The sequence below is a fragment of the Zea mays genome, chromosome 8, assembly GCF_902167145.1.
Source record: "Zea mays cultivar B73 chromosome 8, Zm-B73-REFERENCE-NAM-5.0, whole genome shotgun sequence".
Classification (NCBI taxonomy): Eukaryota; Viridiplantae; Streptophyta; class Magnoliopsida; order Poales; family Poaceae; genus Zea; species Zea mays.
Window position 1 is genome coordinate 157,784,954 of NC_050103.1, and position 71,923 is coordinate 157,856,876.

General features: G+C 48.3%; 2 protein-coding genes and 1 long non-coding RNA gene across 4 annotated transcripts; 1 reads left to right on the forward strand and 2 right to left on the reverse strand.

The window, feature by feature from the left end:
* Positions 1-16,906: 16,906 nt before the first annotated feature.
* LOC100276635 (uncharacterized) lies at positions 16,907-28,303 on the reverse strand. The gene is made up of 4 exons (NM_001350322.1): positions 28,143-28,303; positions 27,945-28,034; positions 26,993-27,344; positions 16,907-17,217 (listed from the first exon to the last, which is right to left on the reverse strand). Exons 1-3 carry the CDS (start codon positions 28,275-28,277, stop codon positions 27,012-27,014), a joined length of 558 nt encoding a protein of 185 aa, NP_001337251.1. The 5' UTR covers positions 28,278-28,303; the 3' UTR covers positions 16,907-17,217; positions 26,993-27,011.
* LOC109941450 (uncharacterized) lies at positions 25,337-26,531 on the forward strand. The gene is made up of 2 exons (XR_002264088.2): positions 25,337-26,001; positions 26,417-26,531. It is a non-coding gene; the product is annotated as an uncharacterized lncRNA (long non-coding RNA).
* Positions 28,304-29,039: 736 nt separating the features above from the next.
* LOC100384655 (uncharacterized) lies at positions 29,040-31,776 on the reverse strand. Of its 2 annotated transcripts, XM_020542275.3 has the most exons (4): positions 31,264-31,776; positions 31,060-31,165; positions 30,326-30,436; positions 29,040-29,647 (listed from the first exon to the last, which is right to left on the reverse strand). In XM_020542275.3, exons 1-3 carry the CDS (start codon positions 31,615-31,617, stop codon positions 30,411-30,413), a joined length of 486 nt encoding a protein of 161 aa, XP_020397864.1. In that variant the 5' UTR covers positions 31,618-31,776; the 3' UTR covers positions 29,040-29,647; positions 30,326-30,410. The 2 variants fall into 2 exon arrangements, with proteins under 2 accessions (XP_020397864.1, NP_001170611.1); NM_001177140.1 differs by lacking the exon at positions 30,326-30,436 and having other exon boundaries at positions 29,238-29,647; positions 31,264-31,731.
* Between the last annotated feature and the right edge of the window lie 40,147 nt (positions 31,777-71,923).

Sequence of the window (71,923 nt, forward strand, 5' to 3'; positions counted from 1 at the left end):
AAGACATTGTTTGTGAAGGAATGTGACAAAGTGTGTCACAAGTGTCACAAAAAGGGACATGTTAAGAAAAAATTGTCCCAAGTTCAAAAATGTATCCTCCACTTGTTTTGAGCATTGTTATGTTCTTTCTCATAATGCAAAAGGTGTTCATGCTAAATTTGTTGGTACTTCAATTGTTGGAAACAAAAAGAAAGCTATTTGGGTACCAAAGACCTTGGTCACTAACATCCAAGGACCCAAGCAAGTTTGGGTACCTAAAAGAGATTGATTTCCTTTTGTAGGTAAACTACAAGGTGGGAGGGAATCATTGGGTGTTGGATAGTGGATGTACTCAACACATGACCGGGGATATGAAGATGTTTACCCAAATGAGTGAGGAAGATTGCTCAAATTATGATGGTATCACATTTGGAGATAATCGTGAAGGAAAGGTTAAAGGTTTGGGTAAAATTGCTATCTCAAATGATCATTCTATATCAAATGTGCTATTGGTTGAGTCTTTGAATTTTAATTTACTTTCCGTAGCTCAATTATGTGATTTAGGATTTTGTTGCAATTTCACGGTTGAAGATGTTATTATCTCTAGTGTTGATGGTAGCAATCTTAAGTTTAAAGGTTTTAGACATGAAAATCTTTATCTTGTTGATTTCTCATCTAATGAGGCAAAGCTCACAACTTGCCTATTTTCAAAAGCTTCACTAGGATGGTTATGGCATAGAAGACTTGGTCATGTTGGGATGAAGCAACTCAATCGGTTAACCAAGCATGACTTAGTTCGAGGCTTAAAAGATGTGAAGTTTGAAAAGAACAAATTGTGTAGCTCTTGTCAAGCCGGTAAGCAAGTGGCAAATACTCATCCAAATAAAAGTCAAATGTCCACTCATCGACCTTTGGAATTACTTCACATGGATTTATTTGGGCCCACATCTTTTATAAGTATTGGTGGTAATTCTTATTGTCTTGTGATTGTGGATGACTATTCAAGATTTACTTGGGTTTATTTTCTACGAGACAAATCCAATGTGTTTGAAACATTCAAGTCATTTGCTATATTGGCTCAAAATCAATTTGATTTCGACATCAAAAAGGTTAGAAGTGATAATGGGTCGGAATTCAAAAATGCAAGAATTGATCAATATTGTGATGACAAGGGTATCAAACATGAATTCTCTTCCAAATATACCCCGGAACAAAACGGTATTGTTGAAAGAAAGAATAGAACTCTTATTGACATGGCTAGGTCTATGTTAGCGGAATATAGTATATCGGATTCTTATTGGGCCGAGGCAATAAATACCGCTTGTCATTCATCAAATAGACTATATTGTCACAAGCTCTTGAAGAAAACTCCATATGAATTGCTCATTGGTAGAAAGCCAAATATCTCATATTTTAGGGTATTCGGTTGCAAATGTTATATTTTGAGAAAGGGGAGCCGGCTTTCTAAATTTGAGAAGAAATGTGATGAGGGTTTTCTTCTTGGATATTCATCAAATAGTAAGGCTTATAGAGTCTTCAACAAAACTCATGGTATTATTGAGGAAGCATATGATGTTGAATTTGATGAAACAAATGGGTCTCAAGATGAGAGTGATAATCTCGATGATGTTGGGGGAACTCAATTGATAAATGCAATGAAAACAATGGCCATTGGTGAAATAAAACCAAAGGAAGATGATGATGAAAATAGTGTGGTTGTCATTCCTTCATCCTCAACTATAAATGAAGAAGATCACCAAAGCCAACAACTCAATGAAACCATGGATACTCATGATCAAGGTACTTCAAGACCTTCGGTTTCTCCTAATGCTTCAACAAGCAATTATCAAACGGTATCAAGAATTCATCATTCCATTGTGAAGGATCACCCGGTTGATCAAATTGTGGGTGATATTAGTAAGGGTGTTCAAACTCGCTCTCGCATAGCTTCGTTTTGTGAACATTTCTCTTTTGTATCTTGTATGGAACCTAACCGTGTAGATGAAGCTCTACTTGATGTTGATTGGGTGAATGCAATGCATGAAGAATTAAATAACTTCGCTCGAAATGAAGTTTGGGAGCTTGTTGAGAGACCAAAGAACCACAATGTTATTGGTACAAAATGGGTGTTTCGCAACAAGCACAATGAAGATGGTGTGGTAGTAAGAAACAAGGCAAGATTGGTTGCACAAGGATATACTCAAATTGAAGGATTGGATTTTGGGGAGACATTTGCTCCCGTAGCAAGATTAGAAGCAATCCGGATTCTACTTGCTTATGCTTGTGCACATAATATCAAGCTCTACCAAATGGATGTAAAGAGTGCCTTCCTAAATGGTAAGATTAGTGAACTAGTGTATGTTGAACAACCTCCCGGTTTTGAGGACCCCAAAAGACCTAACCATGTGTTCAAGCTTTCTAAAGCTCTCTATGGGCTTAAGCAAGCTCCACGCGCTTGGTATGAAAGGCTTAGGGATTTCTTGCTTTCCAAAGACTTCAAAATTGGGAAGGTTGACACTACTCTATTCACTAAAAGAGTTGGCAAAGACTTATTTGTTTGTCAAATCTACGTTGATGATATTATTTTTGGATCTACTAATGAATTATTTTGTGAGGAGTTCGGAAAAATGATGTCAAAAGAATTTGAAATGTCTATGATAGGAGAATTGAGCTTCTTTCTTGGCCTTCAAATCAAACAATTGAAAGATGGAATTTTTATAAGTCAATCAAAATATTTGAAGGACATGCTCAAGAAGTTTGGTTTAGAAAATGCTAAGCCTATCAAGACTCCAATGGCAACAAATGGTCATCTAGACTTAGATGAAGGAGGTACTATGGTTGATCAAAAACTTTATCGTTCAATAATTGGTAGTTTGCTTTATATTACCGCATCTAGGCCCGATGTTATGTTTAGTGTATGCATGTGTGCTCGATTTCAAGCTTCACCTAGAGAGATTCACTTGAAGGCCGCTAAAAGAATTCTAAGATATTTGAAGTATACTCCCAATATTGGTCTATGGTATCCCAAAGGTGCTCACTTTGAATTAATTGGATACTCGGATTCGGACTATGCGGGGTGCAAAGTTGATAGAAAAAGCACCTCCGGTTGTTGTCAATTTCTTGGTAGATCTCTTGTTTCATGGTCTTCAAAGAAACAAAATTCGGTTGCTCTATCTACCGCCGAGGCGGAATATATATCAGCCGGAAATTGTTGTGCTCAACTATTATGGATGAAACAAACCTTATTGGATTATGGAATTATTTTCAAGAATGTGCCTCTCATGTGTGATAATGAGAGTGCGGTAAAATTGGCTACCAATCCGGTCCAACACTCAAGAACTAAGCATATTGATATACGGCATCACTTCTTAAGGGATCATGTTGGCAAGGGAGATATCTCTATTTATTCCATTGGCACGGATGATCAATTAGCAGACATTTTTACAAAGCCTTTGGATGAAACAAGATTTTGTTCTCTAAGAAGTGAAATGAATGTGATCGATCTCTCAAATGTGGCTTGAAGTTGATCACACATGTGTCGTCTTGCATCTCGGGTCTAAATATGCTCTTTATGCTATTTATTTGGTATTATTGGTGCATTTTTCATTCCTAATTGCTCTAGATAGTTTAATTCAAAAATTTTGCACTACTCAATTACATAATATGTATATGCATGCATACCAACTCTTGGATTGGTCGAAATGTCCATATATAAGCACCAATTCAGATTCGAAATTCAAAATCAGCAAGTGGACAGCAATTGGAAAAATGAGTATCAGGCCGCGGACCGTCCGCCCATGGACCGCGGACCGTCCGCAGCATCAGGACCTGGACAGTCCGAGCAGCCTCGCAGACCGTCTGAAATCATCAGGGCGCGGACCGTCCGCCGCCCCAGCGCGGACCGTCCGCGACAGGGCAGTAAAATCGGGCAGTGGCCGCAGACTTAACATTTGTGCTCATTCGCTCTTTCACTCTTGCTCTCCACTCGCCCAATACTCTCCTGTGTCGAGTGTGCGCGGACGGTGAAGTAAAGTTGCGCGCGGACAGTCCGACAGCTTGTGGCAACATTCCATCAACATGTCTTCATCACGGTATCTTCAAATCTTGTGGATTTCATCAAATCTCTTCATTTTTGAGATTATTTGGGTTTCCTCTCTGATCTGAAATTGAGCAGTAGGTTTCAAAATCTGATTGGTGGGATTGTTAGTTCTCCTCAATGTGAATGCTATGCAAAATTTTGAACTTGTTTGGATGCGTATTCTCTGCAAAATCATCAAATTCAACATTTGTGGCGGCTAGGGTTCTTTGGAGTCGCCCCTGGTCGGTCGCGGACCGTCCGCCTGGTGGACGCGGACCGTCCGGGCCTCTGGCGCGGACAGTCCGGCCCCCTAGCGCGGACCGTCCGGACCCTGGCAGAGCATTACAGTTCCATTCCTTTTTATAGTGGTGATTGGTATCAATTATTTATCTATGGATGTCTGTCACATTGTTGCAGTGGTTTTGGTGGTCTCCGCAAGAAACTTGCAGGTCGCTTTAAATCCAAGCGCCCTCGTGGAAATGATGATGACTATACACCAACCACTGATTCAGAGGCCCAATCCTCAGCTGGGGGCACTGAATCCATGGATGCTGAAGATTTTCCTCATGTTCATCTCGATTATCCCATTGATACCCAAGGATGGACTTATCCAAAGCGGAGATTTTCTATGGCTGAGTACTGCTCTAGACGGACTGTGAACCAGTATACTCTGCCATCTGATACAAATATCCAGTTTTTCCACACTCAGCTGCAGTTTGATGTCTTTTGGGGCACCCTGGTGGATACCAATTTTCATAAGCATCAGGTGATTGATTGGTCCTTCTTGCTAAGTCAATCAGTCATGGAGGGTCTCATCCCTAAATTTGAAACATGTGGATTATATCAGTTTATGGGGCAACACACCGATTTCAATGAAATGGCAGTTAAGCAATTCCTGGCTACCTCGGAGATTGATATTGCAGAAGAATCTATCACCTGGATGACTGGCTTCAAGCGCTATTCTGCTTCTTTTGCTGACTTTGCCGCTGCCAACAGTCTGGACTATGGCACCATTTCTGCTGGGCTGGATCTTTATACTGAAGATAATTTTGAGGATTTTGTGCAGTTTTATGAGCCAGCCAGGCTCGGTATACCCAGGAGGTTTGGAGAGACAGCAGGACTCAGACATCATCCTGCTGTAATCAACAAGATTGCCAGAGTCACCATTCTTCCCAAGAGTGGTGATAAGAGTAAAATACGGGATAAGTTCTGGAACATCATCCAGCACATCATGAATGGTGAAGTCATGAATATTGTTCTTTTCATGATGAGACAGCTTAATGATTTGAAAATGGATAAGAATCAAAATTTGGCATATGCTCCTTACATTATGGCTCTCATCAAATCTAAGACAAGATTTGAGGGCCCATGCGAGATTGTTCACACCCCATTCAGGCCTTTTAAGAATGAGATAGGGTTTCTCACCAGGCCACTCACCCCCTTCCCAGATGATGAGGAAGACCCTGGCTATGAGGGTGGAGCAGCTCCTAATGTTGAGGGACAGCAGATGCCTCCTCCTCCACCTCCTCCTCAGCCTCAGCACTATTGGGAGCCTGCTCCAGGATACTTTGATCCTTATTTTCACAATATGCAGCAAGGGCTTGAGACTCATATTGATACTCGCTTTGAGGACCTGATGACACATGTGGATCACCGCCTCGATAACATGCAGTCTCGCTTTGACAGTAACTGGGATGCGCTCAACTCTGAATTTTCTGAGTTTCGTGATCAAATTCACACTAATGTCACTGATCCCATCATGTCCAGGCTGAATAATATGCAACAGAGTTTTCAAGATAACATGGGTGCTCTCTCCAGTCAATTTGACAATCTTTCTACAAATGACAACATGCATGATATAAGTCAGAGGCAGCAGCAGCTCCAGCAGGATTTTGGCCAGTTCTCCTCCCTGTTTGACACCTTCAGCACTCACTACTACAACATGCATCCTCCGCTGAGTGATCAGTGAGGCCTCTCCTTTGTGGCAATTGATGCCAAAGGGGGAGAGAAGTGATGAGAAGTTGTCTGGCGTCTCCTTCAGGGGGAGTTGGTGGTTGTATGTGGACATTAAGACCATGCATATGCATTTTACCTTTTTATGCCGCTTGCATTAGTTTATGTCTTACGCATTTGGAACTGGTTTGAACTGTTAACTCTATGTCGTATGTCTGTGGACTATTATCTGTAATATTCTGTGGGATGAACTATGTTTTAGTTCAAATTACTCAATGTGTGGTTAATCGAGGAGTGATTATAATTGCTGCGCTCACTCTACGAATCATCTCTTGTATGCCTCGATAACCATGATTGTAGGAAAGTCTCCATCAAACTCCAATATATTATGTGTGTTATATCTTCAGCTTCAAATAATCCTGCACACACTTAGGGGGAGCCTTTCTTACATACTGAGTTTTTATTGGGATTTATCTATCTCTCGGACAGAACTTCAAACCAAGATAAGTCCTATGAAACTCATCTCCAAGATCTATCTTATACCTTAGGTATGAGAGAGATTTGGAAAAACCTAACTTCTCTTTAATATACTATGTGTTGTTGTCATCAATTACCAAAAAGGGGGAGATTGTGAATCATCTAGGCCCCTTTGGTAATGTTTTGGTAATTAATGACAACTGTTTGTGGACTAACGATTCTTGGAGAAATAAGAATGCAGGGTTGGACCACATAGAACAGGAAATGTTGAAGAATCATACGCATTGGTTGTGGATCGGATGAAGGGAAAGGTATTATATAGGTTTCATTTTTGCCGGTCTTAAGGAGTTTAGAGAAGATACCTGACCGGATTAGTAGGCTAGATAGCCGTACTATTAAGAGGGGTCAATGACTTAGATCTGTGTAAAATTTAGTGCCTCATAGAGCATCAAGTAGTTGCATTTGCATGAGGACTAACAGCGCTTCACATTTCACGAGTCAAAAGTTCTTTCAAAAGCATGTTTGAAAAATTGCGAAGTCATGGACGCGCGGACTGTCCGGGCCTTAGGGGCGGACCGTCCAAGATCCACCAGAGGGGTCCGAAGTCTGACCATTTGTATTGACACTGTGTTCTATTGCACTGCGGACCGTCCGGGCCTTAGGGCCGGACCGTCCGCAGTCATGACCAGAGAAGGGTGACTTCGGGCCAGTCCCTGAATTATAGGCGGACGGTCCGCCTGTGAGGGGCGGACGGTCCGCAAGTGTCAAACTCGTTTTTGGACAGGGACTGTGTGTTTTTATAGACTTGTACTACGGACTGTCCAGGGGACCAGTCCGGACAGTACTGTCTCAGGTCTCGGACCGTCCGGGATTTATAGCCGGACGGTCCGCGTGTGTTAACTTCTTTTTATCCGAGGCTCAGGTGTTTGAATCTGCCAGGTCGCGGACGGTCCGGCCTTGAAGGGCGGACTGTCCGGACCCACCTTTTGAGTCAGCTCTGACATGTTTCAAACGATCATTATAGCCGTTATATGTACGGCGGACCGTCCGGCCCTAGGGCGCGGACGGTCCGCGTGTGCGCAGAACTGCCCCCTCTTACACATAACGGTTGGTTTTAGATGGGGGACTATAAATAGAAGGGTAGCTCGTGTGAGAGAGCTCTCTTGGCCATTCCTTGCACACATTGAGCTCATTTGTGATCCTCCAACTCACTCTCTCACACTCTTTGCTTGAGATTGCATTCTAGTGAGAGATTGAGGGTTCCTAGTGCATTTGCATCATTTGGTGATTCTTGAGGCACTAGGTGGTACACCGAGCAAGCGTTGTTGGCTTGTTACTCTTGGAGGTTGCCGCCTCCTAGACGGCTCGGGTGATTGTCTCCGTCGAGCTCTCCAAGAAGATTGTGGAGAAGCCGCGGTGTGGATTGTGAGGGGTTCGCGCCTACCTCGCCGGAGCGGCAAAGGTGACATTAGTGGAATCGAGGTATTGAGTGATTTCTTGTCCACTTGGCTCAAAGATCAAGTCGTGTCTTGATAGAGGAGCAAGTGAGAGCTTGAAGTCCACCTCAACGTGGATTAGGGGTGATCGGCAAATCACCGATACCACGGGATAAATTTCGGTGTCTATTCCTTCTAGCATTACTTATTGCCTTGCAATTGTTTAGTGATTTGCTTATTGTTCTTCAAGTATTCAACCTTCGTAGTTGTTTTTCATACATTGTTTACTTATTGACACTAGATAATTTATTCCTCTTGTTGTATTGATTAAATTTATTTAGTATTGTTGATTTTAGTCAAAACCGTCTATTCACCCCCCCTCTAGCCGGTGTCCTAGATCCTACAGAGAGCTGACCGACTCTTGGCGTGACATCATTTCCATAGTATACAATTTCCAGCTGACAGGGAGCATCACATTGCTGCTGGTGTACTCCCTCTTGATTTGGATGCTGCCATGGGAGCTTCTTGAACAGGTCACAACACCAAACTGCGGTAATTGTACCACTGATGGTGAAAGAAGGCCATAATACTTTCCACAAGTAGATGCAAAACAAGCTTGCAAATCCCCCATCAGCTATGTGGAATAATGCCCCTTGTTGCTGCGCCACTAGATACAACTCAATATATGCAGCACTGAACATTGCACAAAAGCTTTTTTCCGGTCCGCTAGCCAAAGTTGCAAATATTTCGTTCAAGTTGTGGTCGAAAAATAGGAATAATTGAACAACCATGTCAACCAGATTAGTACCACTTTTCTCCTTCATTATGCTAGCCAAGAACCCCACACGAAGAACAGATATTTCTGAAACCGAGTACATTTGTTGTGTGCAATGAAGGTGTTTGTTTTCTTCACGTTCAGATAATACTACAATAGAAAATATCACCAATTGGCATAGCATCTCAGAGAGGCCCTCATGGAAGGAGCAGGAAGTATAGCTTGGAACTATTAACCCATAGGAATGTTCGTCAGATGCAACAAGGCTCACATCATCGGTCTTCAGTTCTTGGGCAAGAGATAGTGTCCAAGACATGCCAGTTTCACTTGTGATCAATAAATGCAAGACGACATAGCACTGCTCAGAAATTGTACTAACCATGTCCAGAGTGTCATGGACTCCAATAGAGAAATATACAAACTCCATCAGCACCAGCAACTCAGAGCTAGTGTTATGGTACTGCCAAGGTGGCTTCCAGACAACATTTCTCTCAAGATGAAATATAGATAATGATGAATTTGCATCCGTCAGCACACATGCTACTCCACTGTGATAGCACTACAATAACAGAGGCATACTTGAAATAACTGTCACCACAGCCACAACAGCTGCATCTCCAACCAAATACATAGACACAAATGGTGGCCAGGGAATTGCCAATAGTATCTAGAGAACCGATGCTTTGCACCTACTAGGCATGCCATCGAACACTAGCTGAATACCCAATGGAGCTGGTGGAGGTGTGCTTGAAACAACCCTCACCACAACTGGTAGGGGCTTGATGAGTTTGGTGATGTCATGTAACATAGCCGCATAAAGTCTAGGCATCGCAACATCATTGTTGCTCTTGCAGTCATCGTTGACACTCTTAGGTGGGGAAGTCAGTGTAGCCAACGAGGTCGTTGGTGTAGCAGGAACAAGTGCGACATCAGCAACCACTGCTTGTGCACCACTTGCAGCAACCTTCACACACAACTTATCAGAGTTGATGTCATCAGATGCCGCCTTTACATGGTTGACGCTGGGGCCTTCAGCAAGGACCAGAGATGGCATGATGTTGGTGATGCCAGGAACATCATTTGTGGCCGACACTGTTGCATTAGCAAGGTTGGTGACAGGTACGTGCACCTTCACTATGGATGAATATGAGCTCACATGATCGTAGCAGCTCTTATCTATATTGGCATTGCTGTGATCTTGAGATGCACCCCACTGAATGTTTAGCTCACAGCAACCATCATAGATGTTTCGACCATGTAAGTCTCCAAAAGTTCCTGCTGCCTCATCTTTTGTTTCAAATACCACATGAGCCAACACATGGTCTGAGTCCCCAAACATGTGGACATGCTCAACCTTTCCATATGGAGCAAAAACTACACGGACCATGCTCTCAGTGATGGGGTAACGGACCTGGCGTATAGTGACTTCGAGGACGCGACTTGGTGACCTCCAGTCGCTCTTGGGCATTTCACCGAACAACTTGCGAGCACCGTTCTGCAGGTTGCGCCCCCTGCCCAAATCTGAGCTCAAACCTCCATAATCGCGAGCACCAATCTCCCAAGCCATCTCGAAGCCAACAAATGAGGGAAAATTTCCAGAGATTCGAAAGCCTCTGAGTACCAATTGTTAGCAACCTCCAATCACATGAACACAATAGCCACCACCAAAGCAAGGGTATAAATCTGATACATGCATACACTAGTACAGAGATGGAGTTTGGGAAGTAGCAAGCAGGGAAGGGAAGAAGATGAACTGGATCGAGAGGTGAAGCATCAGAAGCACATCTCAGCGGGATGAGGAGAGACGCCTAACCGCCATAGGAAGAAGTAGATGATAGAGTGGTGTATTCTCAATATTCGATGGTCCCTGGACCTTGCCTTGTTTCTGCTCTTTGTAGTGCTCATTTCAGTTAGTTGGACCCACGTGTACCATATAGGTCAGGTTCCTAACACACCAGCACTAATGGAGGAGCGCATGTCACAAAGGAATTCCTCAACGGACAGCTGCGGCCGCCGCGGACCACATGTCACCGTGGGCGGGTGTTCCTGCCGCGCCACTACTGGTAATATGCTTCCCTTGTTGTTTGCAGTTGACCACCCCCCTGTAGAACCATTTACGTGAGGATCGGAGGCATCGGGGCGCCGAGTCGCAATCTCCGGCGAGCACCGCCACCGTCACTGGCCCTCAGTTAGGGGAAACACATGGGAACTGTTCATCTCCAAAGAAAGGGCTGGGATTAGATCTTACAGGGTTAGTTGTCGGGCGTTGGTGTATGGATGAATGAACCAGATTAGGACTCGCATAGCTCTTCGCATTGTAGAATATGGGTCGTTGATCGGTTAACGGGTGGTGCGGATGAGGGCTAGCGATCCATTTCGTCTCATTAAATCCTCGCCATTGGATTTAGATCTGGAGGTCGGATTGAAATACCTATTTGATGTATAGGGGATCTAATCTGCCCCTTTGAATCTAGATCGTGCGGCCAGATTTGGCCTGCACCCCTTCGCGCACGTCAAGTTGCAAAAGAGACCCTAACAAATTGACAAATAAACCCGTCGTCCCGAGCAGTGTAAAGGTTAATACGATTAGGTCCTAAAAGTTGCACAGAGCACCCTAGAAGTCTTCAAAATATTGTTCGCAGTCCAGATTGATCAGGGATATTCAAAACAAATAAAGAAAATGAATATAGGTATAAAAATAAATCTACTAATTTTGTAAAATACATATCTTCTTTGTTTTAGCTCCGAATTAATTCATTCCAATTGTACTAAATTCATGTTAATATTGTTCATCATCTAGCAATCCTATGTTATCCTAAACCTATGGTTAAAATTAAGCACTTAATTTGTTCTATATCTAACACTTAATTCTTTAGAAAATCATAACTCCTTAACCGTAACTCCGATTTTAGTGGTTCTCGAACCTAGGATTTAGTTATGTTGTGTAGATCATGCAATATGTTCTTATGTTTGGTGTGATATTAATTTTGCCTATACCATGTTTGTATTGCTACAAGTAGCGGCGAGGTTACGAGTCACTTGAAGATCAAGTTGGTACTTAGGAATCTCAAGTCTAAGACAAGTTGTGCCCTTGATCACTTCTTTTTACATAATAATGTTCGTTGTTAATCACTGTGACATGCTCGGGTTAATTTGATGGGACCTAATAGGTTTCCCTATCATTGTTTATCCTCCACCTTGCAAACAAATGAACTATTGGGTAGATTTGCTATTGTTCTACCTGGTTTTGGGAAACTAATGTTTTATTATGATCATGTCCCAATTATGTTGTTGTTTAATTATTGTTCATGATAAGAACATATTGTTAATTGGAACATGGAGAACCACCCGAGAAAACAGTGCTACCACAAGGGTGGAATGGGACGCCCTTGGCTAAGTAATTAGGAAAAATGATTGAGATTACCTTACCCGGAAGGGGCAAGCGGGGAGGCATCGCTACTAGAGTATAGGGAGGTCCTTGGGTCGAACTGTCTGTAAAGCCTTTCGGACGAGGGATTCCTATGCTTCCTTCTTCCTGAATCCGTAGTGGGTTTTCTCGAACTAGTGGAACTTTGGAAAGGCCTCGTAGTGCTACCCTTCCTCGCTTCCTTGGTAGAGGTGTATGGGGTCCGTACAACCCTATGGAAAATGGGTAACACGACTTGTGGGTAAAGATGTGCAACCTCTGCAGGGTGTAAAACTGGTATATCAGTCGTGCTCACGGTCATGAGCGGCTCGGACACTCACATGATTAACTTATGGAATTAAACGCAATTTGTCATTTGCATTGCATTGTGGGTGTTGTTATTAATCTCGATCTCTTATGTAATTGGGTTCGTATCTACTTATACCTAGTAACTGCTAATAAAATTCTGACCAACTTTAAAAGCAATGCTCAGCTTTAACCATCATCTTTGGTAAGCCTTACTATTCACATGGGCTCCCACCTTTGGTGAGTTCATGCACATTATTCCCCACAACTTGTTGACCGATGAACGTATGTGAGCTCACCCTTGCTGTACTCACATTCCCCCCAGGTCAAGAACAGGTACCCCAGGATGAGGTGCATGATGGATGTTGTGATGAGTTCATGAGAGGTCTAGGCCGTCGTCTCCCAGACAACTTTGGGTTGTTGGATCGTTGTCTTCATATGATGTAATTATTTAATTATTTTGTACAGAACTCCTGTATATATTAATGTTGTGACATTCGTTTCTTGTACCATGAGTCATCATATGTGTGAGAGTTGATCCTAGCACACTTGGTGATTATTTCACGCCTGGGTTTTGGACCCCTGAAATCCGGGTGTGATAGAATAGTAAACATTGCAACTTAAGTAATCAATGTAAATAAAAAAGCTTAAAAGCGAAGGTAGAGAAAGCAAACTTCCATGGACGCGTCGGTATTTTTACCAAGGTATCTAAAACCACGCAAGGTTCCGACTAATTCTCGTTGGTGTCCCTATGCAAAGGGAAGCCCACGCGAGGGCCAAGTACCCGATCGAGTAACTCTGTAGAGAGTCGCAAGCCTTCTTCACGCGCAAGGGGTGCTCCACTTCCGGCCTCCTCTCGAACGCTCCCCGCCGTCTTCACTATCGAGTTTCCGGCCAAAATGCCGTGGGCCTCATCCCCTCTAGTACATGGTGGCATCCACACCACAAATACAGTTGGTGTGGTCTCGCAAGACTCTCACTCCACTCGGTACAATATTGCAATGGCTCATGCAAGAACCGAGGGTTTTGCGGGTTGTCTAGCCTCACTCACATAACTAGGAACAAACCTAGAGCAAGTGCAATAGCGGTCTAACTAACCTAAGCACTTTGCAAAGCACCTACGCTAATTATCGAGTGATTCTCTAAGCATTTGTGTGATATGGAGCAATGGAGATGTGTCTCAACACTATAACAATGTATCTTGAGCTCCCACTCCTTCAAATGACCGGCTATGGGGGTATATATAGTGTTCACCCCAAATAGAACCGTTGGAGAAAGCAGACTTTTCTGCGTTGCACCGGTCCGGTTCGGTGCCCTCTACGTCAGCTAACTGTTGGATATCTGGCTACTGCTCTGCATTGTCGCAGTGGTCTGGTACACCATCGGACCAGTCCGGAGACCACCACGTGAGTCGAACATTGGAAACTAGCTGTTGGACCTCGGCCCGGTGCACCACTGGATCGGTACGGATTGCCAGCTGGTCGAGAGCCGATTGCAGAGCTCTCTGCGTAACCGATCTGGTGTACCTGTCGATAACCCAATTCTTGTTTCTTCTATCTTCTTTACTTGGGCTCTTTTGGTCTTATGTCTTGGACTTGTCTGAGTATTTGTAAGCCTCCTATGAGTCTTTTAAGTCTTTTTTGAGGTGTTGCATCCTTAGAGCCTAAGTCCAATACACTTTGCATCATGTGAACTACAAAACATAAAAACTAGTAAATTCATTAGTTCACTGGTTATGTTGGTCATCAAACACCAAAATTACTTAGTCAAATGGACCGGGGTCCATTTTCCTTATAGTAGTAACAAAATATATCTCAAAAATCTTTCAATAACCAAAAAATATGTGGCATGTGATTTAACAACCTCTAATTATCATCATCATCGATAATATGCATGAGATCTATTCCTTTTAAAAGATACACGTATATATGGCAGTATGAAAACACATAAGATAACTTCTAAGTGCATCTAAATGGTCCAAACTTCTAGATTTACATCTAAATTACCCACATTATTTTCACTATTGTTTCTTCTTCTTTCTCTGTTTTTTGTAGTCACTAACTATTTTCTATTTCGCCATCTTTGATGTTTTACTCCATAAAAGGCTCGGCGATTTTTCTAGAGTTTTAGTAAAATAATTATAAATATCCGACCATAATTTTTATAGCAAATAATAGTCCTTATTTTTTTATATTTTAATAAATTACATATTTATCTTTATGACCGACACATAAAGTAACCATGAAAATATGTACTCTTGAAAGCTAAGCTTTTCTGCTCACACTTCGGTGTATCCTGGTCCATCATATCCTCTAGTTTGTCCTATACCCATTACAGTCAAGCCATGCTTTGAGTTTCACCGGATAAGACCATCTCCAATCATTTCCTCCACATTTTTCCTACTATCTATATTTTCTATTATATTTTACTATATCACTCCAAAAAATATTCTTCCACATACAGAATGTCTTCATACTGGTGTATCGCTTCACTCTATACCTCCCCTTCCCTAATCTTGTAGCAATTTAGCGTCACAACCACGATGCAGCGCCTGCCTCTACCCCCTCCCTGCAAGCCACAGCGCGCCAGATCAAGGGTGGTCTATGCCAGCCCCCTTGCATCAAATTCTGTGCACACCATTATTTATTAGTTGAGAATAGAGATGGCAGTTGGACCCGTGGATATGGAACCCACGGGTTTCGTACCCGATGGATATGGATACGAGTTGAAAAACTCACCGGTGGATCATGTCGGGTCGGGTACCCGAAATACGTCGGGTAGGGTTCAGGTAAAATATTTTACCCGTGGGTATCCGGTGGATATCCGAGATATTATTTCAATTCAACTGTTTATATGGGTCGTGTTCACTGAAAAATGAGGTTCATAAAGATCTGAAGTCCAAAAATTGTGGTCAATCAACAGCATCCTCTGCCCCCGCCCACCCTATCCCTAATTCTCAATGTACTTTCCCCTGACGTTGTCCTCGGCCGTTGCCCACATTGCTCAAGCCTCACGCACGTGCTCACCATGCTCCACTCTTCCTCGACGCGCTCTATTGGCCTCTCACCAGTCTCGTTGTAAGCTACAAGCCCCCTTTCTTCTTCAGTCCAAGCTTGATTTCATCATTATGTTATTTTGTACTCAATTTAAATCACTTGGATGCGAATAATTTTGAGTTGAGATGCGCCGATTAAATTTTATTTAGTTTACAATAGCATATCCATCGGGTACCTAGCGGGCGTGGGTATGTGTATAGATTCTCGCCCGATTGGTTTGGTGGGTGTGGATATTTATAGAAGGTTCGGATACAATATCGAGTCGGGTATTGCTATACCCGAATACAACCCGGCCCGCTGCCATCCCTAGTTGAGAAAAATGATATTAGATAATGAAAAGGTATGGAAAATAATATTTTATAGTTTAGTAGGGTATATGGGGAGAATTTATGGGTAACCGTTGCGGAAGGGATAAAAGTAGATGGTGGAATTTGTATGATATGATATAAAAGTGAGATATAGGGGGACGAAGTTTAGAGGGAACGGTTGCAGATAGCCTCAACCATTCACTCTATCCAGTCCCTCTATATACTATAATTCAGTTATTGACATTTTTTCACTAGTTTTTGAAGTTTAAAAAATCATAAACTATTTATACTACCATGTTATCATGGTTACGGTACTTAAAAAGTTAATATCATAAATAAATAGAGTAATTAAAATGTGAGGAAGATTAGAACTAAAATGTTATCATGGTTTTTGAAGTGTATTTTAGGGATTTAAAGAGAAATTAGTTCATATTACACTTCAATACACCTTATACCACCTCAATCCACTTCAATCCAATATTACCCAAACAAACCCTACGGGGGGATATGGACTGGTGGAGGTAGGGGATGGATCGTGATCCAAACGCTCATTCACAAAATGATAGAGACCTAAACAATTTGTAGTTTAAAAACAAATAGAAATAGAGTCTGATTCTAATCTGATCCAATCATTAAATCTTATAGCGTAAAAATTAGATCTCATTGTCACCCTTAGGTGGAGGGTGCCGTTGGATCCGTGATCACCCCAAAGTACATTCTAAATAGGGTGGGGGAGGTGTGGGGTGACCGGTTGGAGAAGGCCTAAATTAAATGACTTGAGTTTCTCCAACATGCTTCCATCATATCCACTGTGATATACGTGTTCCTCAAAATCTCTTGTGGACTAAATCGTTTTTATTATAACACCCAGATAATATTTTTATCCTTAAAATCTAGATTTTACGATTGATTCTGATTTTTATAATTATTAATCGCATATTTTCTCCAAAATATATTTTGAAAAAAAATTGTATATAAACTTTTAATAAAGTCACCTTTCTGAACTTATTAATCGCATAGATTCCTACCAAATGGAAACAATAACAAAGACCAAATGACAGGTAAGGTTTATCAAAAAAAATCCTGACGAGGAATGGCTACTGGCCCAGCTTTCATATGGTTCTCACTGCAGATTGTCGTTTTAATGCTTGCTTAAGGAATATGGTCACCTGTTAGCACTGAAGCAACAAATACAACCGCCCAAATTGAAAGGCCCGTTGTCTTCGCTTTGCATTAATACTAAGATATTATTGCAACATTTCTGACGCCTGCCACCATGATTTCAAGTTCTTCGAGCATTTGATTACGCAATATATTTCAGAGAATTTTTTGTTCCTCCCAATTGTAGAGTGAATAGTGTATACAACACGACTAAGCTCTACAGGACTACTTCCTTGAGTTCCTTCTGAAAAGAGGCTGCCTCCCAGCTTGTGCATTACGATCCTGCACATGCATAAATGTAACGATGTCAAATTAGAAGCCATAATCATGGCGTCGTGCATTAGTGATGTAGCTTTGCACCACTGGACCCAGTGATTTCTTGTGAGGAAAAAAATCCCGAAATAGAATACCCCCAAAGACACACGAGTATCTTGCTATCTCCCTATCAGAAATACAGGGGACAGAAAGTCAATCGCCATCAGGGAACTGCCTGAAGGCAACAAAAGCTACCAACATATCTGCCTTGTGCAGCCTGAGCTGTATCTGTATGAACTAGAAATTTGCCTTTCAGAGTTGGTTTGGAACAAAGGGGAGATAAACCTTTTTTCACGAAAGCACAGGAGAACTGTGCGATAATATATTAAAGAAGAGGTACATATACAAGAGCAAACTAGGAGCCCCTACGGCGGCCAATAACAGGCATACAGAAACCCATCCATAACTAAAAAAAACTAACAAGAACTGCCACAATACTAGCTAACTAGCAGGGAGGCCCGGAATGGGGGCGGTAAGCAAAGACAACTTCTTTGCACCAGCCATCTCCCAAAGGTCAACCTCCAACCCAACTCTTCTAATAGCATCAGAAATATTGGGGCTCTTGTTGTCAAAAACACAGCTATTGCGCTGCTTCCATAAGATCCAACTCCCAGGATGACTTGAGAATTGAAGCCATCCCTTGCTATTCCAGAGACCTTAGTACATAATATTCTCCATTCAAGGAAGGCACTATCCTCGGAGTGGGGAGCAAGAAGCGGAAGGTTCACTTGATGAAGTAGTTTGAACCAAAATTCTCGAGCAAAAACACACCCAATCAACATATGGTCCAAGGTTTCTTCATCCTGATCACATAATGGACATCTCTCCGGATGGTCCATGCCTCTTTTCTGTAGCCTATCTATTGTCCAAACCTTCCTATGTGCGACCAGCCACAAAAAACTTGGGTGCTGTTTGGTTCAGGAAATGTAACGTAAAGGGTAATGGTAATGGTTTACATTCGATTACTGGCGGTAACAAGTTTGAATAGTCCGGTATCAATTTTTAGTATGGTATCTGATTACAGTTGGACTAAAACAAACATGATTTAACGTTATCACTTACCCATTACGTTACAAATATGTGAACCAAACGGTACCTTGGTTTTTGGAGGAGCCCAAGTTTTCCATATTCTATGAAAAGGCTCAAACTCAGAAAATCCAATAAAGAAACCCCTATATGCTTCCTTTGAGAACTTTCAGTTTGCAGCTAGGCGAAAAAATGCTTGGCTTCAACTTGAGGTCTTTAGAACAATTGAGTCAATTAAATCCTACATGATGAGAAATTCATTGATAATTCCAACAGAAAGAGCTCCCTGAATGTCAGAAATCTAGCTCTGATTAGAGATAGCATCCACCACTGTTCTCTTGTTAACTCTTTTCTTAGGAATGATTCCAAATAATCGAGGGGCTAAGTCTACAATTATGTGACCCAATAGCCCACCTATCGGTCCACAAAAAAATTGTAGCCCCATTACCAAGCTCAGTTTGCATAGCCATTGAGAAGAAATCTTTCGCTTTTTTAGGGACTTGGATGGCAAGAGAGGCCCATGGGCAATTTGGCTCAGTTTTAGCCATCCATAGCCATCGCATTCTAAGCGACCAAGCAAGTTCTTTAATGCTGGAAATGCTAGACCACCCAACTCACGAGGCCTACAAACAGTTCCCCAAGCCACATGACAGTGGCCACCTTTTGCATCTCTTTGGCCTCTCCACAGAAAACCTCGACGAATTTTATCAATGGCTTTAATGGCCCAAGCTGGAAGATCGACAGTCATGGCTAAGTAGATGACCATCCCTGTGAGAACATGTTGGATGTGCACTTTTCGACCAGCTTTAGTCAATAACTCAGCCTTCCATCCAGAGAGTTGATTTGCAATCTTATCAATAATGGGTTGAACTTGGGTTTTTGAAAGCTTTTTGATGGCAAGTGGTAAGCCCATATAACGACAAGGGAATTCAGCTAACTCACAAGGCAGCATATTCTGCAGCACAACAAGGTCATGATCTCCACATCTAATAGGGTACACACTGCTTTTCTGGACATTCGTACGTAAACCTAAAGCATCTCAAAATAGCTGAAGAAGGGAGACAAAACCTCCCATAAGAACTAGTTTGGCAACCCCATTTTTATAAGGGATTTCTATTTTCCCAAAGGAAATTAGTTCATTTTCCCTTGGAAAATGAGAATCCCTTGAAAAAATGAAGTTGCCAAACTGGCCCTAAATAACTAAATATCTTATGCAAATAATATCCCTGGGATTGCTCACCCCGGGAAAATGCAGGGATCCCTAGAGGATTTTAGTTTCCAAACTAGTCTTCAAAGGATTTTTTTAGAGTTCTAGGGCTTTGCCCCAGTCTTAGTATTAAGCAAAGACACAAAAGGTCCAGATTACAGCATTCAGGTGGAATACACCTGTCCATAAAGTATCCTTTCACAGGACTTCTACAGAAAGTATGGATCTAAAACTAAAAGAACTTCGGTTAGGACATTCGGAACATGATGCTCTTTACTCTATTCCAAAGTTTGCACCAAGGGCAAGAGATTGTTTTGAATTTCAGAAACACACATGTTGCTTTGCCCAAAACATGTTGTGCCACAAACATATAAGAAAGGGAGTTAATCTCAATGGCCAAAAGGAGGCTTCTAAATTTAAGAACAAATAATTAACAATTGATAGTGCTTTTGAATATTCTAATCTTATTAATGATATGGAGTGGTTAAGAACAATCGGACACCTCCTACATGAAACAACTTTGGACAACTAAGTACTAAGGCCTCGTTTGGTTAGAGGGACTGTCAAGGGCGTTGAACTCTTGGCTGGCTGGACAGCGGCTATGGAGCTTGTAGCCGTCGGCCGTCATCTCCGGTGAGGTTATTCCCCTCTACCGTAGGCTTAGAGAGATAGAGAGAAATATGGCTAATAATCTGCTTCCCTTCATTGTCACGGTTACAAGAATATATAAGGAGATAGCCCAACTAACGGGAGTAACAAACTCCTGAAATTATGGAACTGATAAATCGAAAGGGAAACTAATAATATCTTTCCGCCTTATCCACTCGACCTGCTCAAGCCAGCCGTGCGCGTGTCGCCCCTGGCCGCGCGTTCCGCTGCTCGGCGAATGTCTCTGGCCCGGCGCCTCCTGGTATAGACTTGTCCCCACATGACATCTCCCCCTCCGTCGAGACCCAGCTCGTCCCCGAGCTGGAACGCTGGATGCTTGGCGCGGAATGTGTCAACGTCCTCCCAGGTGGCCGACGCAGCCGATTCACCTTTCCACTGGACCAACACTTGGCGCACACCACGTGCAAGACGATAGTGCACCGCCCGTTCCGGCTCCGGGACAATCGCGCCATGGTGAATCGTCGGCAGAGGTGGAGGTGTTGCCGGCGGTGTCCCATGGAACTTCTTGAGAAGGCTGACATGGAACACGTCATGCAGGCGGGCTCCGGCCGGCAAGTCGAGACGGACGACGACGTCGTGGGTCAACTCGGTGACGCGGTAGGGCCCGAAATAGCGGGGCTTTAGCTTGCCTGTTCAGGCCTGAGGAAGAGAGGAAGCTGCACACTGACGCAGGCGGAGGAGGACCCAGTCGCCCACTTGGTAGATCACCTGGCGATGTCCGGCGTCGTAGTGGCGCTTCTGAACCTGTTGTGCCTGCTCTAGCCGAGAGCGAATGTCAGCGAGGAACTCGTCGCACTCCGCTATGCTCCGGGCGACAGCAGCGACCCTCGTGTCGCCTGGCTCGTACGATCGGATTGACGGTGGATCGCGACCGTAGACGACACGGAACGGCGTGTCGTGCAGGGACGTCTGGTAGGCGGTATTGAAGACGAACTCCGCCCACAGAAGCCAACGTAGCCATTGTCGCGGCCTGTCACCTGTAAGGCAGCGGAGGTACATAATGATGACCCGGTTAGCCACCTCGGACTGTCCATCCGACTGAGGGTGGAATGCCGTAGTCATGTGGAGCTTGGTCCCCATCAGACGCATGAGCTCGCGCCAGAATGTTGACGTGAAGACCGGATCGCGATCCGACACCATCGACTGCGGAAGAGGTGCTGGCTCGGGATGGCGAGGATCGTCTAGATCGCGATACCAGGTTGTCAAGGGCGTTGAACCCTTGGCTGGCTGGACCGCGGCTACGGAGCTCGTAGCCGTCGGCCGTCTTCTCCGGTGAGGTTATTCCCCTCTACCGTAGGCTTAGAGAGATAGAGAGAGATATGGCTAATAATCTGCTTCCCTTCATTGTCACGGTTACAAGAATATATAAGGGCATAGCCCAACTAACGGGAGTAACAAACTCCTGAAATTATGGAACTGATAAATCGAAAGGGAAACTAATAATATCTTTCCGCCTTATCCACTCGACCTGCTCGAGCCAGCCGTCCGCGCGTCACCCCTGGCCGCGTGTTCCGCTGCTCGGCGAATGTCTCTGGCCCGACGCCTCCTGGTATAGACTTGTCCCCACATGACAGGGACTAGTTTTTAGTCCCATTTAGTCCCTATTTTGCTAAACGGAAGGACTAAAGTAGGAACTGATTGGCTTTAGTCTCTAGTCTCTCACATGGGTGCTAAAAGGGACTAGAGGGTAACATTTACTCCAATTGCCTTTGCCTAGAGTTGGAATATAATATAAGTGAATTGTCCACCTTCTTCTATCAGCTTAATCTTTTAGGTTGAACAGGTTGGTGCATGTAACTTAATATGGTATCAGAGCCAGAGGTTATGAGTTTGAATCCTGGCTAGCGCAATTAAATTAAACAATTGTTGTTTGCTCCTATTCCACGTCAGAGACCCAAAAGAGGCTCGACGTGAGGGGGAGTGTTGGAATATAATATATGTGAATTGCTCATCTCCTCCTATCAGTTTAAGCTTTTGGGTTGAACTGATTGGTGCATGCAACTTAATACCTAGAAAACTGGCGTCATACACGGGAAACAAGAAAATGGGTATTTCGGTCTTTATGTGTTGCATTTAATGTATTTAGAATCTGTTTAGTCCCTATAATCAAACAAGGTAGGAACTAAAGTTTAGTCCCTGGACTAAACTTTAGTCATAGGACTAATGGAACCAAACGGGGTCTAAGCAAACACAATTAGCACCATGCTTTTGCCTAGAGTCAATAAGAATATGCAATCATTAGCTCATGCACCACATCCCTCCAACCCTGTTTAGAGTTTCTTATTAGTAAAGAGCAGCCGTCAGGTATCAAGTCTTCGTCAGTCTAAGTCAAATACTTGCACGGCCACCTATGCATTTTCACATATGTAGCACCAATGAGGATATGGTATGATCCTGATATTTTCAGGTCAGGATATATCCTATTTGCATGTGCATTCATGCTATTCAAGATGTCCTTTGTACGTGGCGTCACACAGCATGACAAGTGGCTAGTCTATAGTAAAGCGGTGACTATGAAATCAGTTTCCTGTTGATTGCATTTTACCCTCGCAAAATCTCACAAGTGAACAAATAGATGGTCAACTTCATAGAGGTGATCGCTGCCTAGGATGACATAACGAGCGGCCAACAACACACCTGCATGTTGGTCGTAAGCTTCCTAATTTGCACAGTGGATATGTGCATGGTTAGGTGATAAAATCCCCCATAAAAAGGTGCATACGATGCATAGCAAAAAGATAACCTAGACACACAAGACAAATCCACAGAATATGTATGCGCATATGTCACTATAAGCAGCACATGATAGGAAAGATCTCAAACAGAACCCCCCACAACCAAAATCAACCAGTAACTTCTTTGATGGACGGGCCTTTTTTATTAAGATGGAAGGGCATTATTTGGAGGTACTATTGCTTGCACTTGCAGTTCCCTCCAATTTCCATTATGTTCCCTCACTCCACTATCATCTTACACACTGTGGCATAGCAGTCAGTGTGCACTCACTCCACTTACTATTCCAGATCCTTTTGTTATGCATTTAGCCATTTACCATACAGTAGTAGGTGCTGTCATGGGCATCATAGGGAGCGAGAGGCAACAGCCAGGCTGGGATAAGGCTAGAGAACAAGATTGAGATGAGCTAGGATAAGGCTAGAGAATAAGATTGAGATGAGAGAATTGTGGAGAGTTGGTTAGCAGCAGATAAGTCCAAGAAAGTAGGAGTTAGTTGAGAGTTTGTAGGAGAAGTTGGTTAGCCATAGGGCTATTTATAAGCCACATGGCAACAGGGAATAAATCAAGCAAGATCATTATCAAACCAATCTCTCTCTCTCTCTTGCAATAGCCCTCTCAAGCGCCTAGGGCTGCTACCCTAGAACCAAGCCTGCGGCAGAGGGGTATAACCTCGCCGGAGAAGACAGCTATCCCCATGGACCGAAGGTCCATGACACCTGGTATCAGCTCCAGGTTATCCTCACCACCACCAGCCGCCCATCCCTCACCACCACTACCGCCATTTGCCGCCGCAACGCCCTCCCACCCGCTCTCTCCAACTCTAGATGCATTCACTCGGCTCGAAGAGAAGTGGGATCAATTCGTTGTGATGTTCCACCGCTACAAGGAGAAGACAGAGAAGGAACTCCAAGCAGCGGTGCGGCTTCAGGCGGCAGCGCGAGGGTTCCTGGCACGCCGCCAGGTACAGTCCCTTCGTGGGGAGAAGCACCTTGCTGTGGCCTCCAGGGCCACCCCATGGCCGTCATCACATGAGCAGGTCGTGGTGCGCCTGCAAGCCGCAGTGCGCGGCTTCCTTGTTAGGCGGGCGGTGCGGAAGCTGCACTTGCTGATCAGCTCATCGCTGCACCAACTCGCAGCCTGCGCGCCCAACCACCAGGTCTCGTCTATACTTTTTGAATCCCCTGCAGAAGTCAAGATCTGGGTATGCAATCCCCCTGCACGGCCAAAGAGGGTCGTCTCCTTCATTCGAGCAACTGCCTTGGTGCTGGACAGACCCAACATAAGAACGGGCTGGTTCCTCCTTCACCTTTCATCCAACGTGAAGTCCGCAGTTCAGCTCTTTCCTTGGGATCCAGGAGGACATAGCTACAGTTCAAATTTATATTTTAGTTCCACAATTATTTTGTATTTTCGTCTTAAATAATAAAGGTAAGCCGAGATGTAAAAGGCTTAACCTTAAGTCGTGTCAGGTAAGTCTATGGCAGCTCGAGGACGAGCTGGTCCTCAAGGGAGGGGGAGATGTCATGGGCATCATAGGGAGCGAGAGGCAACAGCCAGGCTGGGATAAGGCTAGAGAACAAGATTGAGATGAGCTAGGATAAGGCTAGAGAATAAGATTGAGATGAGAGAATTGTGGAGAGTTGGTTAGCAGCAGATAAGTCCAAGAAAGTAGGAGTTAGTTGAGAGTTTGTAGGAGAAGTTGGTTAGCCATAGGGCTATTTATAAGCCACATGGCAACAGGGAATAAATCAAGCAAGATCATTATCAAACCAATCTCTCTCTCTCTCTTGCAATAGCCCTCTCAAGCGCCTAGGGCTGCTACCCTAGAACCAAGCCTGCGGCAGAGGGGTATAACCTCGCCGGAGAAGACAGCTATCCCCATGGACCGAAGGTCCATGACAGGTGCACTGTATACATTTTGGTTATTTGATATATTGTCACTCCTTAGAACAGAATCTTAGTACAGCAACATTTTGGTTATATGATACATTTTGACTCTTAAATGAATGCTCCAATTTTATACTGATAGCATATCTTCTTTTTGGTTATTTGATCTATTTTTGACTTGCTAAAACGGATGTGCTGACTGTATAATAGTATTTCAAGTTTTGAATTACTGAAAGATTATAGCTAAATGTGATCCTGATAAGATGCAAATCCCTTCCACAACAATTATTGGTATAGAGGCTTGCCGTGTAATCATCATTGCACCATCATCATCATTAGTTCATTACAGAAAAAGTTTAATGTCCATAAAATAATAGAGATCCATAGAAGTTAATCTAATCATGCATTCATGACCAAAGAACTACAAGCATACCCGATGCTATGTAGCATTCCAAGACTAAGACATCATTTCATGATCTACAAATTAAAAAAAAAGTAGAATACAAAAGATATAGAAAATATATCAACTACTAAAACATGATAGGTTTTTGTTTACTTTGGCCTTGGTTACTAGAAAGGCAGTACACAACTTCTAAAGTTTTTTTTCTCGAACGCACAGGAAAACTGTGCACCATTAGTTTAAGAAGAAAATGGGTCTAAAATAGACCAAACACAAGCTACCTTAAGAGGCAGAAAGAAAATAGGAGGGGAAGGAAGAGGAGAAGGGGGGTGGGGTGGGGGTATACAACAACATCAACACCTCCCTAATCTAAGGCCACAACCGTCTAAAGTAGCTTCTGCCAAGTGCCAAATGCCCAAATGTAGTTGACCTTGTGCTGCGGGATAATGTGTTTCATCATAACCCTCTAGAGGAATCATTACTGGTAGGACATACCTAATGTTACAACTTATTTCATTTTTAGCTATCTCAGCTAGCATTCATGTATAAAAGGGGCAGAAGTTTGATATCTTGTCCCCATGAATCCTCCTACGGCAATAACATACCAGTAGAAGAGAACAATATGCCTAAAGACACATTTGCACTCAGCATTATCCTTTTAATTCTTCTCTTCAATATATATGCAGGTATGGGGTTCGCTCTTGCTTCTATGCAATATATTAATTGATAGACCATTATACCATACCTGAACATGTTCTTTTGTCTTAATGCAGGCCAAACTATAGTTGTCCAAAATGATAATGCTGTTACTGCAAAGTTGACAAAGGTATGTCGATTGTCCTCTGTTATTATTTAAATTTGAGATATGGAATCAGCAACAGTCTTGTCATCTTGACCATAGATAGTAATAAAGGGGCAGGCTCAGTGCCAGAGACTCCCACATGAGTGGGATCTAAGGAAGAGACAAATCGAGGCAATCCTTCCCCCCACAAATGCAGAGAGGCTGCTTCAAACCCACGACCTGGTGACTCGGTGAGACAGCTCTCACCGCTGCACTAGGCCTGCCCTTCTCACTATAGATAGTAATGTTCAAAAGAATCATATAGCAATACCTTATAAATTGGCAATAATGATGAGGCCTACTGAACCTTAAAATCATGTCAACAAATATCAGAAATTTTATGTTTAGGTTTCTTTGCTCATTAGCTTAATCAATGTATGCTTTTATCCTCTGAATACAGGGGCATAGCAGAAAGATTCTTACAGAGGTTCAGGATTATGATTACGGAAGTGCAAACTCTAGGCATGATCCACGCAGAAGGCCTGGGACTGGAGGTAGGAATGGCTAGAGTGCTAGACCACTAAGCTCCTTATTATACAGTCTGTATATAATTGTGTGAAGATGCTACTACACGAATGGGGTTATATGAGGGAGACTATTCTCTTACTACAGCTAACCTACAATACAAATGTTTGGAACCCTGTTGTGTGTCTTTATGTATCAACTGGAACAATGAGCCATATAGATACTGGGATCCATCTATCCGATAAACAGTCTAGTGGGATGAAGTCAAGAGTATCTCATATAAATGGCACCCATGTGTACTTTTTAGGCACCCAAAAATGTATTCTGCTAATTGCTAAAGCATACCTGAGGCAGCGCATCATCTATGGTCATTTTTTTATGTGAAAAATGTAGCATGATACTTGTGAGTTCATCTCACAGGTACAACTGATGAAACAGACAGACTGAAAAGGAAAAAAGGAAAAACTGTACAAAAAGAAACAACTGGTAATAAAATGTCAAATGCACTTACCAAGTAGCATGTGATTTACTCAGTTTCCTTCCTCTTTAATGAAATAAGGGCCAGGCTTGATAGGATAAGGATAAAGGTAACCCTCAGGCCGAGAAAACCCAGATTCATTCATGCGATCACTGAGAACATGCAGTATAGGCTTCTTTAACCCATATTCATGCCTGTTCTTCTCAAGATAGGCATTAGCTTCTTCAGCCACCTCCATGGTGAACGCAAATCTATTCTCTTGAGATAACATCAGCTGATTAATATCCAGGCATATGATCTTCCCATTCTCCCTTACCTTTCTCACCTTCTCTTCTAAGAAAGGGATACGATCCAACTTGTAACGCAACATGTCATCTTCTTTGGTCTGCAAGTATGATACATAGTTAAGTGTGATGCATAGCGGAAGGTTAGTAAATGTTGTGAATTCAGAAGGACGACAAACAATTGTCCCACACGCATAACCGAAGACAGACGTGACTGCTACAGAAATTCATTGTGATTTGCATTCTATTGTTTGCATAGACAACTGTGGCATGCCAATGCCATACTTGTGCCCGTAGGTTCACTTAAATCAATGGTGAATAAGGCTACATTGTTAACCCAAAAGAGAAGTGGAATTGTCACTCGGAACAGCTAGTACTGATGATCTTGAAACTACACACCGATGATGCTTTTCAGGCCTCCTAAACTGCTAACATAATTGTCACCCGGCTGCACTTCTTTGTAAGGCTGCAGCTGTTGCTGTTTGCAACACCGTTTATCACTGTGTTGAGCTACTCTGCAGCAGCTGCAGAGTTGCAAGTACAACAGGAATGCCGCCCTCAAATCTTGTGTAGATCACAAAATCTTCTAACTAATTCCCAAATTTCATAGCAAACTTCTCCTTCCATCGTGCTAATTGGCTACCATGCCGAGTGAGATAAGTATGAAATTCCAAACAGTATTGTTTGGTTAATGCAAATACCAGTTTCCGACGACGCCACACTCGCCTCCCGCTGCTGGTCCGCACGTCCCCACCTCCGCTACTACTCCCAGAGTCGCTATTACTCTTCTTCTGCGAGACAATGGAGCAGAGCAAAATAAGGGCAAGTGCGTGTAAATCGGGAGAGCTGTAGGTGGAGAGAGAGAGAGAGAGAGGAAGTTAGCTCGATTGTGCGTCCACCTGGGCTCTAATGGAGATGGTGACGCCGCTGCGGCCAACGCTCCTGCCTGCTCGCGCGGAGTAGGGGAAGCCGGCGGCCAGGTGACTGCCGTGGTGGTGCGTAGCGGCGACGAAGGAAGCCATTGCCATATCCATTTTGCAGGTGTAGCCGAGTTTCTCACGGTCCCATGAACCGCGTTTCACCCTTAGTCTATGTATATTATGTGGTATTAAGTCATTTTAAATTTATCGCAAGTCAAAATTCATGTCAATTCATTCCAATCCACATAAAATTAAAATAATCGAACAAAACTTGTTTACTTTTCTTCTGTATTATATAAGTTAGATTATGGTAAAAACGTAAGAGGATAAAATATTATTTTAAAATTATAAATAAGCTGAAACAAGCTAACTAACAAATACTAGTTTATTTTAGCTTATTTGTATTCATAAAGTGATATTTTACCCTCTTATCTTTCTATCATAATTTAACTTACATAATTTAGGAGGGAAACAAATACACCCTTAATATCATCTCAGACAAACATAATGTAAAAAAATCACATAAATACATAAGGGCTATAATTTAGGAGGGAAACAAACACACACTTAAAGCTGATTTGGTGATCAGAGATTTCGAGAGGATCCATAGAAGAAATCTCCTTGCTATTTAAATTTAAATAACAAAGGGATTACTCCCCATAAATCCTCTGATCACCAAATTTGGTGGATAGAGATCACAAGAGAATATATGGGAAAGAAATCCCTTGCTATTTAGGATTCATCTCCTATAGATCCCTCATGAACCATGTCCACTAAATCAGCCCTTAGTGTCGTCTCGAACAGACATAAACAAACACACCCTTAGTGTCGTCTAGACAAACATAATGTAAAAAAAATCGCTATCACATAAACATGTAAAGGCTAGTTTGGCAACTCTATTTTTTTAAAAAAAAAATCTCCTTGAGAAAATAGAAATCCCTGAGGAAATGAGGTTGTCAAACTAACCCTAATACACAGAAAAAAAAAGGGGGGAGAAACAACTTCATGAGCTTGCTATTGCTAGGACACATCCCCGATCATCACATAGCATAGCATGTGAACTCCAGGCCACCTAATGGTAGATTACTTGTTACTAGCAAATATTCCGAACTGTATGCAGCAGTACGTCTATCACTCTATCCTAACTCCTACACATGGTACATGTAGAAATCTTTTACAGAACTTAGCTCTTGCAAGACACATATATGGCCCTCGTTAAGGGTCAGAAATAGGCTTTTTTATTTGATACAGGCAAAATAAGAGGCTCCTAAACCAGTTCTGTCTGAATCTTCAAGCTTTTTCATGCATCATCTATTGCAGATACAGCATTGCGAAATGCTTCCCAGGCTTTTTCATTTGACACGGGCATAAGAAGAGGCTCTTAAAACCAGTTCAGTCTGAATCTTCAAGCTTTTTGATGGCATCCTCTATTGCAGGTACAGCATTGCAAAATGCTTCCCACTGCTCCAAAGTCATACTGATACCTGCACTAGGAAAAACGTTAGTAAAGAATAGAAGAAAAGAGATAAACAATGAGCAATGGCACACAAAAAGAAGCACACCACAACATAAAACAAAGAAGATACGATAGAAATCCATAACAATGGCACCAGAAACACATTTTTTTGGTAAGATGGTACTAACAAACACCTGATAGATCTTAATTTCTTTAGGAACATGCATTTAGCCATGTGGAAATAAATGGGGTAGTGATTAGATACTATTGAAATTAATAAACACCTACCAAAGTTTGAGCTCGCAAAAGAGGGTTCTCAATCCTGATACATTAAAATGTGTTGGAACACGATGGAATAACTCATGCAAAACAATAACCAGATTTTTGACATCACAAGTATGTCATAAGGGATGGCAACTGAGTTATAACTGTTTTGCTATGGAACACGATGCAACATGGATAATACTGAAATGAAATTTTGTTTAGAAAAGGAGTCAAAGCTAAATCAAGTTGACTTGCATTTACACCAAGTCACCAACAAATAATAAAGAAAGAACACAAGTTGTAACATGAAAGAAGAGAGAATTGTCAACTGGTCTATGAACCAAATATTCCAGAGCGGCCAAATATAGTGAATTAGTGATTATTGACTGGCAACTGGCTGCGAACAAATATCATATTGTGTCTGAATATGGTGGGGATATACTTTTGCAGATCAGCTAGCCTGTTGAAATGATTTCCTCAGATTTTTCTTTAAATCAATCCAAATTTCGGTAGGCAGGGGTGCTGATTCAACAGGGGTATACTGAACGTAATGCTGCATTAAAATGATCACATTAAACTTAGTCAAATAACCCATAAAGCAATTAAAATCTCAAATTGACAGTTTTCTTGCCCACCAATTGAAACTTACAGCTAGACACCAGTGGTAAGACAATAACTGCGCTAAAAAGACTTCTGAAGATGCATGAAAATACAGGACTGGCATAGCCTAAAAATAAGTTGATATGATCAAATCACACTGAGACCATAACAGATTCTAGATATTGCTAGTGCAGGAGAATGAAATATACCGTACGCAGTGACAGATTGAAAAAACTAACTGGTATTTGCAGTGTTTCTATATAAAGAAGTCCAACATTTACGAAAGCGTGGATACATAATAGCCACGTTTTGTCTAAAAAGATAGCCATAGGTAAATGACAGACAGATAACACTGGAACAACAACATCACATCATTATCGCTGCTCAGTTCTAAGTTCTGCGAATTGGTGAATTCGGTTTCTGGAAAACTGAGACATTCATTACTATAAGAGTGTAATAAAAGGGTCAAGCCTCAAGGTCCGGCAATATCAAGCTGACATTGCAGATGAAGATCCATTCGAGTGGACATCACATCTAACATTCGAGCAGTAATCCATGGTGCCATGGTGGAGTCACCTTTGGCGGAGGGCATCTCCTTGCCGTCCTTCACGTAGAACTCGCGGATGGACACCAACGACCTGCCCTTAAACTCCGATAAAGTCACCCTCCTCTTGCTCGAAAGCTGCACGCACAAACCCACATCACGCCACAAAACCCTAGCATAACATTCGGATCGATTTGAACAAGAGCGAGAGAGGAGATACGGAAGAAGAAACTCACGCGGCACAGGATAAGGTCACCTTGGTCATCGTACTCTCTCTTCCCGCCACCCTTACCTTCATCCTCCTCCTCATCGTCATCCTCTTCGTCCTCCTCTTCGTGTTCCTTGCCCTTGCTCTCCCTGCCAGTGACGCCCTCCTCCTCCGCCTTCGCCTCCTCCTTGGAGGAGAGTGAAAGTAGGTATTCCTCAACGACGCCGCGGACGAAGAGCTTGCGGTCGGGTATGGAGAGGTCGATGCCGAGGCGGTCGCTGGCAGCGGCGCGGACCTTGTACTCCGTCACGGACTCCATATCGGAGCCCCGGAGGATCTCCAGCACCGTAGCCTCCACATTCTTCTTCGTTGCCTCGTCCATGCCGACGCCACCCAACCAACACGCCAACGTTTCTGCTCCCTTCGCCGGAGTTGGGGAGGGGAGAGTCCACAGGCCACAGCGCACTTCGACTCTGTAATTCTGTATGTCTGAGCGAGAAAATTGGTAGTTGACTGAGGTAAAATGAACTTTTTCATCGTTTTATTTGGCAAGAAAAGTTGGGTGGAGTCTAGGCTAACAAAGGCCAGAGAATATAAAACAAAAATGGATGGGCCGGCCCAAGATTCACAGCCGTACGACCCAACTGTAGACCGTAGCCCACCAATCCGCTTTGTCTCCCACTCTCCCTAAACTTCTCTCGTTGGCAATCGCACAAAAACTTTATTTGTCACAGCCTATTTCGTAGCTTCTTCGTATATTTAAAAACGAAAGTGGTATCAAACAGAACGTCTGTACCATAACATAATTAATTTAGCTGTTTTTCATAATAAACTAAAAGAATGCAATAGTGGAAGTCTATCAAATATAGGTCTTGTTTGGGCATGAGCATAGGTGTTTGTAAAGTAAATTAAGGATTACAAGAAAAGGCACCCTTTAGGTTTGAAAATAGGCATACTAAAACATCTATGGATCAAAGTGAAACAGGTATGTTTCTAGCACTTAGTCAATTATTGAGGTACTAATCATGTTTGACTAAATGATAGGGACCATAAGAAGTCGAGTCAAAAGGAGCAAAAGAAAGTTGGCATAAAAAGGAACAAGTTGTGCTGGACTAGGCGACACTGAACGGTTCGGTGCCATCCACCGGACAGTCCGGTGTCCGTCCGATCGTACTGGTCGCTCTCGGTTTCATCCGAGCACTCTCGGCTATAATTCACCGGACGGTCCGCGCGGAGCGTCGGACAGTCCGGTGTGAAGATAGACAACAGCTATCTGCCACGTCCGCCGCAGCCAATGGTCAGATGGTGCATCGGACAATTCGGTGCCCCCCACCAAACAGTCTGGTGCCCGCTTGAAACAGAAAGTGACCAATCAGGGATCTGTTAACTATTGCACTGTGCAGGTCCGGTGCGCCACCGGACAGACCGGTGCACCCACGGACAGGGAAGGCTGGGAGCTTCCAATTCAAGCTCCAACGGCTCCTAGGTCCCTTGGAGCTATAAAAGGACCCCAAGGCGCCATGGAGCGGTACCTAAGCATACTTTGAGCACACTACAACTCCAAGACTCCGCAACCACGCCTCTGAAGTGTTCTAGAGAGATTTGAGCGCATTTCTTCAGTCGTTACTCTATCGTTTTGTTGTTACGCTCTCTTCTTCACATTTGTGCGTGTTGTTGTTGCGTTGTGCTCTTGTGTGCGTATCTACTCCCCTCCTTACTCCGAATTTTATTGTGGTCATTTGTGTAAGATGTGATAGACTCCAATTTATAGAGATTCCTCACAAAGGGATATTGATATAAGGAAGACAATTGTGACACTCAAGTTTGATTTTTGTATCACTTGAGAAGGGTTGAGAGCAACCCTTGACCAAGGGAGGTCACCACAACATGGAGTAGGCATTGACCGAACCACAGTAAAAATCTTCTTGAGTTCTTTACTCACTTGAAATATTTCTCCTAAGTTCAGTACTCTCGTAAAGGAGAAATCAAGTGAAGAGTTCTCCTTTCTTCTCTCTTCTCATCTAACTTGTTTTAGTTCACACTAACACTTGTGTCGGTACCCTAAATCAGGGGTACCCTCTTCTACAGCATGAAGACGCCGCACCTATGCAACATCTCCAGGCCACGCGGAGGACGATGCCTGACCCCACCGCATGGGCAGGCCAAAGGGCGCCACGTGGCAAGGAAAGACAGCACATCCCAGTATGTATCGTGGGGTCTGGACCTCCACACAAGGACACCGGACCCCTATACATATAAGTCCGGAGCCTCCGAGTAAGGTCCGAACCTCAGCAAGGTCCCAGAACGAGGAAGACCCTGGCGTGAGTAGGGGTCTGGTGCTGACACGTGTCCAGGCCTTGCCCTTCACTTCCCGCTCAGGCGGAGACCCGTTGCTTGTGACCCATGACATAAGCCATCGGGCTGAGCCTGACGTAAAGCCGTGCAGCGCCTACATTTACTGAGGAGAGGACGCGCCGCCTGCCACTGCGCTGACGGGCGACGTGCCCTCTCAGCATTTAATGTGTCCCGTCCCATCCACTGGTAGGCGGCGTCAAGGTCATCCAGCAGGCGGCGCGCCTACTGGGTCTGCTGGTGAGCAGTGCGCTCGTGCCAGGCAGCGCACTGTGTTATCCCTTCTACAAGAAGCTTCCTCTGCACGCCGAAGATACACAGATCTCGGACGACAGGACACAAGGAGATTGCCCTGGCAGCAAATATTTATAGTCCCAAGTTTTATATTCTCTATGTCCCTGGGCCCACATGTCGGGGCTCATTACCTTTGTGCATGCCCCCCTTCAGCTATAAAAGGGGAGGCATGCGACGTTACACAGAGCCAAGCTCAGACTCACAATACATTACACAGTGGAGTAGGGTGTTACGCCCCGGCGGACCGAACCACTCTAAACCCTCGTGTGCTCTCGTGTGTTCATCCACCAACCTCGTAACAAGCAAGACGCTTAGGCCCCTCCTCATTTTAGGAATTAGGGTGGGTGCAATCCGCCACCCGACCGGAGAGATTTACCCTCCGACATTTGGCGCGCCAGGTAGGGGCTAGGCTTGAAGTTTTTGCTTGTTCCCTCGCTCAGCATGATGGTGCGAATCATCGAGCACCGCGCCGAAACTTCAGAAGATTTGGCGATGGAGCAAGAAGTTGCGTCCTCCGCGTCGCGAGTACCCGACTGCCCTGAGTCTGGGGCTGCTGTTGTACACGCCGTGCAACAGCACACGCCTGCGCAAGTGTCCCGGACTCCATCGAGGGCAACACCTACGGCATTATCTGTCGCCAGGGAGTTGCTACGCCACCCCCTAGCTCCACGGCTTCACCAGGGGCCATGAAGCAGTGGCGTGACGATGTTGACCGGCTACTCGGTATGGCGCATTCTACCTCGACCAGATCTAGGCCCCGGTCATCCCGGCGCCAACACGAAGCCACGACGTCTGTGCGCTCGCCCTCCGTAAGGGGTGCGCAGACTAACGACCTTTGGGCAGAGCTCAACCGCAGGCGTACGGGAGAGGATGCCCGGATCTCCCTGGAAAGGGCGTGCGAGCGCCGCTAAAACATCTAGGGTCGCAACCTCGATCAAGACTTTGCTGCGGCAACACCGTAGACGCCAATGGGCACCCGGTCCCAAACGGGTGTCCCCTTGGCCGGCGTGGGCTGCGCCGCCCTCGTGGACCATCTTCGCGCGGCATCATGGCCGCCCAAGTTCCGGTCGCACCTGCCGGAAAAATACGATGGGACATCAAACCCATCGGAGTTCCTGCAGGTGTACGTCACCGCCATCACAGCAGCAGGTGGAAACACCGCTGTGATGGCAATGTATTTTCATGTCGCCTTGTCTGGATCTGCCCGGACTTGGCTCATGAACCTCGCCCCAGGATCCATCTACACCTGGGAAGAGCTCTGCGCGCGGTTTGTCGTGAACTTCGCCAGCGCTTACCAACAACACGGTGTGGAGGCCCACCTCCATGGGATGAGGCAAGAGCCCGGGGAGACTCTCTGGAAGTTCATCTCACGCTTCACCAAGGTGCGAGGTACTATACGTCGTATTTCTGATGCCTCCATCATCACGGCCTTCCGACAGGGAGAACGTGACAAGAAAATGTTGGAGAAGTTGGCCACGCATGACGTGGAAACTGTCCCCACGCTCTTTGCTCTGGCTGACAAGTGTGCCAGAGCCACCAAGGGTCGTGCATGGCACTCGGCCTCACAAACCGGGGCTGCCCAGTCGGGCGGCTCGAGTGCCGCCCCCAGGACGAGAAGAAGAAAAAGAAGAAGGATCGCGACTACCAGAAGCCGTGATCCACCGCTCTGGTCGTTGCAGCTACGACCAGGGGCCGGGGCGACCACAACAAGCGCCCACGACCGCAAAGGGGTAGCGGCGGCTCGTGCCCTATACACCCCAACGGTCGCCACAGCGCCACGGAGTGCCGCGAGATCATTGATCTTGTGAAACGCGTCAGCGAACACATCAGCGAGCGACGTGAGCAATCTTCCAAGGACGGCTCCCCACCTCATCGTCGCCCTGGCAAGGAAAAGGTCGACGATGGCGAGGTAGCCGCGGCTGAACAAGACCTCGGATACCAGTCACCCAAGGGGGACCTAAAGGACGTCTTCACTAGAGACTCCCACTCCGATGGCGACTAGACGAACCACCGGCAGGACCCCATGTCCCCCGGCCTACGGAGCTGAAGCCTGCCTTCCTCCGGAAACCATTCTGGGTCCCCCACGGGTCCAGACTTCTAATAGGTTTATCCAGGAGTGACCATGACCAAGGACGGGGGCTCCTTCGTCAAACGCAGATGGAAACCCGGGGTCGGGACCTAATCTTACGGAAGTACCAAACCAAATCAGAGCTCCACAACACTCCCCAGCTGGGAAGGACCCTTCAAGGTAACGGGAATACTCCGACCCGAGGGCGACTGTCTAGTTACGACTGAAGGAGTACCTCCCCCGGTGTTGGAACATCTTTGTAAGTTCTATCTATAAAGCAGGTCTGAGGGGTCGAGTTGTTTTCCTTTTGTAACTAAGTAGCGCATACGTGTACGCCAACCCGGTGGGGTCTGTCCCCATAAACCCGGCCTGTTGGTCCGCACACATGCATGATAAGTTATAAAGGAGAACTACCCTCTCAGGTGCGTCTCTATGATAGTATTGTCCTACTTCTCCATGGTCTTACCTTGCAGTCTTCTGGATGTTATTTTACCTAACCCACCCAAGCAGTTCTCGTTCCATCAAACATAATGACATCCGAATTGGACAGCCAGGCTTGCAGGTTAGGACCTCTTCGCGAAAGCAGGAGGGCCCGACAGCCTGGGGGCGGTTCTAAAGAATGGGAACCCGTTCCATTGGGTGGTCCGGAGCCTGTGTGGCCGCTTAGCCTGGTCCCATACCAGAAAGCCTGCACACTCCACCGCTCAGTGATGGGTACCCTAGTACTTAGAATTATAAGTCCTGTGGATCCGACAACCTGGGGTCCAGAACTAGAGAAGAGACACTTGTCTCCTGGAGTGGCCCGGAGCCGTGTAGCCGCTCAGCCTGGTCCCGTACCGTGGTCCTGCATGCTCTGCCACTCTGTGGCGGGTGTCCTAGTACCTAGAACCACCATCCAGGGAGTCCGGACGCACAACTTGGCTCCCCCAGACTAGACCCTGCAAGTCCCGAGCACGTATCAAAGGATGGCTAGTGTTAGATGACGAGTCCTACGAGTGTATTACTAACGCTCCTTGGCTAAAAGTTGTGTACAGATCCAGGGCTCAGAGAGGCTCCCTCCCGAGAATTGTTGACAACTCTTTTAGAACACACTGGTATCCAACCTCGACACATCAAGCCTACATCCCAGGCGGGGGGCTAGGTACCAGGAGGACTCAACACCGCAACATCTCGCACAGCAGGAAAAGGCGATACACAGATAAGTGTTGAATACTGCTTAGTAGATAATATTTACTACTTTGCAAAAACAGGGGAAGGCCTGGGGGCCGATTCTAAAGAACGGATGCCCGTTCCATAGGGTGGTCCGGAGCCTGTGTGGCCGGTTAGCCTGGTTCCGTACCCAAAATCCTACACACTCCACCACTCCGTGACGGGTGTCCTAGTATTTAAAACTATAGTCCTCTGCGTCCAACAACCTGAAGGTCCGGCTCTGAAGAACGGGCACTTGTCTCCTGGGGGGTCCGGAAACCGTGTAGCCGCTCAACCTGGTCCCATACCGTGAGCCTGCATACTCCACTGCCCTGTGGCAGGTGTCTTAGTACTTTAAGCCACCATCCAGGGGGTACGAACACATAACTTGGCTTCCCAGGCTAAAATCCTGCGTACATATGTTATTACATTCTGCTCTCGAGCAAATGTCATTACATTCCCTTACACACGGGACCCTAGCTCCATTTCTGCAGGAATGGACTACGCTGCACCAGCAGGAGTCGCGCTGGAAACTGGCTCCGGACAGCTCCACCAACGGCGGTGACCACCTCTGCATCGATGGATCGCCGGCGACAGCGACCACCTCTGCACCAGCAGCGACAACGACCTCCGCTCCAAGCGGCTCGCCAGCAGCGGCAATCATCTCAGCATGTGCGCCACTGCGAAAGGGTCCTCGCCCCCGTCTTCCTATGGGGGGAGACAACGATGCCATTAAAGCCAAAGAGTCGGGGACTCAGCAGCAGGTGGCTCTGATGGTCCTGACAGCGGAGGCAACCACCTCTGTAAGGGGCAGCCTCACCAGCGGCTGCGACCACCTCAGTACCGACGACAGCGGCCACCTCCGCACCGGTGGACGGCGGTTGCCTCAGCGCGCGTGAAGAGGTCTTCGCTCCCGTCATCCCACGAAGTGAGGACAAGACCATCCAAGAACGCCGCTGCCACCCCCGCGGCGTATGGTGTCTTGTATGGCCCCCCAGTACGGCCAGTGGCGCGGGAGAAGCCGTGGATGTGACGGACCCGCGCACGGCGCGACCATCACCCGTGCGGTGGATGGACAGCCACGCCCCGTCCAAGCGGCAGGAGGCAGCGCCGGAGGCGGCACCAAAGCCACCCAGGCCGAGGAGCCAGACATGCGGCAGCTGACGGTGCCTCAGACGACCGACCCCGCGTAGCCGAAGTTTGCCTCCTTCGTAGGGCTGGCGAACGCCCTTCTCCCCCGAATGCTGGAGAAAGAAGCGGGCCGCCAGCCCGCGCGAAAGGTGGAGCCCCGACTCGGCTCGCCCTCCTCCCCAGCGCGGATGATGAACATCCTTGAGGATGAGGGCATGAGGGAGGCCATAGCCCGGCTTGCTTCTCCCCACCACAAGGCTGGTAGTCATCCTTCTGGATGACCACTGGCGGGGGACTGCAGCCGGGTTGCATGATGAAAATCCTTGAAGCCGAGCAATGGTCGAAGAGCACCAACCTCTTCGAGGTTGCGCTCCTCTAAACAGCAGCAAGAAGAAGGCAAGACCGCAGACACCACCATGAGCGCGAGCTCTCCAGTGGTGAGGTCGCCGGAGGGGGTGGCCCTGACGCGGACCTCTCTAGAAAACACCGGCGCACCCCATCTGGAGGCCTGGAAGGCGGAAGGGCGCGATGAAGGCGAGAGGAGCAAAGCATGGATACTGCCCGGGAGATCGATCCCTTTTTATAGGCAGATCTCCCCACTCGCGCCCTGAAGCGTCACGGGCAAAATCTCCCCCGACGTACTCCAAGGTTCCTACCTTATGGCACGGGGGCCAGGCCCCACGTGTCAGACTGACTGGTCCGAAGCGCGAGGAAGGCGAACCACCGCACAAGGGGCGTGCAACTGCCCCACAGTTATGCGCCCCTTCATTCTCGGGGCAACCAGCGGTCAGGAAGGTGAACCGCCGCATAAAGGAGCATGCAACATCCTCGCGGTTAAACACTCTCTCATCTTCACCGAAACTAGCGGTCGAAAAGTCGAACCGCCACGCGGAAGGCGTACAACCGCCCGCGGTTATGCGCCTCCTCAGCTTCGCTGCAACCGGCGGTCCAACATGGGGGCCCAGGCCCACATGTCATGCAACTGGCACGCCGGTCACTGGGTGCGGAAAAGTCGCACCGCCACTCGTGCCAATGCCACGACTCCTCGGGCCCATCGTGGAAAACTGAAAAGATAAGTTTTCAGAACCAGTGCGACGACCCGAGGCACCCCGCGCATGGTCCAGCAGTGCGCGCTAAGTGCGAGAGTCACGGGCCGGTCGATCAACCGTGAAAACAGGCATGGTCGTCGACGTGGCCATAGGCGGGCCGACAGCAACTGCATCAACAGGCGCGCAGGAGCAGCAGGCCAACCGCCAATAAGACTCTGGCCCCACCAACAGGATCGTATCCTCCCCTGAGGCGGGCCCAGAGGCCACTGTCGGTACCCTAAATCAGGGGTTCCCTCTTCTACAGCATGAAGACGTCGCACCTATGCAACGTCTCCAGGCCACGCGGAGGACGGTGCCTGACCCCACCGCATGAGCAGGCCAAAGGGCGCCACGTGGCAAGGAAAGACAGCACATCCTAGTATCTATCGTGGGGTCCGGACCTCCACAGAAGGACACCGGACCCCTATACATATAAGTCCAGAGCCTCCGAGTAAGGTCCGAACCTGAAAGGGAAATAGGGTCAAACCTTTTCCTAAATTATTTTGGTGGTTGAACTGCCCAACGCAAATCATTGGACTAACTAGTTTGCTCTAGATTATATGTTCTACAGGTGCCAAAAGTTCATCTACAACTATTCTAAATCGACTGTCCGAAATACTGTAGATTATTCCGGATAGGAGAAGATTTTTGGAAAAACAAACTAAGCGCGGACCGTCCGGGCCCTTGCGACGGACCGTCCGCGACACCTAAATGACCCTCGGACAGAACCAATGCAAAAACACATGTCTCTACTGCGGTCCGTCCGATGGAAAAGCAAGCACCATCCGAGGCTATGGGCGGACCGTTCGGCCTCAGGCGCGGACCGTCCGGTAGGTGAGGAACCGAAAAACCCGAAGGTAACGGGTTTGGTAAAATGAATTATAGCGTCCTCGCGGACCGTCCGGGGTGCACGACCGGACCGTCCGCGACCGCCTTTATCTGACATCTGACGACGCATTAAATGCAATATAGCCGTTACTGCTGACCGTTGCGTTTTCACCGTTGATTTGCAGGGGCGGACCGTCCGGACCAGGGACGCGGACCGTCCGCGGTCGACAGAAAGGAGCAACGGCTAGGAAGTGGTTGGTGGCTATAAATACAACCCCAACCACCTCCATTCACTGAACCCAAGCATTTCAATCCTCTACATTCAATACAAGAGCTAGCAATCCATTCCAAGACACAATCAAAGCTTCAATCTCTCCAAGTTCCACAATTTAGACAAGTGATCATTAATGATTAGTGACTTGAGAGAGAGAGTGATCTGTGTGATATTTGTCGCTCTTGTTGCTTGGCTTTCGCAATCGTGCTTTCTTCCTTCCCATTCTTATTCTCAAGTGACTTGTAATCAAAGCAAGAGACACCAAGTTGTGGTGGTCCTTGTGAGGGGTCTAAGTGACCCATTTGATTAAGGAGAAAGCTCACTCGGTCTAGGTGACCGTTTGAGAGAGGGAAAGGGTTGAAAGAGACCCGGTCTTTGTGACCACCTCAACGGGGAGTAGGTTTGCAAGAACCGAACCTCAGTAAAACAAATCACCGTGTCATCCGCCTTATTTGCTTGTGATTTGTTTTCGCCCTCTCTTTCGGACTCGATTATATTTCTAACGCTAACCCCGACTTGTAGTTGTGCTTAAACTTTATAAATTTCAGATTTGCCTATTCACCCCCTCCCCCTCTAGGCGACTTTCAATTGGTTAGAACTGGTACTTCATTAGAGCCTAACCGCTTGAAGTGATGTCGGGAGCATCCGCCATGAGGGAGATCAGGACCAGCGACAAATCCGCAAGCTCGGGGAGAACACACTTAAGGGAGTCCGCCCACAAGCACAAGGAGGAATCCTCTTCCTCCATCAAGTCCTGTCGGGGACCATAATTAGGGGTACCCTCAAGGCTCCTAATTCTCAGCTGGTAACCCCCATCAGCACAAAGCTGCAAAGGCCTGATGGGTGCGACTAAGTCAGGGATCGGTCCATTCGAGGGACTCGATCACGCCTCGCCCGAGCCCAGCCTCGGGCAAGGGCAGCCGACTCCGGAGGATCTCCGTCTCGCCCGAGGCCCCCTCCAGCGACGAACATACTTCCGGCTCGCCCGAGGCCCAGTCTTCGCCAAGAAGCAACCCTGGCCAAATCGCCACGCCAACCGACCAAATCGCAGGGGCATTTAATGCAAAGGTGGCCTGACACCTTTATCCTGACGCGCGTCCTCCAGTCGACAGAGCCGAAGTGACCGCAGTCACTTCGCCGCTCCACTGACCGGCCTGACAGAAGGAAAGCGCCGCCTGCGCCGCTCCGACTGCTGTGCCACTCGACAGAGTGAGGCTGACAGGCAGTCAGGCCCGGCCTTAGGCACCATAGGAAACTTCGCTCCGCCCGACCCAGGGCTCAGACTCGAGCTCAGCCCCGAAAGACGGCGAACTCCGCTCCGCCCGACCCCAGGGCTCGGACTCGGGCTCAGCCCCGAAAGACGACAAACTCCGCTTCGCCCGACCCCAGGGCTCGGACTCAGCCCTGGCCTCAGCCGACGGTCTCCGCCTCGCCCGACCCAGGGGCTCGGACTCGACCTCGGCCACGGAAGACAGACTCGACCTCGACCTCGGAGGAGCCTCCACATCGCCCAACCTAGGGCGCGGACCGACCACGTCAACAGGAGGCGCCATCATTACCCTACCCCAAGCTGACTCAGGCTACGGGGAACAAGACCGGCGTCCCATCTGGCTCGCTCCGCCAGACAAGTAATGATGGCACCTCGCACGCTCTCTGACGACGACGGCTCTCAGCCCCCTTACGGAAGCAAGAGGACGTCAGCAAGGACTCAACAGCCCCGATAGTTGTCCTTCCGCCAGGCTCCAGCGCTCCTCCGACGGCCACGACACCACACGAACTGGGTGCCAAAACCTCTCCGGCTGCCACGATGGCATGTACTTAGGGCGCTAGCTCTCCTCCGCTAGACACGTAGCACTCTGCTACACCCCCATTGTACACCTGGATCCTCTCCTTACGCCTATAAAAGGAAGGACCAGGGCCCTCTTACAGAGGGTTGGCCGCGCGGGGAAGAGGACGGGACTGGCGCTCGCGTGAGGCCGCTCGCTCCCTCCCGCGTGGAACGCTTGTAACCCCCTACTGCAAGCGCACCCGACCTGGGCGGGGGACGAACACGAAGGCCGCGGGATTTCCACCTCTCTCACGCCCGTCTCCGGCTGCCTTCTTCCCCCCTTCGCGCTCGGCCTCGCGCCGACCCATCTGGGCTGGGGCACGCTGTGACATTTCACTCGTCGGCCCAGGGACCCCCCGGTCTCGAAACGCCGACAGTTGGCACGCCAGGTAGGGGCCTGCTGCGTGTTGATGAACAGCTTCCCGTCAAGCTCCAGATGGGCAGTCTCCAGCAACCTTTCCAGCCCGGGACGGTGCTCTGTTTCGGGAGTCTTGAGTTCATGTCCCTCGACGACAGCTACGACATGATACTCCTTCCCCCGCCGTGCGACAACAACAATGGTGGCCGACAGCCCGCCCGTCGGCGGCGGAATCGACGGCGTCTTCCCCGCGTGGAGGAAGAGCAACATTCGAGCTCACCCCGCCCTCTCCCCCGCCGTCGGAGGAGGAGGCGGGGCAACCAAGGCCAAGCAGGAGGCGGCACCTCGTCGGCTGTCGAGCGAGTCGACGACGCCGGCGCCCCAACGAGGGGCATGTCGGGCATCGACCTCGCGTTTGAGACGAAGATGAGCGCCGTCTCCCCGCAACACGCCAATTCCGAGAAAACGGACGACGCCAGCACGCTCGCGAAAGGCTTGCTGGGCGTCACCCTCGTACCTGAGACGATGGTGCAGTCAGTTCCTGACGTGACTTCGTCACTGCCCGTCGACCAAGAGGTACCCACCGGTTCCCATCTCACGCCCTTTGGATTCAGCCTCGACCCGCCAAGCGACTTCGCTTTGGCGGATGCTCTCGTAGAGGCGAGTCCAAACCCTCTGGGGTATCGTATGCGGTCACCCTGGGACCGGCTGACGGACGTCTCGACCTACGGGCCCTCGGGGTCTGAGGAAGATGACGAGCCCGACTTCTATTGGGACTTCTCCGGACTTGGTAACCCCAGTGTCGTGCGGGACTTCATGACCGCATGCGACTACTGCCTTTCCGACTGTTCCGACGGTAGCCGCAGCCTCGGCGACGAGGACTGCGGCCCAAGTCGTGAATGTTTCCACGTCGATCTAGGGGGTCCCTCCGAAGGCAACCATCTCGTTATGCCGAAGAACGGTGATCTCCCTAGGCCTGTGCCACGCGTTGACATCCTACGGTAGCTAGCTGTGGTCCCCGTTCCGGCGGGGCGTCATGACCCATAGCCCGAGCAAATCCGCGGGGTGCCGGCCAGGCTCGACGAGGGAGAAGGAGCACTTGAGCCGATCCACCGGGACGTCGGGCAGGAATGGGCGAGCCAACCTCCGGCCGGAGAAGTGCGCCATCTACCTCAGGGTATCCAGAACCGCATCGCCGACGATGTCAGGGTGAGGCCGCCACCCGCTTCCAGTGGGGTCGGCCAGAACCTGGCAGCAGCAGCAATGCTTCTCCATGCGATGCCGGAGCCATCAACCACCGAGGGGCGGCGAATCCAGGGAGAGCTCAAGAATCTCCTGGAGGGCGCCGGAGCCATCAACCACCGAAGGCAGGGGTACCCCTCGGAACATCGCGCCGCGACTTCCCGATTCATGCGGGAAGCCTCGGTCCACACCGGGCGCACGCGCAACACAGCGCCTGCGGCCCCGGGTCGCCTCGGCAACGAGCACCATCACCGCGACCGTCGGGCCCACCTCAACGAGAGGGTGCACCGAGGCTACCACCCCAGGCGTGGGGGACGCTACGACAGTGGGGAGGATCGAAGTCCCTCGCCCGAACCACCCGGTTCGCAGGCTTTCAGCCGCGCCATACGACGGGCACCGTTCCCGACCCGGTTCCGACCCCCGACTACTATCACAAAGTACTCGGGGGAAACGAGACCGGAACTGTGGCTCACAGACTACCGGCTGGCCTGCCAACTGGGTGGAACGGACGATGACAACCTCATCATCCGCAACCTCCCCCTGTTCCTCTCCGACACCGCTCGCGCCTGGTTGGAGCACCTGCCTCTAGGGCAGATCTCCAACTGGGACGACCTGGTCCAAGCCTTCGCCGGCAATTTCCAGGGCACGTACGTGCGCCCCGGAAACTCCTGGGACCTCCGAAGCTGCCGGCAGCAGCCAGGAGAGTCTCTGCGGGACTACATCCGGCGATTCTCGAAGCAGCGCACCGAGCTGCCCAACATCACCGATTTAGATGTCATCGGCGCGTTCCTCGCCGGCACCACTTGCCGCGACCTGGTCAGCAAGCTGGGTCGAAAGACCCCCACCAGGGCGAGCGAGCTGATGGACATCGCCACCAAGTCGCCTCTAGCCAGGAGGCGGTTGAGGCTATCTTCCGGAAGGACAAGCAGCCCCAGGGCCGCCCACTGGAAGATGCCCCCGAGGCGTCAACTCAGCGCGACGCCAAGAAGAAGGGCAAGAAGAAGTCGTAAGCGAAACGCGACGCCGCCGATGCGGACCTTATCGCTGCCGCAGAGTACAAGAACCCTCGGAACCACCCCCCGGAGGTGCCAACCTCTTCGACAAGATGCTCAAGGAGCCGTGCCCCTACCATCAGGGGCCCGTCAAGCACACCCTTGAGGAGTGCGCTATGCTTCGGCACCACTTCCACAGGGCCGGGCCACCCGCGGAGGGTGGCAGGGCCCGCGACGACGACAAGAAGGAAGATCACCAGGCAGGAGAGTTCCTCGAGGTTCACGACTGCTTCATGATCTAGGGTGGGCAAGCGGCAAACGCCTCGGCTCGGCACCGCAAGCAAGAGCATCGGGAGGTCTGTTCGGTGAAGGTGGCGGCGCCAGTCTACCTAGACTGGTCCGACAAGCCCATCAGCTTCGACCAAGCCGACCACCCCGACCACGTGCCGAGCCCGGGGAAATACCCGCTCATTGTCGACCTCGTCATCGGCGACGTCAGGCTCACCAAGGTCCTCATGGACGGAGACAGCAGCCTTAACATCATCTACGCCGAGACCCTCGGGCTCCTGCGTGTTGATCTATCCTCGGTCCGGGCAGGCGCTGCGCCTTTCCACGGGATCATCCCCGGGAAGCGCGTCCAGCCCCTCGGACGACTCGACCTTCCTGTCTGCTTCGGAACACCCTCCAACTTCCAAAGGGAGACCCTCACGTTCGAGGTGGTCGGGTTCCGAGGAACCTACAACGCAGTATTGGGGAGGCCATGCTACGCGAAGCTCATGGCCGTCCCCAACTACACCTACCTCAAGCTCAAGATGACGGGCCCCAACGGGGTCATCACCGTTGGCCCCACGTACAAACACGCGTTCGAATTCGACGTGGAGTGCGTGGAGTACGCCGAGGCCCTCGCCGAATCCGAGGCCCTCATCACCGACCTGGAGAGCCTCTCTAAGGAGGTGCCAGACGTGAAGCGTCACGCCGGCAACTTCGAGCCAGCGGAGACGGTTAAGTCCGTCCCCCTCGACCCCAGCAGCAACACCTCCAAGCAGATCCGGATCGGCTCCAAGCTCGATCCCAAATAGGAAGCAGTGCTCGTCGACTTTCTCCACGCGAACGCCGACGTTTTCGCGTGGAGTCCCTCGGACATGCCTGGCATACCGAGGGATGTCGCCGAGCACTCGCTGGATATCCGAGCTGGAGCCCGACCCGTCAAGCAGCCTTTGCGCCGGTTCAACGAAGAAAAGCGCAGAGCCATAGGCGAGGAGATTCACAAGCTAATGGCGGCAGGGTTCATCAAAGAGGTATTCCATCCCGAATGGCTTGCCAACCCTGTGCTTGTGAGAAAGAAAGGAGGGAAATGGCGGATGTGTGTAGACTACACTAGTCTAAACAAAGCATGTCCGAAGGTTCCCTACCCTCTGCCTCGCATCGATCAAATCGTGGATTCCACTGCTGGGTGCGAAACCCTGTCTTTCCTCGATGCCTACTCAGGGTATCACCAAATCAGGATGAAAGAGTCCGACCAACTCGCGACTTCTTTCATCACACCCTTCGGCATGTACTGCTATGTCACCATGTCGTTCGGCTTGAGGAATGCGGGCGCGACGTACCAGTGGTGCATGAACCATGTGTTCGGCGAACACATTGGCCGGACGGTCGAGGCCTACGTCGATAACATTGTAGTCAAGACAAGGAAAGCCTTCGACCTCCTTTCCGACCTTGAAGTGACATTCCGATGTCTCAAGGCGAAAGGAGTGAAGCTTAATCCCGAGAAGTGTGTCTTTGGGGTTCCCCGAGGCATGCTCTTGGGGTTCATCGTCTCCGAGCGGGGCATCGAAGCCAACCCGGAGAAGATCGCAGCCATCACCAGCATGGGGCCCATCAAGGACTTGAAAGGCGTACAGAGAGTCATGGGATGTCTTGCGGCTCTGAGCCGCTTCATCTCACGCCTCGACGAAAGAGGCCTGCCTCTGTACCGCCTCTTAAGGAAGGCCGAGTGCTTCACTTGGACCCCCGAGGCCGAGGAAGCCCTCGGGAACCTGAAGGCGCTCCTCACGAACGCGCCCATCTTGGTGCCCCCCGCTGCCGGAGAAGCCCTCTTGATCTACGTCGCCGCGACCACTCAGGTGGTTAGCGCCGCGATTGTGGTTGAGAGACGAGAAGAGGGGCATGCATTGCCCGTTTAGAGGCCAGTCTACTTCATCGGTGAGGTACTGTCCGAGACCAAGATCCGCTACCCACAAATTCAGAAGCTGCTGTACGCAGTGATCCTGACACGGCGGAAGTTGCGACACTACTTCGAGTCTCATCCGGTAACTGTGGTGTCATCCTTCCCCCTGGGGGAGATCATCCAGTGCCGAGAGGCCTCGGGTAGAATCACGAAGTGGGCAGTGGAAATCATGGGTGAAACAATCTCGTTCGCCCCTCAGAAGGCCATCAAGTCCCAGGTCTTGGCGGACTTCGTGGTTGAATGGGTCGACACCCAGCTCCCAACAGTTCCGATCCAGCCGGAACTCCGGACCATGTTCTTCGACGGGTCGCTGATGAAGACAGGAGCGGGCGCATGCCTGCTCTTCATCTCGCCCCTCGGAAAGCATCTACGCTACGTGCTACGCCTCCACTTCCCGGCGTCCAACAATGTGGCTGAGTACGAGGCTCTGGTCAATGGGTTGCGCATCGCCATCGAGCTAGGGGTCCGACGCCGCGACGCTCGCGGTGACTCGCAGCTCGTCATCGACCAAGTCATGAAGAACTCCCACTGCCGCGACCCGAAGATGGAAGCCTACTGCGATGAGGTTCGGCGCCTGGAAGACAAGTTCTACGGGCTCGAGCTCAACCACATCACCCGACGCTACAACGAGACTGTGGACGAGCTGGCTAAAATAGCCTCGGGGCGAACAACGGTTCCCCCGGACGTCTTCTCTCGAGACCTGCATCAACCCTCCGTCAAGATCGACGACACGTCCGATCCCGAGGCACCCTTGGCCCAGCCCTCGGTACCCTCGGCTCAGTCCGAGGCGCCCTCGGCTCGGCCCGAGGCACCCTCAGCCCGGCCCGAGGCACCCTCGATTCAGCCCGAGGTACCCTCGGCCCCCGAGGGTGAGGCACTGCGCGTCGAGGGGGAGTGAAGCGGGGTCACGCCTAATCGAAACTGGCAGACCCCGTACCTGCAATATCTCCACCGAGGAGAGCTACCCCTCGACCGAGCCGAAGCTCGGCGGTTGGTGCGGCGCGCCAAGTCGTTTGTCTTGGTGGGGGACGGGAAGGAGCTCTACCACCGCAGCCCCTCAGGCATCCTCCAGCGATGCATTTCCATCGCCGAAGGCCAGGAGCTCCTACGAGAGATACACTCGGGGGCTTGCGGCCATCACGCAGCACCTCGAGCCCTCGTTGGAAACGCCTTCCGACAAGGTTTCTATTGGCCGACGGCGGTGGCCGACGCCACTAGAATTGTCCGCACCTGTGAAGGGTGTCAGTTCTACGCGAGGCAGACCCACCTGCCCGCTCAGGCTCTGCAGACGATACCCATCACCTGGCCTTTTGCTGTGTGGGGTCTGGACCTCGTCGGCCCCTTGCAGAAGGCACCCGGGGGCTACATGCACCTGTTGGTCGCCATCGACAAATTCTCCAAGTGGATCGAGGTCCGACCCCTAAACAGCATCAGGTCCGAACAGGCGGTGGCGTTCTTCACCAACATCATCCATCGCTTTGGGGTCCCGAACTCCATCATCACCGACAACGGCACCCAGTTCACCGGCAGAAAGTTCCTGGACTTCTGCGAGGATCACCACATCCGGGTGGACTGGGCAGCCGTGGCTCACCCCATGACGAATGGGCAAGTAGAGCATGTCAACGGCATGATTCTACAAGGGCTCAAGCCTCGGATCTACAACGACCTCAACAAGTTCGGCAAGCGAGGGATGAAGGAACTCCCCTCGGTGGTCTGGAGCCTGAGGACAACGCCGAGCCGAGCCACGGGCTTCACGCCGTTCTTTCTAGTCTATGGGGCCGAGGCCATGTTGCCCACAGACTTAGAATACGGTTCCCCGAGGACGAGGGCCTACGCCGACCAAAGCAACCAAGCTAGTCGAGAAGACTCGCTGGACCAGCTGGAAGAGGCTCGGGACATGGCCTTACTACACTCGGCGCGGTACCAGCAGTCCCTGCGACGCTACCACGCCCGAGGGGTCCGATCCCGAGACCTCCAGGTGGGTGACCTGGTGCTTCGGCTGCGATAGGACACCCGAGGGCGGCACAAGCTCACGCCTCCCTAGGAAGGGCCGTTCATCATCGCCAAAGTTCTGAAGCCCGGAACGTACAAGCTGGCCAACAGTCAAGGCGAGGTCTACAGCAACGCTTGGAACATCCAACAGCTACGTCGCTTCTACCCTTAAGATGCTTTCAAGTTGTTCATATACCTCGCTCCCACGCAAAGTTTAGTCATCAAGGAAGGGTCAGCCTTGCCTCGGCAAATCTCGACCCTCCCTCGGGGGCTAAAAGGGGGGAACCCCCTCTGCGTCGAAATTTTCCTCGAAAAAAGATCCTTTCTGCCAGAATGTCTTTCGTGCTTTTCGACTACTTCGAAAGTGGATCCTGAAAACGACAGAGTACACGTAAGCAGCCAAGGCTGACCGAGCCGAGGGACTTCTACGCCTCCGGGATACGGATACCTCACTCATCACCTTCTGCGATAAGTAACTCACGTTCGGATAAGTGATTCCGTGGACCGAACAAGTCTTCACGTTCGAAAGCTCCTCTGCCGAAGCGATTCTTCGAGCCTTCTCGACTGCGTCGGTGACAGAACCCTATGGACGGGCAAGAGTGCGCGTAAGCGGCAAGGCCGACCGAGCCGAGGGATTCCTACGCCTCCGGGATACGGATACCTCACTCATCACCTTCCGTGAAAAGCAACTCTCGCTCGCACAGACAATTCTGTTACCGACGAAAAAGTCCAGATACTCGAAACGAGAGGAAAAGAAGTGCAGCTTTACAACATGGCGAGGGTGTGTTTGGGCCTCAGCGGCTGCAAAAAACACGCGCTACAAGATAATCCGATCCTGCAGGCTCGGATCTTGACGGCTGAAGGGAGCAGCAGCACCCTCGGCGTCGACTACACCTTCGGCGAGGTCCGACCTAGCCTCGAACGGCGACGCGGTCCGAGGATCTCCACTCTGAAGGACGACGTCATCATCTCGCCCGGGCCATCGCCGCCAGGGTCTCCTCCAAGAATCCGGCTCGAGCAGGTGGCTCGGCTGGTCACCCCGAGGCCTCGGCCAGCTGTCCCCCGAATACATCCGCCCGGCCCGAGGCCTCGGCAGATCAACTCCGGCGTCGGTCCTGCTAACGGACGACCTGGCCAGGCTCCGACCGACCAAGTCTTCTTTTCGAGCCAACTCTGCCTCTGTCCATGCTGACACCGCTACCCCTGGCTTCGGCTCATCGAAGAGCGACCGAGGGGTCCCTTTAACTAAGCAAGAGAAGCCTCGGATAGCAAGGCCGACCGAGCCGAGGGACTCCTACGCCTCCGGGATACGGATACCTCACTCGTCACCTTTGCACGGGGCGACTCACGCTTGGTGAAGCGGTTCAGACAACCAACAGGCGAGTCTTAGTGCTCGAAAATGAGGAAAAAACATGGCTCCGTGCCAAAAATACATACATGTTCAGGCCTCGACAGCCACAATGAACAAAAACACTGGCATTCAAGGTGCCATTACAAACGGAACTCCGGTTCCACCTCCGCAGGTATGAACAACCTCCACACCGGGGAGCCTGCGGGGCGACAAGTTCCCGGCAACTCGCCGGCGACCTCTGCAGCGGCAGCCATGGTCCCAGGACGGACGCGGCCACCAGAAGGCTGTCTTTCGCGTCCTCGCTCAAGGGATGCGAACCAGCCATCAAAGCCAAAGAGCGGGCCGCTCTGAAGCGCATCGGCAGGTCCTCGCTCCCGCCCTCGCCACGAAAGCGAGGAAGAGGGCGGAATGTTGCATCCTAGCTGGGCTGCAACAGTTCGCCTTCCCCGACATGGCTGGAGGACGTCTCCTCCGCAGAGCTGGAGGATGGTCTCCACCACCAGAAGCTAGAAGAAGAGGTGGCCAGCCGACCCGCGCGGGAGGTAGAGCCCCGGCTCGCCTCGCTCTCCACCCCAACAAGGATGATGAACATCCTTGAAGCTGAGGGCGGGACCAAGATCGCAGCCCGGCTTGCTTCTCCCCATCTAGGGGCTGGTGGTCACCATCTCGGGTGACCACCGGCGAGGGGATGCAGCCGGGCTGCGTGATGAGAATCCTTGAAGCCGAACGATGGCTGAAAGGTACCAACTCCCATGGAGTTGCGTTCCTCCAACGACAAGGCGGAAGGACCGTGGGTGTCCCCCATCCGGGGGCTCGGAAGGTGGAAAGACACGATGCATAAGGGAGCGCGAAGACATGGTCGCCTTTCAAGGGGGTCACCCTCCCTTTAAAGGTGACTCTCCCTACCTGCGTCCCCAGCCGTCGTGGGCTGAGTCTTCTCCAACACGCTCCAAGGTCCTCCCCCTATGGCGCGGGGGCTGGGTCCCACACGTCATGCAAACTGGCCCAGAGCAGAAGAAGCCAAACCGACGCGCGCGGTGCATGCAACCGCCCAGCGGTTACAAGCGCCCCTCCACTTTCGCCCAGACCAGCAGGTGAAAGGGCGGGCAGCCATGCAGGCGGCATGCAACTGCGCCAAGTGGGCGCGCCCCTCCGACTTCCAACGCACCCAGCATGGGGGCCCACGCCCACGCGTCATGCGACCGGCGCGTCGGTCGCTACGTGCCAGCAACTACACCGCCGCTCGCACCACTGCCATGCCTCCTCGACTGCGGAACCAGTACCGCGACTCGAGGCAACCCTGCGTACGACCCAGCAGTGCCAGCCAGGCGCGACGGTCAATGCGGCCAAAAATGGGCCGACAGTAATGGCGGTGGCAGGCGGGCGGGAGCAGCGGTCACTTCGTCAGCCAAGCTTACGTCCCATCCTGGGGCGGTGAGAGAACCCTCTCTCACGGCGTGAAGACGGCGTGCCCGTGTTCCGTTCCTCAAACGGCTCGCGCACGCGCAACGGTTGCCCCACGAACCACTCGCCCCGTCGCATTAACTCTACGGTAGGCGGCGTCTCTGGCAGGGGAAGCGAGCGACGCTTCGCCTTCGCCATAATGACCGCGTCAAAAAAGGTACGCCACGTCATTCGATTTCGTGTCCTTTTGCTTTTCCTCTTTCTCTCTCTTACAACAGGGACTGGGAAAGGGGATACCCCGAAAAGGACCCTTCTCCGTGAAGGAAACAGGCTCTGAGCCTCCCTACTGATCAGAGGTTCGAAGGCTGGCCCCTCGGAGGGGTTCAACAGCCGCCTCAGAGCGCGTGGGCTCCACACCCACTACTGGTCAGAGGTTCGAAGGCCGTCCCCTCGGAAGGGTTCAACGGCTGCCTCAGGCCACTCGGGCTCCGCGCCCACTACTGATCAGGGGTTCGTAGGTTGGCCCTCGAAGGGTTCACAGCCGCCTCAGACACAGAGCGAGGGATGACCCTGGGTACGTTCGATACATAACCGAGGCTCGGGCTACGCTCCCGAGGTACCCTAGGACATTTCCGAGACCAGCGGGAACGATCTTGTAACGGAATCCCATCAGAGGGAGGCATCGAGCCCTCTGACCCCGTCGACAGGGGACTGGGTCCGGCAGATCACCCGCAGGTACTTTTGGGCGCGCCTCCGGGCCCCTAGCCGACCCCTAGCAAATGGGGCACGGGCGTCCACTCGGATTACCCGCCGGTAGCTCACCGGAGACATCATGTTCGGCGCCCTCCGAGGGCAACATGGCGCTCTCCCCCCCCCCCTCCTCCTTGCGGAAAGGCGACGCAGGGGCGTATGTAAAAAAGTCGAGTCTGTCCCTGACCATCCTCTCGCCCTGTGCAGAGGCTCGGGGGCTGCTCTCGCAAACCCGGCTCCGGCCAAACCGTTGACAGCGTCAACATACCAGCCTGAGAACTTGGGACCCGACCGTGCACCCGGGCTACGGCCAGCTCGCATGAGGGAACAACCAGACCAGCCGAAGCATTGCGCGAGGCATTAAGACCTCGGAGGAGTCAAACCACTCCTCCGAGGCCTCGGGGGCTACACCCGGCGGGTGCGCCCGCGCGCTCCCACCGGAACAAAATGCAACCGAGAAAGGCTGGTCCCCTTGCAAAAAAGTGCGACGAAAGCCTCCAAGTGAGTATTAACACTCCCTTCGAGGCTCGAGGGCTACTGTCGGGGACCATAATTAGGGGTACCCTCAAGGCTCCTAATTCTCAGCTGGTAACCCCCATCAGCACAAAGCTGCAAAGGCCTGATGGGTGCGACTAAGTCAGGGATCGGTCCATTCGAGGGACTCGATCACGCCTCGCCCAAGCCCAGCCTCGGGCAAGGGCAGCCAACCCCGGAGGATCTTCGTCTCGCCCGAGGCCCCCTCCAGCGACGAACATACTTCTGGCTCGCCCGAGGCCCAGTCTTCGCCAAGAAGCAACCCTGGCCAAATCGCCACGCCAACCGACCAAATCGCAGGGGCATTTAATGCAAAGGTGGCCTGACACCTTTATCCTGACGCGTGTCCTCCAGTCGACAGAGCCGAAGTGACCGCAGTCACTTCGCCGCTCCACTGACCGGCCTGATAGAAGGACAGCGCCGCCTGCGCCGCTCCGACTGCTGTGCCACTCGATAGAGTGAGGCTGATAGGCAGTCAGGCCCGGCCTCAGGCACCATAGGAAACTCCGCTCCGCCCGACCTAGGGCTCGGACTCGGGCTCAGCCTCGGAAGATGGCGAACTCCGCTCCGCCCGACCCTAGGGCTCAGACTCGGACTCAGCCCCGGAAGACGACGAACTCCGCTTCGCCCGACCCCAGGGCTCGGACTCAGCCCTGGCCTCAGCCGATGGTCTCCGCCTCGCCCGACCCAGGGGCTCGGACTCGACCTCGGCCACGGAAGACAGACTCGACCTCGACCTCGGAGGAGCCTCCACATCGCCCAACCTAGGGCGCGGACCGACCACGTCAACAGGAGGCGCCATCATTACCCTACCCCAAGCTGACTCAGGCTACGGGGAACAAGACCGGCGTCCCATCTGGCTCGCTCCGCCAGATAAGTAATGATGGCACCCCGCACGCTCTCTGACGACGGTGGCTCTCAGCCCCCTTACGGAAGTAAGAGGACGTCAGCAAGGACTCAACAGCCCCGACAGCTATCCTTCCGCCAGGCTCCAGCGCTCCTCCGACGGCCACGACACCACACGAACTGGGTGCCAAAACCTCTCCAGCTACCACGATGGCATGTACTTAGGGCGGTAGCTCTCCTCCGCTAGACACGTAGCACTCTGCTACACCCCCATTGTACACTTGGATCCTCTCCTTACGCCTATAAAAGGAAGGACCAGGGCCCTCTTACAGAGGGTTGGCCGCGCGGGGAAGAGGACGGGACTGGCGCTCGCGTGAGGCTGCTCGCTCCCTCCCGCGTGGAACGCTTGTAACCCCCTACTGCAAGCGCACCCAACCTAGGCGCGGGACGAACACGAAGCCCGCGGGATTTCCACCTCTCTCACGCCCGTCTCCGGCTGCCTTCTTCCCCCCTTCGCGCTCGGCCTCGCGCCGACCCATCTGGGCTGGGGCACGCGGCGACATTTCACTCGTCGGCCCAGGAACCCCCCGGTCTCGAAACGCCGACAAGTCCCAACGGAAGGGTGACAAGAAGAAGAAGATGAAGAAAGTGGTCTACTACGAGACCGACTCTTCGTCACCCTCCACCTCCGGCTCGGAATCGGCATCCGCCACTTCTAAACGCCATGAGCGCAAGAAGTATAGTAAGATGCCCCTTTGCTATCCTCGTATATCAAAACACACTCCATTACTTTCTGTCCCATTAGGCAAACCACCTATGTTTGATGGTGAAGATTATTCTATGTGGAGTGATAAAATGAGGCATCACCTAACCTCACTCCACAAAAGTATATGGGATATTGTTGAGTATGGAGCGCACGTACCAAAGAAGGGGGACAAGGATTATGATTCAGAGGAGGTCGAACAAATCCAACACTTCAACTCCCAAGCCACTACTATACTCCTCGCCTCTCTAAGTCGAGAGGAGTATAATAAGGTGCAAGGGTTGAAGAGTGCAAAGGAGATTTGGGACGTGCTCAAGACCACGCACAAAGAAGACGAGGTGACCAAGATCACCAAGAGGGAAACGATCGAGGGGGAGCTCGGTCGCTTCATGCTTCACCAAGGAGAAGAGCCACAAGCCATGTACAACCGGCTCAAGACCTTGGTGAACCAAGTGCGCAACCTCGGGAGCACCAAATTGGATGACCATGAAATGGTCAAGGTTATTCTTAGATCACTCATTTTTCTTAACCCTACACAAGTTCAATTAATTCGTGGTTATCCAAGGTATAAACTAATGTCTCCCGAGGAAGTTATAGGAAAATTTGTGAGCTTTGAATTGATGATCAAAGGCTCCAAGAAAATCATCGAGCAAGGCGCCACCTCAACACCCGAGGTGCAACCCGTCGCATTCAATGCAACAGGAGAAGAAAAGAAGGACTCTACACCAAGTATGATCCCCATCGACGCCTCGAAGCTCGACAACGAGGAAATGACGCTCATCATCAAGAGCTTTCGCCAAATCCTCAAGCAAAGGAAGAGGAGAGATTACAAGCCCCGTTCCAAGAAGGTTTGCTACAAATGTGGTAAGCCCGGTCATTTTATTGCTAAATGTATTTTATCTAGTGATAGTGACAGGGGCGACGACAAGAAGGGAAAGAGAAGAGAAAAGAAGAAGTATTACAAGAAGAAGGGCGATGATGCCCATGTTTGCCGGGAATGGGACTCCGACGAGAGCTCCACCGACTCCTCCTCCGACGAGGACACCGCAAACATCGCCGTCACCAAAGGGCTTCTCTTCCCCAACGTCGGCCACAAGTGCCTCATGGCAAAAGACGGCAAGAAGAAGAAGGTAAAATCAAGATCCTCCACTAAGTATGCAACCTCTAGTGATGAGGATAATTCTAGTGATGATGAGGATAACTTGCTCACTCTTTTTGCCAATCTTAACATGCAACAAAAGGAGAAATTAAATGAATTTATTAGTGCTATTCATGAGAAGGATGAACTCTTGGATAGCCAAGAGGACTTCCTTATTAAGGAAAACAAAAAACATGTTAAGACTAAAAATGCTTATGCTCAGGAGGTAGAGAAAAATGAAAAATTAACTAGTGAGCTAAGTACCTGCCATGACACTTAGGGCGGTAGCTCTCCTCCGCTAGACACGTAGCACTCTGCTACACCCCCATTGTACACTTGGATCCTCTCCTTACGCCTATAAAAGGAAGGACCAGGACCCTCTTACAGAGGGTTGGCCGCGCGGGGAAGAGGACGGGACTGGCGCTCGCGTGAGGCTGCTCGCTCCCTCCCGCGTGGAACGCTTGTAACCCCCTACTGCAAGCGCACCCAACCTAGGCGCGGGACGAACACGAAGCCCGCGGGATTTCCACCTCTCTCACGCCCGTCTCCGGCTGCCTTCTTCCCCCCTTCGCGCTCGGCCTCGCGCCGACCCATCTGGGCTGGGGCACGCGGCGACATTTCACTCGTCGGCCCAGGGACCCCCCGGTCTCGAAACGCCGACAAGTCCCAACGGAAGGGTGACAAGAAGAAGAAGATGAAGAAAGTGGTCTACTACGAGACCGACTCTTCGTCACCCTCCACCTCCGGCTCGGAATCGGCATCCGCCACTTCTAAACGCCATGAGCGCAAGAAGTATAGTAAGATGCCCCTTTGCTATCCTCGTATATCAAAACACACTCCATTACTTTCTGTCCCATTAGGCAAACCACCTATGTTTGATGGTGAAGATTATTCTATGTGGAGTGATAAAATGAGGCATCACCTAACCTCACTCCACAAAAGTATATGGGATATTGTTGAGTATGGAGCGCACGTACCAAAGAAGGGGGACAAGGATTATGATTCGGAGGAGGTCGAACAAATCCAACACTTCAACTCCCAAGCCACTACTATACTCCTCGCCTCTCTAAGTCGAAAGGAGTATAATAAGGTGCAAGGGTTGAAGAGTGCAAAGGAGATTTGGGACGTGCTCAAGACCACACACAAAGAAGACGAGGTGACCAAGATCACCAAGAGGGAAACGATCGAGGGGGAGCTCGGTCGCTTCATGCTTCACCAAGGAGAAGAGCCACAAGCCATGTACAACCGGCTCAAGACCTTGGTGAACCAAGTGCGCAACCTCGGGAGCACCAAATTGGATGACCATGAAATGGTCAAGGTTATTCTTAGATCACTCATTTTTCTTAACCCTACACAAGTTCAATTAATTCGTGGTTATCCAAGGTATAAACTAATGTCTCCCGAGGAAGTTATAGGAAAATTTGTGAGCTTTGAATTGATGATCAAAGGCTCCAAGAAAATCATCGAGCAAGGCGCCACCTCAACACCCGAGGTGCAACCCGTCGCATTCAATGCAACGGGAGAAGAAAAGAAGGACTCTACACCAAGTATGATCCCCATCGACGCCTCGAAGCTCGACAACGAGGAAATGATGCTCATCATCAAGAGCTTTCGCCAAATCCTCAAGCAAAGGAAGAGGAGAGATTACAAGCCCCGTTCCAAGAAGGTTTGCTACAAATGTGGTAAGCCCGGTCATTTTATTGCTAAATGTATTTTATCTAGTGATAGTGACAGGGGCGACGACAAGAAGGGAAAGAGAAGAGAAAAGAAGAAGTATTACAAGAAGAAGGGCGATGATGCCCATGTTTGCCGGGAATGGGACTCCGACGAGAGCTCCACCGACTCCTCCTCCGACGAGGACACCGCAAACATCGCCGTCACCAAAGGGCTTCTCTTCCCCAACGTCGGCCACAAGTGCCTCATGGCAAAAGACGGCAAGAAGAAGAAGGTAAAATCAAGATCCTCCACTAAGTATGCAACCTCTAGTGATGAGGATAATTCTAGTGATGATGAGGATAACTTGCTCACTCTTTTTGCCAATCTTAACATGCAACAAAAGGAGAAATTAAATGAATTTATTAGTGCTATTCATGAGAAGGATGAACTCTTGGATAGCCAAGAGGACTTCCTTATTAAGGAAAACAAAAAACATGTTAAGACTAAAAATGCTTATGCTCAGGAGGTAGAGAAAAATGAAAAATTAACTAGTGAGCTAAGTACCTGCCATGACACTATCTCCAACCTTAGAATTGAGAATGCTAATTTGATTGCTAAGGTTGAGAAGTCAAACATTAGTGATGACTCAATTACCAATCTTAGAAATGATAATGTTAGTCTAATTGCTAAGATTGAAAAATTGAATGCCTCTCTTTCTAGCCTTAAGTTTGAGAATGATAAATTAATTGCTAAGGCTAAGGAATTAGATGTTTGCAATGTTTCTAGTTCCAATCTTAGAGATGAGAATGCCATTTTACATGCTAATATTGTTGAATTAAATACTTGCAAACCCTCTACATCTACCGTTGAGCATGTTACTATTTGTACTAGATGTAGAGACATTAATGTTGATGCTATTCATGATCACATAGCTTTAATTAAACAACAAAATGACCACATAGCTCAACTTAGTGCTAAAATTAATGAGCATGACTTAGAAAATGGAAATTTTAAATTTGCTAGAAGCATGCTCTATAGTGGGAGACGCCCTGACATTAAGGATGACATTGGCTTCCAAAAGGGGGACAATGTCAAGCTTAATGCCCCTCCTAAAAGATTGTCCAATTTTGTTAAGGGCAAGGCTCCCATGCCTCAGGATAACGAGGGTTATATTTTGTATCCCGCTGGTTATTCTAAGGATAAGATTAGGAGAATTCATGCAAAGAAGACTCATTCTCACCATGCTTTTATTTATAAGAATGAGGTTTCTAGCTCTAGGCGTTCTACACATGTTAAAATACCTAAGAAGAAAACTCCTATTGCATCAAATGATCATAACATTTCATTCAAGACTTTTGATGCTTCCTATGTGCTCACTAACAAATCAGGCAAAGTAGTTGCCAAATATGTTGGGGGCAAACACAAGGGGTCAAAGACTTGTGTTTGGGTACCCAATGGTGCTTGTTTCTAATGTAAAAGGACCCAAGACCGTTTGGGTACCTAAGAACAAGGCCTAAATTTGTTTTGTAGGTTTATGCATCCGGGGGCTCAAGTTGGATCATCGACAGCGGGTGCACAAACCACATGACCGGGGAGAAAAAGATGTTCTCCTCCTATGAGAAAAACGAAGATCCCCAAAGAGCAATCACATTCAGGGATGGAAATCAAGGTTTGGTCAAAGGATTGGGTAAAATTGCTATATCACCTGACCACTCTATTTCCAATGTTTTTTTGTAGATTCTCTAGCCTATAACTTGCTTTCAATTTCACAATTATGTAAAATGGGTTACAACTGCCTTTTTACGGATATAGGTGTTAATGTCTTTAGAAGAAGTGATGATTCAATAGCCTTTAAGGGAGTGTTAGAGGGTCAGCTATACTTAGTTGATTTTAATAGAGCTGAACTCGACACTTACTTAATTGCTAAGACTAACATGGGTTGGCTCTGGCACCGCCGACTAGCCCACGTTGGAATGAAGAATCTTCACAAGCTTCTAAAGGGAGAACACATTTTGGGACTAACCAATATTCATTTTGAGAAAGACAGGATTTGTAGCGCATGCCAAGCAGGGAAGCAAGTTGGTGTTCATCATCCACACAAGAACATCATGACGACTGATAGGCCACTGGAGCTACTCCACATGGATTTATTCGGCCCGATAGCTTACATAAGCATCAGCGGGAGTAAGTATTGTCTAGTTATTGTGGATGATTATTCTCGCTTCACTTGGGTATTCTTTTTGCAGGAAAAATCACAAACCCAAGAGACTTTAAAAGGATTCTTGAGATAGGCTCAAAATGAGTTTGTCTTGAGGATCAAGAAAATAAGAAGCGATAACGGAACGGAGTTCAAGAATTCACAAATTGAAGGCTTTCTTGAGGAGGAGGGCATCAAGCATGAGTTCTCTTCTCCCTACACACCACAACAAAATGGTGTAGTGGAGAGGAAGAATAGAACTCTATTGGACATGGCGAGGACCATGCTTGATGAGTACAAGACTTCGGATCGGTTTTGGGCTGAGGCGGTCAACACCGCTTGCTATGCCATCAACCGGTTATATCTACATCGAATCCTCAAGAAGACATCTTATGAACTCCTCACCAGTAAAAAGCCCAATGTTTCATATTTTAGAGTCTTTGGTAGCAAATTCTTTATTCTTGTTAAAAAGGTAGAAAATCTAAATTTGCTCTTAAGGCTGTAGAAGGTTTTCTACTTGGTTATGACTCAAACACAAGGGCATATAGAGTCTTTAACAAGTCCACTGGACTAGTTGAAGTTTCTTGTGACATTGTGTTTGATGAGACTAACGGCTCTCAAGTAGAGCAAGTTGATCTTGATGAACTAGATGATGAAGAGGCTCCGTGCGTCATGCTAAGGAACATGTCCATTGGGGATGTGTGTCCTAAGGAATCCGAAGAGCCTCCACAAGCACAAGATCAACCATCTTCCACCATGCAAGCATCTCCACCAACTCAAGATGAGGATCAAGCTCAAGAGGATGAAAATGAAGATCAAGAAGATGAGCCACCTCAAGAGGAGGACAATGATCAAGGGGGAGATGCCAATGATCAAGACAAGGAAGATGATGAGGATCCAAGACTGCCACACCCAAGAGTCCATCAAGCAATACAAACAGATCACCCCGTGAACTCCATCCTCGACGATATTCATAAAGGGGTAACCACTCGATCTCGTGTTGCTCATTTTTGTGAACATTACTCCTTTGTGTCTTCTATTGAGCCATACAGGGTAGAAGATGCATTAAGGGATTCAGATTGGGTGTTGGCAATGCAAGAGGAACTCAACAACTTCACGAGGAATGAGGTATGGCATTTAGTTCCACGTCCTAACCAAAATGTTGTAGGAACCAAGTGGGTCTTCCGCAACAAGCAAGATGAGCATGGTGTGGTGACAAGGAACAAAGCCCGACTTGTGGCCAAGGGATATTCACAAGTCGAAGGTTTGGATTTTGGTGAAACCTATGCACCCGTAGCTAGGCTTGAGTCAATTCACATTTTACTTGCCTATGCTACATACCATGGTTTCAAGCTTTATCAAATGGACGTGAAGAGTGCCTTCCTCAATGGACCAATCAAGGAGGAGGTCTATGTTGAGCACCCCCCCGGCTTCGAAGATAGTGAGTATCATAACTATGTCTATAAACTCTCTAAGGCGCTTTATGGGCTCAAGCAAGCCCCAAGAGCATGGTATGAAAGCCTAAGAGATTTTCTTATCGCTAATGGCTTCAAAGTCGGAAAAGTCGATCCTACTCTCTTTACTAAAACAATTGCAAATGATTTGTTTGTATGCCAAATTTATGTTGATGATATCATATTTGGGTCTACTAACAAATCTACTTGTGAAGAGTTTAGTAGGATCATGGTACAAAAATTCGAGATGTCAATGATGGGGGAGTTGAAGTATTTTCTAGGCTTTCAAGTCAAGTAACTCCAAGCGGGCACCTTCATTAGCCAAACGAAGTACATTCAAGACATTCTTGCAAAGTTTGGGATGAAGGATGCCAAGCCCATCAAGACACCCATGGGAACTAATGGGCATCTCGACCTCGATACGGGAGGTAAATCCGTAGATCAAAAAGTATACCGGTCGATGATAGGATCTTTACTCTATTTATGTGTATCTCGACCGGATATTATGCTTTTCCGTATGCATGTGTGCAAGATTCCAAGCCGATCCTAAGGAAGTGCACCTTAGGGCCGTGAAACGAATCTTGAGATATTTAGTTTATACTCCTAAGTTTGGCCTTTGGTACCCCAGGGAATCCACTTTTGATTTAATTGGTTATTCCGATGCTGATTGGGCAGGGTGTAAGATTGATAGAAAGAGCACATCAGGGACTTGCCAGTTCGTAGGAAGATCTCTGGTGTCTTAGGCTTCAAAGAAACAAAATTCCGTAGCTCTTTCTACCGCCGAAGCCGAGTATATTACCGCAGGCTATTGTTGCCGCAATTGCTTTGGATGAGGCAAACCCTTAGTGACTATGGTTAAAAATTGACCAAAGTTCCTCTCCTATGTGATAATGAGAGTGCAATCCACATGGTAGATAATCCCGTTGAGCACAGCCGCACTAAGCACATAGCCATTCGGTATCACTTTTTGAGAGATCACCAACAACGGGGGGATATCGAGATTGCTTATATTAACACCAAAGAACAATTAGCCGATATCTTTACCGAACCACTAGATGAGAAAACATTTACCAAACTTAGGCATGAGCTAAATATTCTTGATTCTAGGAATTTTGATTGATATTTTGCACACATAGCTCATTTATATACCTTTGATCATATCTCTTTCATGTGTTATGACTAATGTGTTTTCAAGTGAATATTATGCTAAGTCATAGATTGAAAGGGAAATGGAGTCCTCGGCGAAGACAAAAGGCTTCCACTCCACTCCATCGAATTATTCATCCTTCGCCGTCGCTCCACAACGCTCTCCAATTTGGTATAATCTTCACTCCTATATTATTTACCAAAGGGGGAGAAAGTTTAAAAAAAGGGCTTATATTTCACTCACATGTATCCGTTTTTGGCGATTCATGCCAAAGGGGGAGAAAGTATTAGCCCAAAGCAAAAGGACCGCACCACCACTAATTTCAAAAGGACCGCACCACCACCAATTTCAAAATTTTGTAGTCTTTCAATTTGTATTAAAGAAGTGTTTTTAAAGATTTTCAAATTGGTATCTTATTTTTGATATAATTTCAAATTGGTATACCCTCTTCAAAATTAATATCTAAAACCCTCTTGAACACTAAGAGGAGGATTTCATGAAGGGGGAGTTTTGTTTAGTCAAAGGAAAAGCATTTGAAACAGGGGAGAAAATTTTAAATCTTAAAAATGCTTCCCAAAATCTTATTCATATACCTTTGACTATTTGCAAAAGATTTTGAAAAAGAATTTTCAAAACATTGCAAAACAAAACAAGTGGTCCAAAATTTTAAGAAGAAAGCAATCCATGCATATCTTATGAAAATGTATATTGATTTAAATTCCAAGTAACCTTTGCACTTACCTTATGCAAACTAGTTCAATTTTGCACTTATATATTTGCTTTGGTTTGTGTTGGCATCAATCACCAAAAAGGGGGAGATTGAAAGGGAAATAAAGTCAAACCTTTTCCTAAATTATTTTGGTGGTTGAATTGCCCAACGCAAATCATTGGACTAACTAGTTTGCTCTAGATTATATGTTCTACAGGTGCCAAAGGTTCATCTACAACTATTTTAAATCGACTGTCCGCAATACCGTAGATTATTCCGAACAGGAGAAGATTTTTGGAAAAACAGAATAAGCGTGGACCGTCCGGGCCCTTGCGGCGGGCCGTCCACGACACCTAAATGACCCTCGGACAGAACTAATGCAAAAACACATGTCTCTACTGCGGACCATCCGATGGAAAAGCAAGCACCGTCCGAGGCTATGGGTGGACCGTCCGGCCTCAGGCGCGGACCGTCCGGTAGGTGAGGAACCGAAAAACCCGAAGGTAACGGGTTCGGTAAAATGAATTATAGCGTCCTCGCGGGCCGTCCGGGGTGCACGACCGGACCGTCCACGACCGCCTTTATCTGACATCTGACGACGCATTAAATGCAATATAGCCGTTGATATAGCCGTTATTGCTGACCGTTGTGTTTTCAGCCGTTGATCTGCAGGGGCGGACCGTCCGGACCAGGGACGCGGACCGTCCGCGGTCGGCAGAAAGGAGCAACGGATAGGAAGTGGTTGGTGGCTATAAATACAACCCCAACCACCTCCATTCACTGAACCCAAGCATTCCAATCCTCTACATTCAATACAAGAGCTAGCAATCCATTCCAAGACATAACCAAAGCTTCAATCTCTCCAAGTTCCATAATTTAGACAAGTGATCATTAGTGATTAGTGACTTGAGAGATAGAGTGATCCGTGTGATATTTGTCGCTCTTGTTGCTTGGCTTTCGCAATCGTGCTTTCTTCCTTCCCATTCTTATTCTCAAGTGACTTGTAATCAAAGCAAGAGACACCAAGTTGTGGTGGTCCTTGTGAGGGGTCTAAGTGACCCGTTTGATTAAGGAGAAAGCTCACTCGGTCTAGGTGACCGTTTGAGAGAGGGAAAGGGTTGAAAGAGACCTGGTCTTTGTGACCACCTCAACGGGGAGTAGGTTTGCAATAATCGAACCTCGGTAAAACAAATCACCGTGTCATCCGCTTTATTTGCTTGTGATTTGTTTTCGCCCTCTCTTTCGGACTCGATTATATTTCTAATGCTAACTCCGGCTTGTAGTTGTGCTTAAACTCTATAAATTTCAGATTTGTCTATTCACCCCCCTCTAGGCGACTTTCAGAACGTCAACAAGGTCCTGGAACGAGGAAGACCCTGGCGTGAGTAGGGGTCCGGTGCTGACATGTGTCCAGGCCTTGCCCTTCACTTCCCACTCAGGCGGAGACCCGCTGCTTGTGACCCATGACATAAGCCATCGGGCCGAGCCTGACGTAAAGCCGTGCAGCGCCTGCATTTACTGAGGAGAGGACGCGCCGCCTGCCACTGCGCTGACGGGCGACGTGCCCTCTCAGCATTTAATGCGTCCCGTCCCATCCGCTGGCAGGCGGCGTCAAGGTCATCCAGCAGGTGGCGCGCCTGCTAGGTCTGCTGGTGAACAGTGCGCCTGTGCCAGGCAGCACACTGTGTTATCCCTTCTACAATAAGCTTCCTCTGCACGTCGAAGATACACAGATCTCGGACGACAGGACACAAGGAGATTGCCTCGGTAGCAAATATTTATAGTCCCAAGTTTTATATTCTCTATGTCCCTGGGCCCACATGTCGGGGCTCAGTACCTTTGTGCATGCCCCCTTCAGCTATAAAAGGGGAGGCATGCAACGTTACACAGAGCCAAGCTCAGACTCACAATACATTACACAGTGGAGTAGGGTGTTACGCCCCGGTGGCCCGAACCACTCTAAACCCTCGTGTGCTCTCGTGTGTTCATCCACCAACCTCGTAACAAGCAAGATGCTTAGGCCCCTCCTCATTCTAGGAATTAGGGCGGGTGCAATCCGCCACCCGGCCGGAGAGAGTTACCCTCCGACAACTTGTATAAACCAAGTTTATGTTGTTTAGAGTTAATTTCATAGGATCACCTATTCACTCCCCTCTAGATGCTCTCAATTGGTATCAGAGTTGTTCTCTTCGTCAAGGAACTAACTGCTTGAAGAGATGGATCCTAACGGTAAGGGGATTATGATCGATGACAAGGAAAAGGAGACCATCAACAGTGGCGGATCTAGGATTGATACAAGAGGGGGCTACTAAGCTAAGCCTATAAATTTTTTAAACCAAACAAAAAATATAATTGATGTTTAATATGACACAAGCAAGATATAATTTAAACATTCAAAATGTTTCTAGCTCAATACGTGGTCTCTTATGTTCAAAAAAATATAATTGATGTTTAATATGACACAAGCAAGATATAATTTAAACATTCAAAATGTTCGGCCAAGTAGCACTTGCCTACTTCCACGTTGTGGCGTCCCAATGGACGAGGGTTGCACTCAACCCCTTTCAAGTGATCCGATGATCAACTTGAATACCACGATTTTTCCTTTAGAGTATTGTTCCTGTTTGCGAGGAATCTCCACAAATTGGAGTCTCTCGCCCTTACAATAGAGATCACAAAGAAAGCACATAGTAAGGTTGGGAAGAGCAACACACACAAGACCCAAATACGCAGCACAACCACGCACACAAGTGAAGACTTGAGCTCAAATGACAACTTAGGGAGTGCACAACTTGAATGGAGCCCAAATCACTAACACAATGAAGCGAATGCGCGAGAGTGGAGTCTGGATGCTTGAGAATACTTACATAATGCTTGGGTTACTCCTCCATGCGCCTAGGGGTCCCTTTTATAGCCCCAAGGCAGCTAGGAGCTGTTGGAGGCAAACTTGGAAGGCCATCCTTGCCTTCTGTCGAGTGGCGCACCGGACAGTCCGGTGCGCCACCGAACAGCTACTGTAGCCTGTTCGGTGCTCGATTTCCTTCCAAATCGGGCACAGTCGACCCTTGCAGCTTCGGGCCCGTTGGCGCACCGGACACAGTCCCGTGCACACCGGACAGTCCGGTGCCCCCTGCCGATCGTTGGCGCGACCACGTGTCGCGCGAAGATTGTGTGGCCGACCGTTGGCGCTGGCGACCGTTGGCTCACCGGACAGTCCGGTGCACCACCGGACAGTCCGGTTAATTATAGTCGTACGCCGTCGTCGAAACCCGAGAGCGGCGAGTTCACCGCGGACCAGCCTGGCGCACCGGACACTGTCCGGTGCACCACCGGACAGTCCGGTGTGCCAAGCCGAGCTGGAGTTTGCTGCACATAGCCAACTCTTTTTCCAATTCTTTTCTCACTGTTTCTAGCACTTAGACAAAACACATTAGTACTTAAAACAATGTACTAAGTCTAGAAACATACCTTTTTCTTTGATTTGCACTTCTCACTTTACTTGGCACATAAGAACTTAATTAACCGTGTTGGGCACTTAATCACAAAAACATTATTGAAATTGCCCAAGGGCACATTTCCCTTTCAATCTCCCCCTTTTTGGTGATTTATGCCAACACACCCAAAAGCGACCAAAAGAAGTGCAACATCAATGCAATTGAGGACCAAATTGTTTTTTACTATAACTTGGCATATTTGGATCGCTCTTTGCCACCACTTGGTTTGTTTTTGTAAATCAATTCTTTTTTCCTATCTCTAAGTCAAACACACTTGTTTGGGCAAATCAGGAGATGTTCCAAGAGAAAAATTGATCAAGTGCCAAAAACTCCCCCTTTTCCCGTAATCAAAATTCTCTCCCACAAGAGACCAAATTTTGCAATAAGAGTATTTTGGACAAATCAAAAGTTCTAACACTATTGTTTTCAAAATTCACAAGTGGTAGCTGATCCATTTGCCTTGGCCTTAATTTCTCCCCCTTTGGCATTAAGCACCAAAACGGGATCATTTTTTGCCCCTTTAACCCCATTGCCTCACCAAAAATGTCAATTAAGAGCAAAAGGCAATGAAATTGCAAGTATGAACTTGGAAGTAAGTACACAAATATCGGAGTGCAGTGGAAGTCTTTTCATCGTCCAAGTTCATTTTTCCCTTCCAATGCACCTTTGATACTACATCAAGTATACTTAAACAATAGGTTAGTCTCAAAGGGTCAAGTTGTAGCACATCTCCCCCCTAAATATGTGCACCATTTGCATATGGACTTGTGAGGTCCGGGGAGATCTTGTACAACTTGAGCACCACAAATAGATAACACATGCATAAAGTAACATGATCAAAGGCATAGAACACATGTATGTTATAGATCAATCCAAGTTACGTGAATCTAGGACATTTAGCTCACTACACAACCTACAAAATGTTTTCTCATCCAACGGCTTGGTGAAGATGTCGGCTAGCTAGTTCTCGGTGCTAATATGAAAAATATCGATATCTCCCTTTTGCTGGTGATCCCTCAGAAAGTGATGTCGGATGTCTATGTGCTTAGTGCGGCTGTGTTCAATAGGATTATCCGCCAAGCGGATTGCACTCTCATTGTCACATAGGAGTGGGACTTTGCTCAGATTGTAGCCAAAGTCCCGGAGGGTTTGCCTCATCCAAAGTAGTTCGCGCAACACTGTCCTACGGCAACATACTCGGCCTCAGCGGTGGATAGGGCAACATATGTCTGTTTCTTGGAACTCCAGGACACCAGGGACCTTCCTAGAAATTGGCACGTCCCCGATGTACTCTTCCTATCTACCTTGCACCCGGCATAGTCAGAGTCTGCATATCCAATTAATTCAAAGATAGACCCCTTAGGATACCAGATCCCAAAGCAAGGCGTGGCAACTAAATATCTAAGAATTCGCTTAATGGCCACAAGGTGACATTCCCTAGGGTCGGATTGATATCAAGCACACATGCATACACTTAGCATAATGTCCGGTCTACTAGCACATAAATAAAGTAATGACCCTATCATAGACCGGTATGCCTTTTGATCAACAGACTTACCTCCTTTGTTGAGGTCGACATGCCCGTCGGTTCCCATCGGTGTCTTTGCAGGCTTGGCGTCCTTCATCCCAAACCTCTTGAGAAGATCTTGAGTGTACTTCGTTTGAGAGAGGAAGGTGTCATCCTTGAGTTGCTTCACTTGGAACCCAAGGAAGTAGGTCAACTCGCCCATCATCGACATCTCGAACTTTTGTGTCATCACCCTGCTAAACTCTTCACAAGACTTTTGATTAGTAGAACCAAATATTATGTCATCAACATAAATTTGGCACACAAAAAGATCACCATCACAAGTCTTAGTAAAAAGAGTGGGATCGGCTTTCCCAACCTTGAAAGCATTAGCAATTAAGAAATCTTTAAGGCATTCATACCATGCTCTTGGGGCTTGCTTAAGTCCATAGAGCGCCTTAGAGAGCTTGAACACATGGTCGGGGTACCTGTCATCCTCAAAGCCAGGGGGTTGTTCCACGTATACCTCCTCCTTGATTGGCCCGTTGAGGAAAGCGCTCTTTATGTCCATTTGAAACAATCTGAAAGAGTGGTGAGCGACATAGGCTAATAAAATTCGAATAGACTCTAGCCTAGCCACAGGAGCAAAAGTATCCTCGAAATCTAAACCTGCGACTTGGGCATAACCTTTTGCCACAAGTCGAGCCTTGTTTCTTGTCACCACCCCATGCTCGTCTTGCTTGTTGCAGAACACCCACTTGGTTCCCACAACATTTTGCTTTGGACGTGGCACCAGGCTCCAAACTTCATTCCTCTTGAAGTTGTTGAGCTCTTCCTGCATGGCCAACACCCAGTCCGGATCCTGCAAGGCCTCTTCTACCCTGAAAGGCTCAATAGAAGAGACAAACGAGTAATGCTCACAAAAATTAGCTAAACGTGAGTGAGTCGTTACTCCCTTACCGATATCACCCAGAATCTGATCGACGGGGTGATTTCTTTGGATCGTCACTCGGACTTGAGTTGGAGGGACCCGTGGTGCTTCTTCCTCCATCACTTGTTCTTCCTGTGCTCCCCCTTGATCCTGTCCCTCTTCTTGAGGTACCTGTTCACCGTCTTGAGTTGGAGGATGCACCATTGTGGAGGAAGATGGCTGATCTTGCTCTTGTTGTTCCTGTGGTCTAATACACTCTTAAAAGCTAATGAACCATCACTCCTTCTAAAGACAGATACATCAACATTTGTAAAAAGACAATTGTAACCCATATGACATAATTGACTTACAGACAGAAGGTTGTAACCAAGCGACTCTACTAGAAATACATTTGATATGGAGTGCTCGTTGGTGATGGCTATCTTTCCCAAACCCTTGACCTTGCCTTGATTCCCATCTCCAAAGATAATCGTATCCTGGGAATCCTTGTTTTTGACATAGGAGGTGAATATCTTCTTCTCCCCCGCCATGTGGTTTGTGCATCCGCTGTCGATAATCCAGCTTGAGCCCCCGGATGCATAAACCTGCAAGGAATTTAAGCTTGGGTTTTAGGTACCCAACTCTTATTGGGTCCTACAAGGTTAGTCACAATAGTTTTTGGAACCCATATGCAGGTTTTGTCTCCCTTGCATTTGGATCCCAATTTCCTAGCCACTACTTTTGCATTCTTACATGAAAGAACAAAATAAGTGTTGCAAGCATGGAAAACATTAGTAGATTCATTACACATTTTCCTAGGCACATGATGCACAACATGATTTCTCCTAGGCCTACTTCTACCATGAACAAAAGTAGAACTAGAGGCAAACATAGCATGTGAATTAAAAGCATCATGATTATAACTCCTATTATAATGAGCACGATTAGCAATTTTCCTATCATAAATAAAAGCATGGTTCCTTTGAGGATTACTAACCATAGGGGCCTTCCCTTTCTCCTTGTTGAGAATGGGAGCCTTTTGGCTTGTTAAGTTATTGGTTTCCCTTCGAAAACCAAGTCCATCCTTAATTGAGGGTTGTCTACCAACAGTGTAGGCATCCCTAGCAAACTTTAATTTATCAAAATCACTTTTGCAAGTCTTAAGTTGAGCATTAAGATTTGCCACTTCATCATTCAATTTGGTAATAGAAATAAGATGTTCATCACATGCATCAACATAAAAATCCTTACATCTATTACAAATAACAACATGCTCTACACATGAACTCGATTTATTAACTTCCTCTAGCTTAGTATTTAATTCAACATTTAAACTCCTTAAACTAGAGACAGATTCATGGCAAGCAGACAACTCAGAGGATAGGACTTCATTTCTTTTAATTTCTAAAGCAAGAGATTTTTATACACTAACAAATTTGTCATGTTCTTCATACAAAATATCCTCTTGCTTTTCTAGCAGTCTATCTTTTTCATTTAGAGCATCAATCAATTCATTGATTTTCTCTACTTTTGCTCTATCTAAACCTTTAAATAAACTAGAGTAATCTACTTCATCATCGGAAGATTCCTCATCACTAGAAGAAGAGTACTTAGGGGAATCTCGAATATGTACCTTCTTCTCCTTAGCCATGAGGCAGGTGTGGTGTTCGTTGGGGAAGAGCGAAGACTTGTTGAAGGCCAAGGCTGCCAGTCCTTCTGTTGGGGACTTGTTCTCAAATGCTATGAATTAAGAACAAGGCAACATAAAGTGTTAAATGTTAATGTCCTTCGTCCAATGAAGCATTATTCCTTTGGAGATTAATGGACCTTGGATGAAGGTTGGTGACAATACGATTACGAAGATTAAATCTTCGTAACCGTAGTTTAATAGATTGTATAAAATAACATAAAGTATAGAGTATCAAAGGTAAACGAATCATAAATGAACCATGTTGCATTTACTCAATATATTTAATTATTGAATACAGTTATACCTCTGCCTTGGTAAAGATTGGTTTCTGAATGATGCGATTGCAGATACAGGAATGCGTGAACAGTAAAGGAATACTGTTCACTATTTATAGGCACAGGGCGCAGCCTGTGAGGGATTACAAGTATGTCCCTTATGGAAGTTTACAACATTGACTCAGACCTTTATGGACTAAAAGGTCATTCTATCTTTAAGTCGGTTTGTGATACCGAAGCTTCATGAAGAGGGACCTTCGGCCATCTTACACAAACAGCTTCAGCCGAAGGTCGCTCCTTCCTAGAAGACCTTCGGCGACGAAGCATAGGCCCAACAGTAGCCCCTTTCGCGGTGCTAGATCATTTTTCGTAACGAGCTTGATCCGTGAAAAAAGTTTCTTAAGCTTCGGAGCGCCGAAGGTCTAAAAAACACCTTCCCTGAGCTCGTTGTCGAGAAACGATTCAATGTCTCAGCGTGTAGCGGCCCCACCTTGCAGAGTTACTGTTCGGTCTCTGCGGTCCACCACGCAGCGAGTACGAGCGGGTGTCCGCCTGGTGTAAAAATCCTGGCGCTTCGCCTTCTTACCTGCAACACTATATAAACAGACGAGTAGGTGTGAAGTTACCACAGCATTCACTGCTATTTACACTGTTTTGCTGCCAAAATTTTTAACCGTCGCCGAAGCTTGTCTGTCGGAATCGAACGAAGCTCCAGTTTGATACCTGCTTCGGAGGAAGAAAGTATTAACGTTCCACAAGTTCATAATTAAATGGCCAGAGTGTGTTCTACCGCCAGGGTTGAGCGTGAGGGGGACGAGACTGAAGCTTCGGAGACTGTTCCCATCTCCGAAGCTATGCAACGATCCGGGCTGGTGACTTCGGAAAAGATCCCTCATGATGATGCAGAACAAGCAGAACAAACAATCGCTGAAGCAGAAGAAGAAGATATGGAGGAAACTGATTCTGAAGATGATTATCGCATTGCCATGCCAAGCAAGCCC

What these genes read in the sequence shown, in the direction of transcription:
- LOC100276635 (NM_001350322.1), bottom strand. Translation starts at nt 28,277, where the DNA reads ATGGATATGGCAATGGCTTCCTTCGTCGCCGCTACGCACCACCACGGC. An exon ending in CCATCTCCATTAGAGCCCAG is followed by an intron (nt 28,035 to 28,142) that starts GTGGACGCACAA and finishes ATTGTCTCGCAG; the next exon opens with AAGAAGAGTAATAGCGACTC. An exon ending in TGTGGCGTCGTCGGAAACTG is followed by an intron (nt 27,345 to 27,944) that starts GTATTTGCATTA and finishes TCATACTTGCAG; the next exon opens with ACCAAAGAAGATGACATGTT.
- LOC100384655 (NM_001177140.1), bottom strand. Translation starts at nt 31,617, where the DNA reads ATGGACGAGGCAACGAAGAAGAATGTGGAGGCTACGGTGCTGGAGATC. An exon ending in GTGACCTTATCCTGTGCCGC is followed by an intron (nt 31,166 to 31,263) that starts GTGAGTTTCTTC and finishes TTGTGCGTGCAG; the next exon opens with CTTTCGAGCAAGAGGAGGGT. An exon ending in GGAGATGCCCTCCGCCAAAG is followed by an intron (nt 29,648 to 31,059) that starts GTGACTCCACCA and finishes TTCCTAGTGCAG; the next exon opens with GTATCAGTATGACTTTGGAG.